The 71,399-nt window shown below is 43.4% G+C and overlaps 4 protein-coding genes across 8 annotated transcripts in view; 1 reads left to right on the plus strand and 3 right to left on the minus strand.

Annotated features, from left to right (window-relative positions):
* Window positions 1-6,142: 6,142 nt before the first annotated feature.
* On the minus strand, window positions 6,143-8,347 carry LOC139653702 (IQ domain-containing protein K-like; the record flags this gene model as incomplete). The annotated part of the gene is made up of 7 exons (XM_071530638.1): window positions 8,296-8,347; window positions 8,075-8,202; window positions 7,830-7,980; window positions 7,623-7,720; window positions 7,273-7,325; window positions 6,654-6,731; window positions 6,143-6,260 (listed from the first exon to the last, which is right to left on the minus strand). Coding segments are annotated over exons 1-7 (678 nt in total), but the record flags the coding sequence as incomplete, so codon positions are not given.
* Window positions 8,348-9,090: 743 nt separating this feature from the next.
* On the minus strand, window positions 9,091-38,462 carry sun1b (Sad1 and UNC84 domain containing 1b). Of its 5 annotated transcripts, none has more exons than XM_071530641.1 (24): window positions 34,919-35,134; window positions 32,319-32,416; window positions 20,925-21,122; window positions 20,436-20,689; window positions 20,065-20,091; window positions 19,475-19,750; window positions 19,036-19,170; window positions 18,426-18,593; window positions 17,688-17,768; window positions 16,744-16,854; window positions 16,439-16,558; window positions 16,235-16,328; window positions 15,561-15,619; window positions 15,045-15,244; window positions 14,286-14,561; window positions 14,037-14,129; window positions 13,475-13,584; window positions 13,191-13,335; window positions 12,684-13,022; window positions 12,446-12,530; window positions 11,836-11,951; window positions 11,390-11,557; window positions 11,161-11,253; window positions 9,091-11,043 (listed from the first exon to the last, which is right to left on the minus strand). In XM_071530641.1, the coding sequence occupies exons 2-24, from the start codon at window positions 32,399-32,401 to the stop codon at window positions 10,927-10,929; spliced, it is 3,348 nt and encodes a 1,115-aa protein (XP_071386742.1). In that variant the 5' UTR covers window positions 32,402-32,416; window positions 34,919-35,134; the 3' UTR covers window positions 9,091-10,926. The 5 variants fall into 5 exon arrangements, with proteins under 5 accessions (XP_071386742.1, XP_071386743.1, XP_071386741.1 ...); XM_071530642.1 differs by lacking the exon at window positions 34,919-35,134 and adding an exon at window positions 32,890-33,095 and having other exon boundaries at window positions 18,426-18,554; XM_071530640.1 differs by lacking the exon at window positions 34,919-35,134 and adding an exon at window positions 32,890-33,095.
* Window positions 38,463-43,039: 4,577 nt separating this feature from the next.
* Window positions 43,040-51,759, plus strand: LOC139653707 (centriolar coiled-coil protein of 110 kDa-like). The gene is made up of 14 exons (XM_071530646.1): window positions 43,040-43,104; window positions 43,362-43,533; window positions 44,827-44,955; window positions 46,044-47,277; window positions 47,560-47,681; window positions 47,982-48,159; window positions 49,337-49,446; window positions 49,610-49,726; window positions 49,897-49,998; window positions 50,133-50,249; window positions 50,398-50,471; window positions 50,644-50,697; window positions 50,829-50,888; window positions 50,994-51,759. The coding sequence occupies exons 1-14, from the start codon at window positions 43,040-43,042 to the stop codon at window positions 51,067-51,069; spliced, it is 2,610 nt and encodes an 869-aa protein (XP_071386747.1). The 3' UTR covers window positions 51,070-51,759.
* A 10,333-nt stretch (window positions 51,760-62,092) lies between these two features.
* The window catches only part of LOC139653705 (uncharacterized), a 19,854-nt gene continuing 10,547 nt past the window's right edge, over window positions 62,093-71,399 (minus strand). Inside the window, exons 17-27 of the mRNA XM_071530639.1 lie at window positions 67,978-68,059; window positions 67,750-67,831; window positions 67,601-67,658; window positions 67,362-67,435; window positions 67,005-67,204; window positions 66,665-66,915; window positions 66,446-66,562; window positions 65,917-66,064; window positions 65,458-65,499; window positions 63,998-64,252; window positions 62,093-63,904 (exon numbers count right to left, since the gene is read on the minus strand). Coding sequence (XP_071386740.1) covers window positions 63,885-63,904; window positions 63,998-64,252; window positions 65,458-65,499; window positions 65,917-66,064; window positions 66,446-66,562; window positions 66,665-66,915; window positions 67,005-67,204; window positions 67,362-67,435; window positions 67,601-67,658; window positions 67,750-67,831; window positions 67,978-68,059 — 1,329 coding nt within the window. The 3' untranslated portion in view covers window positions 62,093-63,884. The remainder of the gene's footprint in view (window positions 63,905-63,997; window positions 64,253-65,457; window positions 65,500-65,916; window positions 66,065-66,445; window positions 66,563-66,664; window positions 66,916-67,004; window positions 67,205-67,361; window positions 67,436-67,600; window positions 67,659-67,749; window positions 67,832-67,977; window positions 68,060-71,399) is intronic.

Below are 71,399 nucleotides of genomic sequence, written 5' to 3' on the forward strand. Positions count from 1 at the left end.
TTCCCTTGCAGATTCATGTAGCCTAATTGTCGATAAGCTCTCTTTGATTCTTTTATCTCTGTCCAGTCAGTGGATAGCATGGGTTATGCTTTTATTCCTTGAGGAAAGCACCCTGTGTGTGCGTGTGTGCGTGTGTGTGTGTGTGTGTGTGTGTGTGTGTGTGTGTGTGTGTGTATGGGTTGTGGGCTCTCAGAAAGATTACTAAATAGGCTAGCTGTTTTGGGTGAATAGAACACTTCCCTGAACAGCTCTCTCTCTTCCTTTCCCTCCTTTATCTCCCCCTCCTCTCCCACTATCTAGGCCCCCTTTCTCCTTCCTTTTCTCTCACACTCCCTCCTCCTCGCTGCTTCTCTCTCCTGCTGTCCATTCTCCCCTTCTGCCCCTCCTCTCTCTCCCTGGTCGGCCATCCCATCTAGCCTCTCTCTGCTCCTTGTTTTCCAGTACCCCGCTGTGGTGTCTCCCTCTGCCCTGCACCAACCTCAGTGACCGTCTTTCCTACCGAACCCATTGTCCTCTCCTCTTTCTCCGACTCACCTATTTTACTCCCTCTCCATCTACCTCTCTCCTCTACAGCCTCTGTCTTCTCTCTCTCTAACCCTAACCCAACTTCCTCCCCCCTGACGCCCTGGTTGTGTGGCGACGGTAGGTAGCGGATCTGAAAGTGGGCCTGTTATATAAGGCGCAGCCTGGCGGTGTGCTGGGGTAGGGGGAGACCAGCGGGCTGTAATGGTTAATTCAGCGGGCGTCAGAGCGCCGCGACAGCCCCTCTGCTGATGGGCGATACCATAGAAATGGAAATGAGGGGTGAGGGTCAGGAGGGGGGAGAGGGGTGGGAGGTGGCAGTCTGCCGTGTTTTCTCACCACTGTTTGTATGTGTGTGTGTGTGTCAGTACGTGTCTGTGTGGCTGCTTCTATTCTGTGTGTCTTTCTGTCTCATTGTGCATTTTGTTGGTGCACTGCAGAAACCTTGTATCTCCAGTTTTGGCTTCTGTTGCTGTCACTAACTCCTACGTGTAGAAAATGTTTCATGACCCCGGGACCGAACCATCGACAAGTTGTAAAATGTCAAATATACTAGGGGTGTCGTAGGAAAAATCAAACAGTTTTTCTCAGTTCCTGAAAAGCTGATTCGTTGGATATACGAGGTTTCTGCAGGATGCTGGCACTTTGAATCTGTGTGTGTGTGATACTTGGAGAGAAAGAGCTGAGTTGAGTGTGTGTGCGTGAGCGTTTTGAAGCCTGTCTGTGTACATCAGCACAGCTAGTTAGCGGGGGCGAGGTATTGTTTTGACTGAGCGCACGAATCGAGGTCTAGCACTGGGTGTGTGTGTATGTGCGAATGCGTGTTGTGTGTGTGTGTGTGAGCGTATACACGTGAGCCTGACAGCCCGGCAACATATGAGGGTTTTTGTGTCTACTCCTCCCAGTTCTAATCATTAGTGAGCCTTTGATAATATCTTTTGGGTATAATGTGCATGTCAATGTGCACGTGCTAAAGTGTGTGTGTGTGTTTTAATGCGCACGTGAGTCAGCCCTCCCATGCTGTGAGTATGTATGAAGGGTGGGCTTTTCAAACATGATTATATAAATTAGGAAGACATCGCAAGACCGCAAGACACACGCTCATGTGCACACACACACACACATTAGTCCACATGTACAAGCACAAGCGAGCACAAAGACACACACACACACACACACACACACACACAAACAGCAGCACAAAACACTCAAAAGGACCCAGTCCTGTTTAATCCCTACTGGCATCCTCTCTCAAAGCAGACATCAGCAGCAGCCCAAGCAGGAGCTGGCACAAGCACACACACACACGCAAATACACAGGACCAGAAAGTGACACAGTGTGTGCACTAGTACCCCCACCCCCCCACCCCAACCCACCCCATCCACCCCAACCCACCCCATCCACACCCACACCTCAATCCCAATGCACAGTGCCTTTCAAGGCTCCTTTCCCCCTCTCTTTGTACCAAGCTGCCTGTGAGACTGAGCTCCTTTCCCAGTCTCACACTCAGCAGCAGCAGCAGCAGCACAATGGCTTCTGTTTGGAGGAACAGGACTGGCTGCAGTCTGGGGCCATCGCACATCACCAGCCACAGAGACGGGCTGCATAAGAAATAGCCACTACATTCATTTTACCAGCTTACTCTGTCTTCTGATTTATCCTTCCATCCATCCATCCATCCATCATCTGTCTTTCTCTTGAGCCATGCTTCCATCAGGGTTCAACCAACCAATCAACATGTGAATTGATAAAGATGCCAACCAACCACACATCCATCATTCATGCATCCATAGACACATCCACCCATCCATCAAACCACTAATCCAGTTGAAGAGGAATACTGTGTATACTGGCACACACCTTACATTCTTTGTAAGGCTGAGAGGTAAGTACGATCTAAAATGCTCTATGTGAATAACTCCATATAATACAGAGAAAGGTGGATTATTCAGGAATACCTGTGTAGGCTGTCAACTCTACAGCGTTCCATCCATCCATCCATCCATGCTAAAACCACTCAGTCTCCGTCCTGGGACAGAGTGCCCCTATACAACCCCTCTGCAGGAGGCGGGAGGCGAGGACTAAGCAGCGCCCCTGGCCACTGGCTGTCTGAGTGCCTGTGCTGTATCATCAGCATCAGTGTCACTGCACATGGCCTGTCACTGACTTTAAACTGGCTCTCTATTGAAATTCATTCATCTATCGCACTATTGGTGCACTGGCTGGTCTAATGTGAACCAACTCGTGCCGCCCTCAGATCATTCAGCTGGAATCACAGACCTAGTTCTGCTGTTGAGTGTGTGTGTGTCTGTGTGTGTGTGTGTGATTCTTTCATCCTGCTATATCAGTTTATGTCAAGTGGAGTACTCAGTCCTCACAATGCCCCACTTTCCGACAATAAGTGTGCCTACACCAGGACCTTCCTCAGACAAGTAGGACTAGTGTGACTGCAGCGGGGCTGACATTTTTATTCAAAATTACTTGCCTTGTGAATGTGAAACCTATCACTTATTCAATAGATAATAAATGGTTTCTCTAAGAGACAAAGCGCCCATTTCATCGAGATCTGAGACTTTTTAAGACCTTTTTAATGCCCATTACAATGATTTGTAATGGGCCAGTTTCACCACTGGAATGAACGTGAAAATGAAAACAATTGGTGCTTTAAAAATGTATTATAGGACTGACGATAGACCCTTGACAGTAGGGGATAGCCATTCACACACACCTTATCTAACTTTAGTTGGACTTAGCTGGAGTGGAAAAGGATTTGGTATGCTGGACTAGGATAGACCTGACTATATGTGACAAGGCTATATGGGCTATGCGGCTGTGCTATAGCCAGGACAAGGCCAAGCATGATTCCACTCAAGTGTGTGTATCCTTAATAAATCTTCTTATCCAATGGAAACCGTGGGATTGATTGTGATAAAAGCCTCCCTCTATCCCTGGCCACAAGCCCCTAATATTGACGTCCTAATTGGAATTCCTATTTATTACACAGCAACTACACTGCTCTACCTCCGCCCAGCTAGACCTTAGAGAGCCTGAGACGTCTTAATGATCAGTGGTGTGTGTGTGTGTGTGTGTGTGTGTGTGTGTATGTTACAGACGCAGGCATGGATGAGTGGATTAGAGCTGGGCTAAGACACAGTGTGTAAAGAAGATTATGTAATATGTTTAGACCTAGCAGCTCTTCATAGTGCTATGTGAGTGAAGCAAGAGACAATCGCATTGTCTGGGTCAGAGATGTGGGCTTCTGTTTATGTGTGTGTGTGTGTGTGTGTGTGTGTGTGTGTGTTTGTGTATGCGTGTGGGTGGATTGTTTCCAGCACTGCTCATCTTAAGTCCTCAACATATTTTCAATGAAACAGATTAATAAGGCAGGGATAGAATTCCAATCTACAAAAATACCCCCCCCCCCTCCCTCCTCTCCTCTCTTGCTCTCAGTCTGTCTTTCTTACACACACACGCACACCCTCTGCAGTCAGCGCTGCGTCAGGCAGGTTACATAACAGCAGAGAGTAAAAGAGAGAGATGGAGGGAGGGGAAAAGAGAGGGGGAAAAGAGAGGGTAGGGGGGACGGGGACACTGACAGAGAGCGGAGTCTAGGATGGATGGATCAACGGCGGTGAGAGACGAAAGTGGGAGAAAAGAGGACAAAATGGTGTCTTCTGCGTAGTTTCACACACAGCTGCTGAAAGACACATACACGCACACACACATTCTCACCCCGGACAGAGACACACACACACAGACACACAAACACTCTTGCACGCTCACACACACGCACACTCAGAAGCTTCCTTTGCAGAGCATCAGTGCTCCCACGCCTCTCCATGCTTCACAGCTGACTGTGTCCTCGTCTCTGCTCCGCCGGCTGCGGCTCCTCTACAGCCAAGGTAGCAGCAGCCGTGACACAGTCCAATGCCTGTCAAGGATTTGCGTCAGCGCCTATCCAAAATACCCCTGTATCCCTGCATACGTCATGAACTTCTGTCTCCTTAAGAGACGCACTCTCGACCTCGGACCCTGATCCTATTCCTGAGCCCCTGCTGCGTTCACAGCTTCCTCAAGCCCCTGGGAAAAACAAGCCCCCAGTCTCTCTCTCCCTGTCCTTACCCTCTAGAGTCACTATTTAGGCTGCGTTTCACTCCATCTCGCCTGAGCCACGGCCTTTCTGCAGCATCGGCCCTTTCCCCCTCTCCCACCTCGTCCCTCCCTCCCTTCATCCACCCATCCATCCGAAAACTCTCCAAACATAGCCTCAGCTTCATCAACCAAATTCGCCCCTCCATCCTCTCTCTCTCTGCCTCCAGATCCCTTGAGGTGTGAGGCTGCAGTGCTATCAGTGGCCCTGCTGAACCTCTCAGTTCAGGATAAACACAGTGGGGAATAACAAACAACTGGCTGACCACTGCCACCTGATGTTAAAAGGGGGGATTATATTCCGTGTAGTGATAGAGGGTGGAGAGTAAGTGTTGCCCCCTGCTGGTGCACTAGCCACACACACACACACAAACACGGTCTTTCATGTACGCCCCCACATATTCAGCTACATACTCACACGCATGCATACAAACACGAGTTTTCAGATCAGTCAGACAGAATGTAATTCTACATGACACCACAGCTGGCATCCTTTCCTCTCCGCGGTTTACACGGCAGAGGAAGACTGAAGCCGAGTCCTCCCACACACTCGACGGATGAGAGACGATGCACAACTAAGAGCTTGTGTGGTGCAACAAACAAAAAACATGACCCCTCCTTGCGTCTTCACTCCGCGCGAACACAGAAGCGGCTGAGTTTGTCGGTGAGAGAGAGAGAGAGAGAGAGTGCGAGTGTGTCTGGGGAAATGGCTGCTGTTTGCCTCTGGTAGTGTCTGTGTGCGTCTATTTATATCGCAGTACAGAGCACTTCAGACCAGAACAGCCACACAGGGAGGAATTAAGCCTAGCATCACTGATGACATAATCAAGCCGCCCGCGTGCCAGTGCAAGGCTTTTCAAGCGGGATGGGATTATACAACGAGCCTGGTGCAGAGATCGCACTGTTGGCCGCTGCACATGCGGGAGGGAGCCTATTGTATGCTGACGGAGCCACACACACACACACACACACACAGACAAACACAGGCAGACAGGCAGGCCTGCACGTACGCACAGGCACGCTCACTGTGGTGTGTGGGGTAATGACAGGGTTCCTTCACATCTGCCACAAAATCCCACAATTTTTCCCACACTGTCATTTCTTGAATCGATTTGAAAATTTTGGTAGGTGTTTCCTAGGATGTATTGCATCTGGCCAACATGACTGCAGCCCCAGGCCATATCGCTCTATCCTTCACAACACAAACAACACAATATGTGAAATGACAGTGGGTGTACAGCTTCAGGATATGTGTAGTGTGATGTGCATCCGGGGCATTTTTCCATTCTCTTCCAAACTTCTTATTTGGCAATTCAGGGATTTTTCAATGTCTAGAAATGATCAAATTAATTTTCCCTACTCTAGACTTTCCAGACCAGAGTTGAGACTCTGTCAGGAACTTTTTCCTAACTCTTTATCTCCGTCTGCATCCTAGTCCTTGTATCTAGGGTTGAGAAAGAAAGCTTGTACGCTCCAGCTTGTTTCTAGTCTTGTCCTGCCTACCTTGTATCCCCTCCAGAAAGCCTGGATGAGCAGAGCAGCCTGATCCTCTGTCAGTAACAGAAATAGAGGGATGGGAGGCCGGGGACTGAGGAGAGAGAGAGAGAGAGAGAGAGAGAAGGATGAGTCATCTCTACTTCATACAAAGAGACACTCAGCAGCAGCCTGGGGAGCTAATGTGAGAGTCAATGAATATGTGTGTATTGCTGCTGTCCTCTTAAAACCTCTTTAACTCCAGTATTTTGTGTTTGTAATTTTTTTTATTTTTTGTAGTTTATATCATACTTCATGTGCTGGGTAGGTTTCATGACCCTGGTGCCCACTGAAACTCATACAAAAACCCAATATAGAATATAGAATATAGAATTTTTACTCCTTGAAAGATAATGGATTTGGAGGTAGCAGCAGCAGCAGTTGTGTGTGTGTGTGTGTGTGTGTGTGTGTGTGTGTGTGTGGGGTGAGAGGTTGTGGAGCCACTCACTGTATGCTGAGCCAGTCCTTGACAAAGGGGATGTCATGGAAGTTCATGGGGCCCTGTCCTCTCCTGCAAGGGTTATGGCTGGGAGGGGGGTGGGGGGTGCAACAGATAACGCAACAAATAAAAATAAATAAATAAAAATAGGCCTGGAGAAGAGAATAGATTTCCACTCCATTTCTTTCACAACATACACTACCAGTCAAAAATTTGGACACACACATTTTTCTTTATTTTTACTATTTTTCACATTTTAGAATAATAGTTAAGACGTCAAAACTATGAAATAACACAAATAGAATTATGCAGTGCCCACAAAAGTGTCAAACAAATCAAAACTTCTACTTCTTCAAATCTTATATTTTAGATTCTTTAAAGTAGCCGCCCTTTGCCTTGATGGAAAGGCAAAGGCTTTGATCCCAACATCACATCAACTTCACCATTTATATTTGTCAAAAAAACTAATTTCAAGCATTTAAGCATAAACCTTTAGATCAAAATGGCTTTGAGATAATGAAAAACATACTACATTCAATCAGGTGTGTCCAAACTTTTGACTGTAGTGTACCCTCGGACCAGAAAGCATTCATGGGTTGAGGTGAGATTAAATGAGGGGGCGGCTTACTTGTACAGCCACTCAGTTAGGAAGTCACATGGGTCAAATGCTGTTCTTTTCCTCTGAAACACAAAAGAAAGTAATCGATGCTTGGTAACATACTGTCAATCAATGGACACTGCTGTCAGTTGAGACTGTTTTATCAAGCCAGGCAGGAACAGCCAGAGCAATATTTCATATGCAATGACGGTGCAACAAGACACATGAATTGCTAAGATGTAAGAGTAACAAATCCTAAGACAAATCACTGTTCAGATTTGTGTGTGGTTTATTGGTTTATTATAGCAGTACAGCAGGCCTGCAGTGTGGTGTTGCCAGCTTGTTGATTGGTCATGTGTGTTTTTATGATAAATTCAGACCTGGAAACAGTGGCGCTTCTGGGCCTCTTTGAGCATGGCCTCCAGTCCAGGAAGCAACACAGGAAAGACACTCTCCTCCAAGAACCTTGTGACGGGACCTGAGACAAATGCACACACACACACACACACACACACACACCAGGATAACAGAGACATTTGCACACAGTTGCATGATGCATCCAGCAGGGAAAGTTCACACAGACTTACGTTCATGGAGTTGAGGAGGTGATGTAGTTTCGGCCGTTGATGGGCGCTTTTGAATTGAGGGAGGAGGTTTTTCCAAGACTGAGTACCCAGCAAGAGCAGGGTGGCAGAGAAGAGGGTCGAAATTCTCCAGAGGGTCGTCATCCACAAACACCTAATGAAACCAATGATTGGCATGACTACTTCATGAGCTCCTGAAATGATATTTAACCAGATGAAATACTTGGACAGTGGCAGGATAGCCTGACCTTGGCCGTAGTGAGTCCATAGAAGACTGGGGAATGTTTACTGGCGCTGTACTGGGAGAGCAGCGTGCTCACCGAGCCGCTGTCCGTCCACACGGCGGCGGGAGGACCGGGCCGCTCAGCTTCATACTCTTCAAACAGGAAGATCACAAAGCAACATCTTTTACATTTAGCCGTGTTCTTATCTCCAAGACAGTTTAAGCGATAAAAACATAATATCTTACCTTCACACACTTGTTGCCACAATGATTTTCTGGCACCGATTAGCTTTGCCATTTTCTACGGCAGTTGCCAAGGAAGCGCTGGTTGCCAAGGAAGAACTGAGCTTCGAAAACATGCTTTCCGGTGTAAATACGTCGATTAGATACATAAAAAAAAATCTGATAATATTTTGGCGAATATAACGGTGCATCGGACCAAACAGTAATTTAATTAATTCACAACATTGCTGCAGATTGTGTTTACAAATTAGGTCTATGTCGCACTCAAAAGTACTTCGTTGGCCTCATTGTGCGCGTCACGTGGGAGGTAGTGCACTACTCTTCTCCATAATTATTATTATTATTATTATTTTTAACTCTTTTTCGATCATGCTGTTTGCAAGCATTATCTTGACAAGCACAACCTACCGTTTGTGTACATGAGTGAAATTCCGCAATCCTCAGATTTGGCGCTAGAGGGCAGCAGATAGCTGAATGTGATTCTGTCAGCGGCTCCTCTGCAGAAGTCCTTAGCGTCATGAGCCAAAACTCAGCCTGATTGCAGCCACAGAAATCCTGCATTGTAACTGGTATGCAGTGCTATAGATATGTGCGCTAACCTATACTTTAAAGTATAAAGTATAGGTTCGCGGACATATCTATGAATAAACATTTAGCTTTGAGTAAAGACTTTGGAGAACAGTCTTCTTTTGCACCTCTGGCTGCCTTTTTACAAATACACCAAATGTAAAGCAAGTGATAAAGCTTTCAAATGATAAGACAGACCAATCTTTAGTAATTAAGCTATCATTCACTGGAAGCTCTTCAAAATTAAATTCTTTATTGGAATATATTCCAAAGCAGTTAAGCCATCTCATGACAGAACAAAAATAACCATTTATCTAAAAAAAAAAAAAAAAAAAAAAAATCTTACTGTCCCAAGATGGTTCCAAAATGCACTGAATAGCATTTGACAAAATATACATTGCACTAAGTCATATCTTGCAGTCACTAATTGACGTGTTAATAAATAGGATCATGAACAAAATATCTTTTTATACATAACATTTTAGACTTCCTCATCTGCGCAACCAGAATTGATTACTACACACCCTCATTTTTTAAACAAATTGTGAAGACTTGTGCCACAAACATTTCTTAAACAAGTTGTAACAGTGCATCCTCTGACATTATCAACCCCCAAAAACAGAAACAGAAAAAACGGAAAAAAAAGTAAAACAACACAATACAATGAGTAATAGTAGAAATAATAACCGTGATAGTAATAGAACAATAATAATAATGACAGGGTGTACCCTTTTTTTAATAAAGCAACACTGATAAAAGCAGATATTGTAAAGGACCAACTATCAACAATGAAATATACAGATTACATTCCTTCGGGGTATCAGAACAGTGGGAGCCCTAGTGAAGAGGACGTTTACAACTGCGCTAGGGGGAGCCGGACCATCCCATTGGCAACTGTGGGCAACCACACTCTTGTCTACAGAGGTGGCTATATTTTTTTCACCTTTCAAGGTTGAACAGTAATTTAAGATCCAGGCATGGGACTCAAACTTTCACAGACGTCACACTCTCCCTCTTCATGTGAATCCCACGATGCGTGTGAAAGCTGGAGTAAGGTACGGGAGTCATATGCTAGAATTCCTCCTGCAGTCCATCTGTAACCATACACATACTTGGTCTATGTTGCTTAATGTACATAATACAGGACTTCCTAATACTCTAGCCATGTGGAGCTCAGGTCAGTGGTTATTAGTGTAGCAGTGTGGGTAAATTGAGGACGACTTGCATCAAGCCTCCCCTGGAGAAAACATTCAAAGACTGTCCAAATGCAGTGTGTTGAGTTTCAGAACAGAGAGCTTACTGGTGGCTGTGCAGATGCATGGTGCCAAGCGTGCCATGGGGAATAATAGCCTTCAATCTAGGGAACAATAGGGAACAGTAGCAAGCCTTGCTTGTCCAGAATGTGCCTGGTCTGGTCCTGCAGACTGCCCCAAGCAACAGCAGAATTAAAGTCACTTTGGAGATTTGACAGACAAAGGGAGCGACATGCCTGGACAGTGTCACAGGCAAAGGTGCAGTGGCTTTGATCCTGAAAATCCAGTAGACCCGTACAGGGAGTCAAAGTTAAATACACATGATTAAGAACACAAACCAAATGAGACTAAGGGCAGAGAGATGTGAGGAAATGAGAGAGAGGGGTCGGCAGTCCCCCGCTCCAAGCTTCCACCCTCCTACAGAGGCGGTAGGTGCCGAGAGGGGGGGGTTGGATTTGTCAGCTGCAACCACTGGGGCCTGCTGCCCTCGTGGGCTGATTCAGTGCAAGAGGCAGTTTTAAGGAAAGGGACTGGGACTTTTTAGCTTCTTCCGTCACCATAATCCTCTTCTGTGATCCCATACGTTCCCATACAGTCTTTTTTCTATGATTCTTTCAGTGCTGTGTACAAAACAAATGTTCATGATTCTGTCCGGGCACATTCCATTAACAATCCACAGCTTCATTTCCTAAAAGTCTTTCATACAGAAATGTCCACGAGTTTTGCCGAGTCCCCTCCATTTGTAAGAAGTTGGCCCGAGCTATGTACAGGTAGGGTGATATGTACTGTATGAGAGTGTATGGTAGTGGCTGAATCATTGAGGGCGTGGTTCTCCATGTACTCTGAAGCGGTAGAGGCAGGTGTACTCCGGGTGGCCCCAGTTACTCAGCACCCGCACCTCAATGATCTGGAAGGCCTTGTCATTCTTCTCCTGAAAAGGAGAGGGGGAAATATTCAGCGCACGTTGGCAGGAGTTCAACTAATTTTCATTTATAAAAGGTGAGTCGGTAAGTGTATTGCAGGCTTGTGTGAAAATGGTTTTAGTTACCTTGACAGTGAACCTCTGCAGTGACTCCCCATCTTCCTGGTATATGTAGTGGCCCAACAGCGTGCCCTGCTCTTGGTACTCATCATCTAGACCCTGTGCACACACAAACAAAACAAGTACGTCATCACTGGATATGTCACTACTGGAAATAGACAGACACTACTGACTGATGCTTGCATGGGCTTACAAAGTGTTTGACTGTATGGTTTTATGTTAGTGTGTTCCTTACAAAGACGGTGAAGTTGCGTGGGGCACTGGTGATGTTTCCAGTCGGGGACAGGGCTTTGGGGATGTGCTCCAGGTAGAAGGCCGTGGGCAGGATCCTCAGGGACAGCCGGATCACCAGATAGCCCTGGGAGCCTTTGAACGCCCAGCAGTTACCTGGGTACACATCAGGCTGGCGGGAGAGAGTGTGGGAAGGAACGTGTATGTGAGTTTCATAAGAGCAGCCAAGACTTTGACAGTGATAGCGTTTCTACCAATAGATTATACCTACCAACCACCTATTCAATCAAAACAATAGTTAAATGAGTACTCAAGTTCATAAATATGAAGTGCTAAATATGAAACCCCCAAGATCTTAATCCTATCATAGTAACATCTTTCTCTCATGAGTAAAATGGAGATTTTCTCTTGGATGTCCCCCCAGTCTGCAGTTCCAGCACTGAAGCTCACCTGGATGACAACGCGTGGAGACTGGGAGAAGTACCAGAGAGGCAGGCCAAACAGACTCATGAGGGCCGTCTTGGTTTCATAGGTCTCAGAGCAGCGAGTACTCAGGATGCTGCCACCTGAAAACACACACACACACACACACACACACACACACACACACACACACCACTGTTAGACACACCATTACACTATGGTGTTTGAAGAACCATCGAAGGTAGGGAAGAAGAACATGACCATTCTGTTAAATGTTAAGTGCAGATTGCCTGGGCCACGAATCAGTGTTTAAATGACAGACCATAACAAGATTTAACTACATTGCTACTTAATCTGTGCAGTCTCTGAAGTGGATCTGCCATGTAGGTCAACAGACTGGTAAGTAACAGACTTGACTATGGAACCTGAGCTTTGCCCTCTAATGCCCTGATGTCCCCTGACCTCGCTAATGCCTGCATGCTCCATTGCATAACAAAAAGCATGCATTAGTGCGCAGTGCTGACTTGTGGAACAGCTAGTTTGCTAATCTCTTCTACCCATTACAGGGTTAACCATTGACTTGCATCAAGGGTCAGGATGGACAGGCATCAATGAGTCGATGAGGACTTCTTCTTACCTCCAGACTCCAGGGCATAGTCCACTTGGCCTGTCCGATCCTGGGAGTAGAGCTTCAAAGCGTTTTTGACGATGAGCTGCACTTGCTGGGGGAGAGGTCACAAGAAAAGTAAAGATGCGGTAATACTCTCAAAGACATGGCAAATTCACATCTTTTCAGTGCACTTGGGTTACATTATGTATGATTTGGATAGAACCCCACAATGATGATTTGACACTAGAGAGTGAAGGCCCATTACCTCTTCAGACAGTCCCTCAGCAGTGGCAGTATGCTGGAGGCTCCCGGTTACTGTCTGAGTGATGGTCTTGGCCTGGGCCTCGGCATCAACCAGGGTCTGGGCTCGGCTCTGCTCCAGCTGCAGGGTCACGGTCTTCAGGATGCTCAGCTCCAGTGAAGTCAGCGCAGCCTGCAGATCAGGCGTGCTCACGTAGCGCTGGGACAGCCAGTAGATCAGGGCCTCAGGCACCTCGCCCTGTTCCCCTCCTGCCTGGCCACTGCCGAAAAACAGAGCCTGCAACTCCTTACGCACCTGGGAGGATACCTGGGATGATACCTGGGATGATACTTGGGATGATATCTGGGAGAGAGACACACAGAAAGGACGACCAAAAAGGATGATATTGTAATCATACTGATCGTGATGAAAATCTATTGTATTCTTTAAAACAGCATCAAAATAAGGGTAAAAAATGAAATCCTTTATAGCCATCAATCTCAATGTATGCCCAATATTTGTGCTACTTACGGTCTCCTGGAGTGTGTCCAGCTGCTCACACTTGCCCTTGCATCCCATAACCCCCTGCAAGTCCTGTCTGATCTTGCCCAGCTCCACCTCAAGTCTCTGCACCTCTGTTAGCAGAACATCATGGTCCTCCTGCTTCACACCCACACTGAGGGAAAGAGAATTATATATATATGAATTGCCACCATATAGAGAACAAATCATCAGTTAAGATTTTAAGGTTTAGTTGTAATATTTTGCGTGGTTTTCCTGAAATGGAAAAATAAACAGTGCATCGAATCTTGTACCTGACAGGAGCTGGAGCTGCTGTTGGAGTGACAGCCTCTTTCTCTCTTTCCTCTTTCTCTCTTTCCTCTTTCTCTTGCTCATACTGCTGCTGCTGCTTCTGTTGCACCTCCTGCAACACAATGCCATAAAGCATTAACAACTACATGACACAGAAGTCAGATCATGTGTTGATATGATCTTTTTCAGGCATGTCAACACTAAACCATGCTGCCCTCTGGGAACATGATAAGTTTTCAAGAGGGATATGTGAAAACTGAATGGATATAATATGCCTTTATTTTTTCCTAAAGGATCCTTTACTTCAGTACTTCCATGGTATTGGTATAATGTGTATAGTTGATATATGCTCTGGTAGTAATAAGTTGTGTACTACCAGAACACACCTGGCCTGGTATGAACTTGATAATAATCTAATTATGTGATCCTTTATTGATCCACGTTAAGGAAATTTTCTTTTTGATTGTCTGCCTCGACTAGGCCACCGGGCTGCCCTTCCCGATGCATTTTGTGGGCATATCTTAAAAGTGTTTTCTCAGTAGTGAAGCAGTCACACTTATGTACCTCAGTCTTTGCAGCCAGAAGCTTGAGCAGCACTTCCACCTCAGCCAGCCGTGCCGTCTGACTCTGCTGCTGCTGCTTCTGCTGTTCTTCAGTCTGCAGCGAACAGGTAAGAGAACAAGAGAAATTAAGAGACAGGGGGCGAGACAGATGGAGAGTTAAAATCTTCAAAAGCTAAAACAACACTCTCTTGTAACTCAACACGGACACCATCAGAAACAGGATGTGCTGATCCCTAAACCATCTCCATACCTGTGCTCTGAGTGTATTCTCCTGCTCCAGCTCTCCTCGCAGCAGACTGAGCCTCTGCTCCAGCAGGGAGGAGACCCACAGTCCCAGGCTCTCCCTGTCAGTCTGAGTGTGGAGCTGCTCCCTGAGGCTGTTATAGAGACCCAGAGTGTCGCCATGGCGCTGCTCCTGCTTCTGGTCACCCTTCTGGACCTGCTCCCACAGCAGGGCCAGCTGGCGCTCCACCCGCTCCAGACGCTCCATGTCCAAGCTAGAGACCACTACTGGGGGAAGGGCCGGCTGGGGAGGGAGGAGAATGAAGGAGTGGATAGAGAGAGGAAGAAAAGGATGGTGAGCCGTCCATTATGTTAAGTCAAAGTTTTTGTGACTGTAACACCAAATATGTTTATGTAGAGTACTGTTTTCTTAAATTTCAGTTTCTTAAGTTTCAGTTTGTGTGTCTATGTGTGGTTATGTGTGTGTCTATGTATGTGTGTGTGCGTGTCAGAGAGTCACAGCACTGCATCCCAGCATTTACTCCCAGGGGCAGTGATGCATCCCACCAGATACAAAGTGTCATTATGCATCTCATTGCACTCACTGCATTTGTGTTGTTTACGTGTGTGTTTGTGTACAGGGGGGAGGCGCTGTGATAATACAAAACAATGTCTCTAGTGAGTCAAAGAGGCTTGAAATACAAAGTACGTCATGTAATGAGGTCAAATACCCACACACACACGCTCAGTACTCTGATGATACTGTGGCACTTCCCATCCCTCTTACCGGTGCCTGTGAGACCGGGGTTGCTGGGGTCTGCTCCTGCAGAGGCTCTGGTGGGACGGGGACAGAGGCAGGTACTGGGGCAGAGGCTGGGACCAAGTTGGACAGGAGGGTCAGGGGAGATGCTGGATGCCACTCAGTCAGGTTTATGGCTGGGAGGTATGCAAGCAGGGCTGCAGTGGACGGACCCCACCACCATAAAGCTGCGGATAGAAGATAGATACTGGGGGTTAGTGATGTAATTTACCAAGTAAACAAGGAAAAATGTGTGTGTTTGTGTTGTGCTGTGTGCTCAAGTGTGTGAGAGTAGAGCTGATCCACAGAGAGGGGCAGCTCTGTCACTAGGAGCACAGAGAGGGTGACCTGAATCTGGTACTGGATTTGTAGCATACTCTGGGGATGTGTGCTGGTTAGTACATCCATTGCCTTATTACTGACTGATCTGTCTGTGTATGTGGCCGCTAAGTGGGTTACACCTGCGAGAAAGTGAGGGAGTGCTATTGGCTCTTACAAACTCACCTAGGAGTAGCAAGAGGGGAAGGAGGAACAGCAGGAGTTTCCATAGTTTGGGCAGGCATCTGGAACACAGAGCCACACACTGGTCAGACAAACACACGATTGACAGGAGCGTGTAATGGTAATATGAAAATCACAGGGACCTTCATCAATCAATCAAGACTCTCAAAACTCCTCAAAGGGAAACCGACAGGACACAGTAACCTTTCCCTCCCCACATGAGATAATGCTGAATTATTCAACAAAGATGCAATATTAAAAAGGATTCAAGTAAATAATTAAATCATTATTTCTGTCACATGCAATGCATTTTGCATAACTTATATTGTAACTTTGTCAGAAATATAAAAGCACAAAAATAATCAGTGAAATAATTTAGTAAATTATATAATTATTTTGGAATTTTTTTGTAAGTTTTAATGAATTACTAATGAGCTGAGCCTGCACATGAAGAACCAAACCAATGACTGATGGCCTATTTTGTCAAAGCAATTATGATATCTAATTGATTATGAAAAACAAAACATAGGCTCACACACACTGGCAGTTTAACATTTTGAAAACAGTTTCAGCTTGCCAAAAAAAAAAAAAAAGCCAAATCCACACTTTCCACAACTTCCAGTTGCAACAACATTTTACTTTCAAGGTCAGAGGGAATATGGGGGCTGGGTTCATACCGTGTCAGAAAGAAGACGTTGAGGAGAGACATGAGAGACACCAGCTGGTACCATCCTGTTGCAAGAAACCACAGAAGTCCCCTGCCTGCCTTCACTGGACAGACAAGAGGGAAAAAACACATGCAGGTTGAGAATGATAACAGATTCAAACTGTGCTACCCAAAGAATAAGCGGTGAAGAAAGAAGACGGTAAGTGCCACCAACCTGGAGCTACTAGGAGCAACCAGAGCAGCGAGAGCAGCCTTTGAACAGCTGTGCCAACCCCTGATCCCAGCGCTTTGCCTGCTCTCACCACACAGTAGCCTGGCTGGAGGAGGCAGTAACCTGGAAGACAACACAGGAGGAAAACAATCAATCAGGCCAAAATGATTTAAGACAAAAAAATATTCATTACAGGATGAATGATCTAAATTAACAACTAGGTTCAGTTATAAGCTTATCAAAGTTGAACACAGTCTTGTAGCTTATTTACTGGGTCTGGTCTCAAAATAAGAGAAATGCTAGTTAACCTGTGTAAGCCAGGAGGCTCCACAGCGCCCCCACCAGGCGCCGAGGCCTGGAGGACTGTGTGAGGAGGACGGTGTGTGTCTCAGAATACTGCTTCCCTTTACAGTCATCACCTGTTACAGCCCAAATGATGGATAGCAGGCATGAAGAAAAGAAAACACACAAAATACAATGGATGTGTAATGAACTCATTAACCAACATGGATAACATGAACTAAAAAGCAAAGTAACATAATTCAGAAAACAACCAAAACAAAGAAAAACACAAAATAAAACAATGCAAAATGAGTCAAATAGCTACACAAAAAAAAAGAAAAAAGAAAATAGCAATGGGTCACTTGCATGCATATTGCACAATGTCAAGTGTAATATGTACAATGACACACCATGCACAGCTTTATGTGTAGTAACACGCCTTGTCAAACTCCCATCTCCTTCAACTTCCCCATCGTCATTCCACAGCCGTGACTGCAGATCGACAAACACTTTCATTGTTCTCTGTCTTCACTTTAACTCTTTCATTGCCAGCCTCATTATTCATATGTGACACTGGCCTCACTGGGTGAGCGGACATCTGGCCCACTTCAGTAGAGCAAATTTCAGGTTTACTTTCCAAAAAGCAGCTTGTTAAACTCAAGTGATTCTATGTTTAGAATGAATGTCACTAATAGTAAGCTTTGTTATTCAGCTGGTCCCCAAAAATGTTTTGGATGGACTTGAGTGGACAACAAGCATCTGGCTACTAGCAGGTCACAATGGTCAACAGGCTGCTGGCTGGTGAAAGAGGTTCACACAACCTCTGCTCACTGATCCTAATACAGGTCACGCATAGCATTAACTCTGTCAATCAGGGCTACCATGAGGCTAACCGTCAAGTGTAGAGAGAGATGGAGATTGACACAGTGTGTGTGTGAGTGTGTAGCTGTGTGTAGCTGTGTGTACTTACACAGGGAACCATTGAGATTGAGATGTGCATCTTCAGTCACCAGATCCTTCACATTCATGCTCCCACAGAAACTAGAGTGAGCTGCAAGACACAATAATACATTTATTTGCATAACAAAAACTAAATGTTGCGTGAGAAAGTGATGATGAAATAAGTGATGGATGAGGAAACCATATTCCGAAGGAAAGAAGGAGAAGAAATTTGCATGCCACCAAGGCGACAACAGATGCTAAATTTCTTTATGAAGAAAATGAGAATAGAGGTGCATGAAACCTAAAATGGTTGTGAGAATAGACACAGTGACAACTGACGGACAGAAACAACAATAAAGTGATGTGGTGAAACCCGCTTTGGAGTAAGATAAACCATCGAAAAAGTGGTTGAAATGCTCCTGGAGCTGTGGAAAAGAATCAACTTAGTAATGGAGATCAACAGCGGGACAGGGACAGACAGAGAGAGAGGGAGAGGCAAGTTGTAAGCTCTGCAAAGAGCTTACAACTTACCCTCACAGAAAATTAAAACACATTACTCTCCTGCGAAGTCAGTATCAGACAATTTTACATATTTATCCTGATCTGAAGCTTCTTTCAACATAAAAACAAGAGCTTAAGAAGAGGAGAAATTGTGAGTTGGAGGACAGTGGATGAACAAGTTTATTAATAGAAGAGCGGCATGAGAGGTTGGTGAGGTCAGGAGCTGCAACCCCCGACCTTTGCCCTCTGTAGTAATGGTGGGTACCTTCTCCTTCATAGCCATTGGCCCTGTAGCCCATCATCCTGTGGAGAGTGGTCTGCTTAAATAACCACAGACGGGACAAACTGGAGGACACTGCTTGTCTCACCGAGTCAGAGAAGGACGCCAGGACACCTGGTGAGTCAAAAACTCCATTACACACTTGGGTCGTGGCTAGAGAGAGGGAGAAGTACAAAAGACTCCAATAAAATGGGTGCATAGCATGAAGAGGTGAAGCAGATGATATTTACAAAGAAGTCCTCTGAAGATACCTTTAGATGACAGAAAGACAGGTGGGTATGCACAGCCCGATAAGAGGAAAGGTAATAAGGTCACATGGAATATAAATAGACCATGACTCAGCCACAGAGAGATCAAGACTGATGAAGAGAAGGCTGCTCAGATGGAAATCAACAGGGAGAGGAGAACCTGACTGCACTGCAAAGAAGAGATCAATCTAAAATCCATTATGGATCTACTGTAGTCATTTTTAATGGAGAATCTCACTCCGAGTTGAGTGACTCTGGAAAAAAATAACACTACAAAAGAAAGAAGAGAAAAAGAGAGAATGATGGGGAATGGATGCAGAGCGAAGAGCCTCTCTGACGTTGTGTACCTTTTCCTGCAGGGCTCTTGGCCCTTGAACCCAGCCAGAGCACATTGTTGACGAGCAGGGTGACTAAGGACACTATGGGGGCCAGGGCTCGTCTGCTGTAGCGCATACACGTGCTAGAGATAGAAACCAGGACACCTGGGGAGAGACACCACTAAAGATTACATCCTCATAATCACAACTTGACAGGTGCAGAGATATGGGCCTTTCGCCTTCCAACTCCAATAACTCTAAGGACACACATTGGATGCTTTGTTTTGCCTTGTTAATCGGAGGCAGGGGGCTTCTGTTTGGTTTGCCAACTTAAGAAATGACTCCAGTAGGGGAGAAAACACATAATAACAAAGCAGCAGAAGAACAAAGACATTACATGTCTGCATTTCAGATATGATGTTTCAGTCCTAGTCGGGCTAGCGCAGGATGACTTGAGAAAATATCTCACCTGTCTTGTTCCTCCGACTCTTGTCTCGGGAGTATATGCTGGTGGCTGATAATGAGGAAGAGGAGGAGGAGGAGAGGGCATTGGTAGAGGCTGCGGCAGCCTGAGATGATGAAGATGAGGATGAACAGTGTGTGGTGAGGGCGTCCGTCCTCGGAGAGTGTACAGAGCAGTCTTTACAGATGTAACCATTGACGACCGTGGCGTGGGACTTCGAGACACTAGCGCTGACGTCTCCGTTGACACCTGATGAACTGTGGTGAATGCTGGCACTCCTCCCTGTGGGAGCACACACATACAAAAGTCATTTGTTGGAAAGCAGACTGAAAAAAGTACGTTAGAACTTTTTAGGTTTTTGAGGGGTATGCATTATTGGAGTGGCACAGAGCATCAGTAAATATACACATGCTCGCACATCTAATCTCAGTGCCATCTAGCGTCTCATTTGGGATATTCCTGTGCGTACGTCCTTACAGATGCACCCACAGACTCTGCCCTAACTGACAAATACACAAAGCATAGGTGTTATTGAGGGGCTCTGTCATTAGCATCTCATAGGAGAGGTTAATTCTGGAAAGATTATCATTACTAACCTGCAAGTTCAGCATTGTGACCCGACCCTGGAAAAAAATAAAGCATCTGTCAGTGTGATCCAGTACACGCTCACTGACTATTATCATAAATCAATTAGTGGGTGTCTCAGGAGACTGATTACACAATATCAACCGCCTCACCATCCCCCTTGTTAACAGATATACAATTAATCAATCCCTGCCTTGCACATATCAGATTTAAATGTCATAGTTAACAGTTACACACGTCCTAAAGAGTGTACAGAAATTAAATTAGAAGGTGTCCATTTTAACTTATAAACTGTCGATGCAAGTAATGCATTGTTGGTTTTTGGCCTCAGTCTTTGCAAAAAAGTAATTTGTGGTACAATTTTCATTTTTCAGGTACTGACCCCAGTGTCCATCAACAGTGGTGGTGGTGGTGTTGGTGGTTGCGGTGACGGTGCGTTGCCTCAGGCTGGACTGGTCCAGGATGGAGGTAAGCAGGGAGGCATCGGTGTCGCAGTTGCTTTGCTGAATGCTGCTGCTGCTGCAAATAGGGGTATTAGCGGCTGAGAAGGACAAGGTTTTCCTCGGCGTGGCCGCCTGGCTCAGGGACAAAGACTGGGAGCTGGAACTGGACTGCTGCTTTCTGCTACGCACCGTCCTAGGAGAGCAGAGAGAGGGAACACATGGAGGTGTGATACGTTTTCTTGTGTGTATGCATGTAGGAGAGACATGTAGATAGGCAGGCTGACAGAAGATATAGATGTGGTCAAGCAGATAGACATATAAGTAGATGATCAGCCATTCAGACACATACATAAAAAAATTACTCTCTGGAATTTGAGTGCATTGTGTCCACTGTGTGCGAGTTTGTGTGTGTCCATTGCCAGTCTTACCGTGCCTCTCTCCTGCTGCTGGTGTAGCTGCTGCTGCTGCTGTTGTGGCTCTGGGAGTAGTCGGCCAGGCTCTCGTTGCCATAGAGACCGGCACCGGTCTGCAGACGCAGGCTCCGCCGTGACATCCTGGGTGAGTCAAACACAGGAGCAATCTGGTGCTCCTTCTCAAACTCTAAGGCTGCTGTCGAGTAGCTGGAGCTGAGAGAGAAAGGAGGGAAGAAGACAGAGACAGCAGTGAGTAAGGAGGGAATAGTTATGAGTAAAGAGAGAGAAAAGTTAGGGAGTGGGAGAGACAGTGATATGAGACAGATGGCAAGAGAAATGAGAAGAAAGTGAGTGATTGAGGGAGGAGGGGAGAGAGAGAAAAGGGGAATGGTGAAAAGAGGTATGACAGTATCACAGGGCAGGAGGTTTCATGTCTCTGCTGTAGGGAAATCAATCTGGAGATAAACAAACTCAAATACAACAGGCTTTGAGCAGACCGGAACAACTTCCAACCTCAAAAATCAATACTGACCGAGGATATCCTGTACTTTCCCCGACTTGTGGGTCGTCTCAACAAATCAACTTCAGAGAAACTTTCTTTTATGAACAAAAACAACCAAAACACAGGGACATGCAGTCCTTTTAGAAAGCACACATAGGCCCTAGATGTAATGCTGTTGTTCCCCGCAACTGCCAGCGGGTCTGACGGGAAGTGACTCATTCCATAAAACGCTGGGGAGGGAGAAAAAAAACAAGAAGAATGGGGACTGTGTGTATGGGAGACGAGCCAATTTTGGAAACTGGAAACCAGATAAGCATACCCAAGTATACAGAATGCCAAGATATTCTACTATAATTCTGAGCCAGCAGAAAGTGGAAACACACCATGAATGCTGTAAATATTGACTCTGACATGCGTTTTGTAACTGTGACTCACTGGGCCACACCCCCCGGCAGAGTAAGCACTCTGTGCCAAGGCCGACATTCCAACCCAAACTAACAGCGAACAGGCCAGCAATTGCTAAATTTGCTGAAACCACTCTAAATACCCTCTCTAAGTTGTGCCCTCTTGCCAGTGTATAAACAAACAGACAAACTATGCTAAAAGTAATAAGTGGCATAATTAGATGTGATATTGCCTATTTTTCTTTTTTTTTCCTTTTCTATCTTATCTAATTTTTGGAGACATAAAAAAATCAATCACTTCATTTAAGAGTCGTGTTTACCAGTACAAACAGTGGTCTCGTATGATCAAATATGATGTGACAAGCTGAACTGAAATGACCTCACTACATTGTATTTTCCTTGCAGGTTGTGTGCATTTGGCTCAACTAGGTCATGCAGGCTAACTCCACAGACAAGCAGGGCAGGGAGGATGAGGAGGAGGGGCAGAGCACCTTATCACTCACTGGAGGACGGAGAATCAACTTCCTGCTGTGGACACTTGAGAGGGAGGGACGTTCTTGTATAAACAAAAGCTGTTTGTTTTAAAGGAACAGCATATGGTCAGTTTCCCTTGCACAATATTGAGCGTCTCAAGGCAAAGTCTTGCAGACAGCACAATGGTGCATGTGTTATAACAGAAATTATAAACACATATAACACATATAAGGACACCCAATATACTATCAGTAATATGAATATGACTGTGCCCTGCCTTCTGTGTTTGCATGTGTGCTGTGAATGTTGCTCTCTGGCCCTGAACCCTGAGGATTACACCCTCCCACCAAGAGCCAATTATGTGCTTTACTCCTCGCTCTGCCTCCTGCCTGCCTCTTCACCTGCCGCCTCTCTAAACACACGACCAGGGCAGCACCTTTCCCTTTGTACCTCGTCAGACTGAATTTGACTAGAGCTAGCCTCTATTTGTCAGGATTTGAGCTGGCCAAGGAGTGCGTATGTAAATGTGTTTATGTATGGGTCTACATGTCCTGGTCCTTCCAGACCTGAGCCTTGTTCACATGCAATATGTGCATTCACGTGGGATATATTTTACTTATTCTCCAACACTAGTATGTCATGTTTGCTGTACCCGATCAACACGACCCTCTCATGATGTCTTTCTGTCTGCCTAGTGTCTATTCCCTAGGGCTGGGCGATATGGACCAAAAATCATATCTCTGTATTTTTAGGCTGAGTGGCGATACACAATATATATCACTTGGTATTTTCTACCAAGTGGGCTAAACGTTCAGTTGTAAGTAGAGCTGGGCGATATGGACAAAATCAAATATCACAATATTTTTTACCAAATACCTCAATATCGATTTTGCGACAATATTGTAGGGATGACTATTGGTGCTTTCACAAAATATTTACACAATGAGATTTTTGATAAAGACTAAGTGGGTAAAGGCAAATAATAGAACAGCTAGAACAGTCTGGTAAGTTCAGAAAATTACATCACTTTACTGTAATGTAGCCTTTAAAACCAGGAAAAGACAACACTTATGCCATATCACGATATTACGATATCCAAAATATAAGACAATATCTAGTCTCATATCACGATATCGATATAATATCGATATATTGCCCAGCCCTACTATTCCCTAAAATAAACCCTGAATAATCCCTGTAATACCAGGACCAGGACAAGGGACTGTTCAACAACAACTAGGCAGAGAAATGAGGGAAGGGAGCAGATTTACCACCACACAGCGCCACTGACTGCCGTGGCAAGCTCTCTCTCCGACTCCCTGTAGTAGAGAGCATGGAGACCCTGGAGGGCAAGGTCTGAGCAAGCACAGGAGTGAGATAAGAGTGTGTATCTTAGCACAGGTGTGCAGGATGTCAGCAGAACTTTCACCTTTCCGTTATATGCACTTTGCTACATGTGGCTGGACTGAGTCAAATTTGAAATTCAAATAGTCGAGGGGTGGTGCAGAGTTTGTCTTGAATGCCAAGTTTAAACTTTGGAGACAAATAACTTTTTCCACTGGGCCTTACAGCCAATGAGCTAAAAAGCAGTCAATCCAGTGTATCCAGGCTACAGTCAATGTGTGCACTATATAGACTAATTTCATAGACAAAACTAACAGCTGCTGTGGTGCACATACACACTCTAACAAGCACTGCACACACACATGCTGTGGCTGCAGGGAACACTGCAGAGTTAATAAGGCAGCTAGCCTCTAGTCTACGCCCTGAGCCAAGGCACTCCTCTTCCACAGCAGTATGTGTACGCATGCTCACACACATCTTAGTTTATCACACCAGTACACAATGATGCAGCATGCATTTGTAATGCCATTGACTCGTTGCCTGAGGCTTTGGAGGCCCAGGTAGGGCAGGGCAGGGTGTGTCTGAGAAAGGGAAGAGGCTTGTCTGTCTGTATAGCCTACAGCAAGGCAGGAACGTTAATGTAACCCTCTGCTCTACCTGGCAAGTAATGGACACTCTGTCACACAGCTCTTTATTTTAACAATGCAGCAGCCAAAACCCTGTCTGGATTATACAAAATTAAACAGTTAATATTGTGTTGGCAAACATGCCCTCCATATTATATCACCATTAAGCACACGTGCTCAACAAACTAAAACAATGTCAAAGAATTAGAGGCTGTTCAGATCCCAGCCTGTCACATTAGAAGAAGCTGTAAACAATGTCTCACTTGTTTGCAAACCCATTTCAGTTGTTCCGGGTCTGCGAATCGATCTGTGTGCCTCTCTCTCCCAGGCTGCCCCCACGGCCCACGTCAATGATATAAATAGAGGTGGACACTGTGCGTGAGGAAGCGAGTGCAGAAGAGACAGACAGAAAGGCAGAGATTTATGGAGAAAAAAAGAGACACATCCATCCTGACACTGCCTGGAATCTCTCCTTACATAACACCAGCTTTGATACCCAGTCTTCCCACACTCAGTGGGCACTGCCAGCTCTATTATAACTCATAACTGCACAGAGAGAGAATCAGATCACATAAGATTTACAAATTTTACAAATAAATTTACATTTAGATTTTAGTCATTTAGTGGACACTCTTACACAGACTGACATACAACAAACAAGCAGGTAGGGGATCAGTGTCTGCCAGTACAGGCCATTCTCTCCAACCATAACTACCACCGTTATGTGAGTTTACTGGAACAGATTAATTCAACAAGTAGGCTTACACATTTAGTACTAAGTTGACTCCATTCACACCTGGTATTAAAATGGGATCTGTGTGTGGATAAGGAAAAGTGCACGTTAATGCACAGTGCAAATGCACACAGCAAGCATTGCACTCGGAATGTGATCGGATCTGCCAGCGGATCTCAGCCAGTCAGCCAGGTGTAAATGCAACATGAAGAGTGTGTTTGCATTAGTAAGAAAGTATCTGCCCATGGGGTAGAAACGGCATCACCGCGGCCTGCCAGGATAACGTACCCTGGAGCCAACAAGAAACTTGATTTTTTGATAGCAGTGTGTGTGTCACAGCAGGCACCAACACAATTGCGGCAAAAATGATTTGTCGTTTCTGTTGCCTCCTACTAGAGTCGTAGACAGAAGAAAATAACCCTTTCCATGACCAAGGAAGAGTAAGTAAGGCTATACAGTAATATCAACTCTGGTGACCTTATACCTACCATGTTTGGTTTATTGACATGTGCCACCTCCCCACCTGCTTTGCATAATGTACGCAAAAAATTAAATCCTATCACAGTGTAGAAAATGCAAACAACGAGAAATAACATAAATACCAGGTGTAAATGAAGTTGTGTTGATTTAAACAAATATTTTTGTATGGGTGCTGCCAGAGCTAAATGCATTAGGGAAGAGCTCCCAAAAGAGGTTTGGAGCATAACTGCATAAAAACCCACTTGACTTGAAAACTGAATAAATGTTTACTGAATCTAATCAGAAAAAGTCCATGGAACAACTGATTTCTTCTGCTATCTGCCCGGCTTCCCCAGAGAGCAAAACAGTTAAGATGAACAAGATCACCTTTCTGCTAATGTTAAAAAGGCATGGAAACTGATCTGATAGGGGCTGAGAAGCAGCAAGTCTGAGGTCTCTGAGAAGTTCAGAGATGCAAGTCTAGTACCTACTGCAGCGAGATCAATTAGTAAAACACTCGACCCCCCTAGCCCCGACCCCAGGAAGGAAAACATTGGCTTCTGTCTGCGGTGGACACACACACACACACACACACACACATACACAGCGCTTAGACAGATTATAGAAACCACGTGGGCTGTAAATCTCAGCTCCAAAACCACAAGTGTGGTTAGAAAAGCGTACCAGAAAACGCAAGCGCGCACACACAGACACACATAAAGAGGAAAAATCTTTTTTTACAAGAAGGGGCGTGTTGTTCTCAACGAAACTCCTAGGTGGAGCAAAAACTGCCAGTCAAAACAATTTTTAAAAAATAACATGTTAGGCAGTACCTACTGCATGTGTTAAGTAGGACAGAAGTGACCCATGTTACCAATGAGATTTGATGCTAGTGTCTAACCATTAACCATTTGCCACATATATATATATATATACACACACAACAAAATTGGCTGGTTCACCTCACCTTGCTAAATGTAAACAAAACCTGTAGATATTTGACACAACTTCTATGACACAACTTCTATGACATTTTCTATTGGCAACTTTGTAAGTCACCTATTGAAAAGGAATAAGATTGGTACACTCAATCCAATCACAACAACATAAATGATGTTTTCTCCCTCATCTCTAATACACAGCATAGAATATGAGACGTGGGACAATGCAAACGCAAACACATTTGAGGCAAACATACTGTATCTACATCTCCATTGGTTAGATAAGTGATAAAAACAAACGTACCTACAGAGACTCTGGATGATCTAGCCTGGCCTAGCGAGGCACAGCGTAGTATCAGAGTTTCCCATTGCCAAAAGCTGTTCTGAGCTCCTCCCTAGAACACTGTTGCACCACTCTCAGCGTTTACTGAAATTAGACTTCAATAAACTTATTTTTCCTGAAAATCAGATCTGGAGAGCCTCTGGTGGTCTACGGGGAAAACCCCAAATCAGAACACAGTATCCGGATACATAGCATGCCCTGCCTTCCTGTTTCCTAAAACCATTACAGAGTAGAGAAAGTCTTCTTTCCCCTGAGGTGCTGGGGCCTATATTTACCAGAGGCCAGGGACTGGGAGGCTGGGACAGAGCAGAGAGCCCTCATGTTTCCATCTGGCTATCTCTGGGTGGGTAGAAATTGGCACTGTGATTAGGATCGCTCCAGCCCACCCTCATTTTCCCTCCCACAGACAGCACTTCTTTTCCCTCCTCTCTCTCTGTGGTGTCCTACACTCTCCAAACGTTGAGTGCGCCGTTTCATGTTGCCGTGGTTGCCATGGAGACTACTCCAAACAGCTCTCTAGCCTGAGAGTGAGAGAGAATGTGATCAGCAGCAGAGGCTGGGCTTTTACTACTTCCAACGGACAAATGCCGTCACACGAAACCAGAGCACAAGGCTAGCTGGCACAGAGACAAAAATGCCTCTGAAATGTCCCTTACAGTCAAATACCTCAGTGCATGTCCGATTTGACTGTGACATCTAAGGAGATGTGTTCCGTTTTAAAATTCATATTCACCAAGGCACTGTTTATCGTCGGAACTTGGAAAGCAGGAAACAGCCATAGAAATGTCTTCATTGCTGTGAGTTTAGCCCTCATGGCACAGGCTGGCTCACAATCATCCAGCTGCTGTCATTTAACTGTTTGGAGCTTGACCAGTGGTGCATGTACTGAGGCACACTCACACCAGATGTCACAACAACTGTGACTGCAGCATGGACAACAATTGCCCAACTGGCACTCGGTACACAGACCTCTAGCCTGCTTTGGGTACGCCCTTGAACCTCGTCTTGCAAAGCGTGACATTTATGCCCAAACATGACAGGACCAACTGAGTTCACGCTGGGAAGAAATTTTCAATTATTCATTTGGATTCATGTTAGATTCAGATTCAAATACAGTACTGCAAAATATTGGGTTTAGTGAAATTTCTGGCTTAGCTGGTTTTAGGGTTGTAAAAAGCTATTTGACCCCTGGGCTCAGTTTGTATTTGAACTGTACTTGACCAGGCCTAGGTGTTACTTGTAAGGCCTAGCCCTTTTAAGTTATCACATTTCTTATCTGTTCTCCAATTTCTTACCTTTTTATCTACTGCTGCTGTCCAGACAGCTATTATACCATTGTCTCTAATCACTAGTACTGCTTACTACTGTCACAGTTCAGGTATCACTTATGAGGGAAAACACTGCCTACAACCAGAGGCCCTGTTGACCCACTTCCACTGACTGATCATGAAATATGGAGGGGCGTCATTACACACCATGCACACAGAGACACACACCACTGCTTTGTGTAAGGCCAGGGTCATAGTTGGTCTGTCTTTGAATTAGTGGTGCAGCTCAAAGAGGGGGCGAACTAGATAGTGTGAAGCACGACTGTACCACTTTCCTAGTAGGATGCAAAGTATTAAACTTTATTCGCCACAAATGCACAAATGCCTTTCCCCCTCCAGTTTAAGATTAATAAAATTCCCCGTCCAGTTTTTTCAGGCCGGTCCAGGGTTTCAAACGGAGGACCTTCCGGTCACAAACCAGCTTCTGTAAATTCTAGACCACTGCTGGCCCTTTAAGTGTGTATTTGACTGTGTGTTTGTTTACTAAATCCCAGTCTATATGGCAGTTAGACCTACAGGATGCTAGAGAAAGAAATGAAGGAGAAATTATGAGGTTACACATTTATTCAAATGAAGGCATTTCCATGTACTGTACAAGCAGCTCTCACCACCTTTTTCCCTGTGGGCGTATGTGTAGTACATTACTGACTTTCAGTCAACAGAACTTAGCTTTGTGCAAACAGCTTAACTGTGCATATGAAGGTTTAACTTTTTCCTTCTACAAAGCTATTAATCCTTTTTAGGAAGAAAAAAGATTAGGCTACCTGATGCACTGCTATGCATTTCAAAAATACAGATGACTGCCTCAGAAATATCACTTGTGATGGAAGTCACTTACCATTTGTGACAAGCAAAGGTCTAAGTGAGTTTTACTTTCATGCCAGCAATCATTTTGCCAGACAACATGTTACATTTTTCAAAATGGAGGATATCATTTTGTGGAGAAAAAGCTTTCTTCAAGTTTCATGATGTAAAATTGAGACTTTGTAACTTTGTAATGCCAGTTACAATGAAATATAAGACCAATTTTGTAACTGAATTAGATATGAAAATAAACTTATCAGAATTGGCCTGAATGACTGGGCGCACCCAGTAACCGCAACATTTTTAAGTCCTCTAAAATTAAAGACTTAAAATGCTAGATTTAACCATATTCAAGACCTTTTTAAGGCTTTGCAGTTAGATAATATGATTCAAGACATTCCTTTTTCAGGATCTGCACACACCCCAAGGATTTTTTTCTTCATTGTGATACAGATATGGACCTATCCAATAACAAGCGTATCAATACGAATGTTGGGCCACTCTGTTTAAGAAGCTCCTCCTTAACGGGCCTTCTGTGTGTCAGACAATATCTAGCTGTATATCTGGCCAGTGTGTATGGGGTGAAGCCTTGTGGACTCCCTTACTGAAAACACTGGCTCAACCCCCTTCAAAAGCAGCAAAAAGGAGAATAAGAGCACCTGGGAGGAAGTGAGAGAGCACAGAAACCTCCCATTACACAAGTAAAGACCGTGTTAGGTTATAAATATACCAATGAAAGCTTTTTCCTCACTGCTTAATGAATATTCACTTAGTTACAATGGTCTTACATTGGCAATTAACGCACAGTTGGTGGTCTAAGTTGTGATGGTCTCTCCCTTCAACTGGGCACGTTCTCCCTGGTATGTGGGGGGCTCTAAAAAGCTTCCAGTGTGGATGGAAACGGAACGTGATTGGTTGGCCTCTCTCTCTCTCTCTCTCTTTGACCACTCAATGCTACAAACTTGTCTCTGGTCTTTTGAGTTTTGACAACAGATGGGCCAACGGTCTCTGTCACCTGACTCCATCCGTCTCTGCACTGTTCTCTCTCATTCATTGAAGGACACCCCCCACACCAACCCCATCCCTCTGATAGGTTGATATTTCTGAACTTCTTGAACAAGCAGCAATACAGTGGCGATTACTGTCAAGCTGTCCCACCATTTCCTTAAAAAATACACCAAGACAAAGACATGTAATGGTCTTCTGTTAGTTGAGATATTTCTCTCTCAAGGGAGCCAAGAATCATCGGTCTTTCAGCTGTAGTAAACAGGCTTATAAAAGCCACAGATCTCTCAACCAGATAGTCGAGAAGCATAAACTATTAGTCTAATCCTGGGATCAGTGCCATGCTAGTGACCGAGGTTCATTAATAGTTTCTCAGCTGACTGCATACAGAGGAACACGATTAGCTTGTTCCAGCCTTTCAGTCGACCTGTCACATTCCAGTAATGTGTCAAACAGGCTTTTTTACTTTCATCTTGCTTTGCCTCACTCCACAGGGTGACTCAAGACCGGTTACCAAGGCTGGATTTCACATTGCTGGATTGCGCTATGTGTGTTAGAAAGTTGACCCAGAATCAAGATTATGGAAAGATATGTCTGTTGTCCTGTTTTATTTTATTTTTTGAATGTGGCATAGATACATAAGACCCAGCAGATAATTCGGCCCTCAATGCTTTTGCAGTACTGCAAAAATCAATGAACCATCCCCAATATTACTCTGCTATTCTCCATCACCAACGTGACAACACCAAATAGGCAAATTCACATTGTGACTCAATGCCACTCCAACAACCAATAAAACTATATGAGCTGCTGCATCAAATATAGAATGCAACTAATATAAGTGTCACACAACCTAAGAGAATTGAGCCTGAACTTGTGGGGACACAGTTACTCTGCTGACTGAGGTTTTCTTTTCAGTATAGGTGCATTTCTCAAAGACATAGTTGTAAATCTAATGAGAGGGCAGGCTGTTTGTTGAAACACGCTTGCGCACCTTTACGAGACTTTCATACTCTCACTTAAATGATTACAGGCTTCTGCTTGCAAAAGTCATGCAACATATTTCTCTTACCCTAATGTGAGAATCTGAGCAAAGTGATATTTCACCGCTTGGCCTACACACCCAGATTCCTTTCTCCACTTTTTGAGCCGGAGGCATCGGTAGTGACAGCAATGAAGACAACCACATTCCATCACATGCAGACTCTCCTGTTGGAGTGCCAACCACACCTTAATGTCCTGGGATGAGCATCCGAGGAGAAAGAAGACAGATACGAGATGGGAGAGGTTGATGTGACAGCAATGGTATCTATATTCAACACGGACTGTCCTGCCTTGAACTAACCAAACAAAGACAATAGTGTGCAAAGCAGACTAGGTGCACCTTGGTTCTACAATCTCAGAATTGTATGGACAGGGGCAGCTTGGCATATGCTTTGTTTTTACCCTGTATAAAACTCCCTTATTTCCCATTAACTATGCAAGCGCGTGCACACGCACCATTAGGCCGAATCATGGGGCAGATTCATCGAAACCACAACCACAGGATTTTTTCTTTAGTGCAGGCATGAACTTATTAAAGAGACCTCAGGAAGATAAAAAAAACCCAACAACAACAATGTATCAACAAAAGTAACGGAGAGATTTTATCATATTTTAAACCATGATCTTTTATTGATCCTTTGTATGTAATTCATTGTATGTTATGTCCTGTTTTTTATATCTGGACCTTGAGTCTGAAATAAAGTTTGAATGAATGAATGAATTAGCATTTCATGCTGCAATTATGCTTGTAGCCAATTTCCCGCTACTTTAAAGTGGGAAGCTAATAGTCTGCATGATCAAAGCACTCAGGTCAGGTGAGAGACACAGGACTTGGTTACTGATGCAAGGAAAATCCTAAAGGTAATATAAGCTCAAGCTTTTGTCACTGGAGAGACCTGGAAAGAAACCATGGAAGAGAAACAGCATGCAAGTAGCGAATGTAAAACAGCCTCTGGTCTAATACAGCAGACTAGACATTCTACTACATTAAAACTATGTCGTAATAAGCCGAGTGAACGGACAACAGCGTTGCATATAATTACATGAGATGGCTGACAGGATTCAATAGCACACTCTTTTAAGGCAGAATAAGACAATAACTGACTGTGTGGGCAAGGAGGGAAGACTGATGATAACCATAACCAACATCTGGAAACTATCTGAAACATGGAATGAGTTGCTGGTCGAGGACATTTCCAACATGCAGAGAGCTACGATGCACTTGCAAAGGCCTAAAATTGATTCAAACGCAGCAGCAGGGACTCAAGGACAATTTTCATTTCAATCTAAGTCAATTCCCCGGACAGCCTGGAGTCACAGCAGATAGGCAGAGTGTGACTGAAGTGCCACAGGCCTGAATGTTTGATGCTGCAGCCAGCGCAGCACAGCGGGGAGGTCTCACCTGAGAGAGTAGGTATAGCCGGTGTTCTCTGGAGCACACTGTGGTGGCGTGTATGTGTGCAGCTGGGAAAAATCCATGGTCATTCTTCTCTGTTTAGACTGCAAGAGTTGGGGCGCAAGGGATAGGACTCTTTAGGCCATAGCCGAGATAGGGGGATAACCAGCACAAACAGCACAAACAGACTCACACATACACAGCAACACAAAGCCATTCAGTTGCAAAATCCCATGCACTGCCATATTCAGCCTGTCTCCTGATTTTAGACATTTCATAATCCGGTCAAAATAGGTCTGCTAATGAGCTCAAGCTCTGCCTCAGGGTAATTATCATTTAAACAAGACTTTAAATACAATGCTACACTGGTAAACTCCCTGCCTCTCCCAAAATCAACTGTAGCCGTATTCACTGGGCTGCTCTCCAAGAAAACACAACCACCAGTTACTGCTACGCTGTACAATAATTTCAAAAAGCCCAGCCCAGGCAGTCACTAATGAGAACTGCTGGACATTCCCGTTCCCCAGGAGCACAACAATACTACTGTGGCTCTGCCTGTGGACGAGACTTGGCCGACCTCTTCCTGCATCCTGGCTCCGGCTGGTTGTTGACGAGGGCTACGGACGCCAGTGGGGCTGTAATGAATGACTTGTCTCTTCTTCTCCGATCAGCAAACAGACAGCAACTGACAGGACTGGCTGGCAGAGATGGGACTGAGATAATGACGATCCTCTCTCTCTTTGTATTGAGCAGATTTCTCACCAGGACATCTATTCCAATACTGACTGAGTGAGTAAGCTCCACACACAGAAAAAGCAGTAGCCTAACAAAACCAAAAACAGCCAAGGGTGGGGCTAAGTTTAGGTAATGGGCGGGAAACAGCTGGCCCAGAGGGTTGAGCTTCTCAACAGTTAAACTTATACTGCATGAACATGCTGTCCAAATCTCTTTGTTATGAAACAAAGCAAGTGTCCATAATCTATTAGGGTGTCATTCCAAATTGCATACAAGTGTGTAATAGCACCAGGTAAGTGCCATTTGTCTTAGAAGCCTGGTTCTAGTAGATCACAAAAGTAACATAATTAAATCCAGATAAAGAATAAAGATGTTTGGCTTGAACTGAGGTGATTCTAGCCAATATAGGCTAATCCCCATCCAAAGTGCTACTGCTCTCAAAAACATAAAAAAAAATAGGTGCCATCTGACCTATGACTGTTTGAATGACTCAGACCCTCTGGTCATAGGAAGTTGCTTATCATGTTGCCAATCATGTATCTATGCTAACAAGTTGCTCACTTTCTTCACACTTCCTAAGCAATGCTGACATAACAGCCATCAAGGGAACTCCTCCAGGCAACTTGTAGACAAGACAGCCATTCGATCAAACAGGCAGAGATGATGAAAGGAGGGAGCGCCAGATTTCCCAAAATCCAGCACAAAAATCTGAGGACCCGTAATCTTAATCAGAGTTAAAATCCGCTTTGAACTCTTAAGGCCAAAAAGAGGGATAAATAGAAACAAATAGGCAAAAGCCAAACGGACTACTTTAATTCAGCCAGGATTAGTGTTTTTTTTGGCTTGCCAACTGGTACAACCAGTGCAATGAATCATGATGCAGACACTGAATGTGGGCATTTTAATGTGAAATACCAACCTCCTACCTGAACTGCACTATGGGCTAGAATTAGGGTTAGAGTTGTGTAAAATGCACTCAGTACCTATATGAGGCCAGCACATAGGCATCAAACTTTGCTTTAGCAAAACTGGGGTGAAAACTCTCAACCACCAGCCTGACTGAATTATAGTCTGGACATTAAGTACTACTAATAAAGAGTGTGTTATGTTCCACAGATTTTGTTTTTGCATGTGAATGAACCTTACATCGTTAAACTCTCCTTGGGACACTGCCCATGGGAACTGGATTTAAATAATAATTCAGGAGACAGGCTGAACAATATCACAACACGCAGACCCCCCCAAACACACAGTCTAAACAGTGACATGTTATACAGTGACAGCTTTCTCATGACTTTGCATCTCCTCGCACGTCTGTTTTGTTTTGCGGGCTCCTTTACGCAAACCTGCTATGAGGAACATGAACAATTGCGCCTGTGGTTGGTCCACCTCAGTCTAAACAGCGTTTCAGAGCGGTCCCGTTTAAAACATTGATTTCAAGGCTCATAGTGACTACAGATATTCTCTGCCCAAATGACATATAAGCCCAGTTATACTCTCAAATTGCCTAATGCTAAATTTAGACGCCATGTATTTGGACAACGCAGTCACTCATGAAAGCACTGACTTACGGCGCACTATTCCCATCTCTTATCATACGGGTGTAATTAACATTACGCTGTCAATATACGCACTTACTGGCCACTACAAATGTTGGATATAACATTTTAAGTGTCTGATAATGTCGCAGGTCTATAAAAATCGCTTTCAAAATGAGGCCTGACATTGCGTTCGCTGTCAAAACAGTTGTGGGTAAAGGAGCCCAGCAAGGGCAAAATATAAAATTAAATGGCTACAAACATCTAATTTCACCACTAAATGCATAAATAAAGCAATGTATAGGTGTTATCTAGAGTATCGCATCCACTTGCCCGTGTGGTGAGAGTCCATGTATGTTGTTATTCTTTATGAGCGTAATCCAAAGGAACAAGATCCACACATTACTATCATGGAAGATGCGCAAACTTCTGCCCGCATCCCGACGCTTCTATCCAAGATATAAAAGCCCAGAGGGTATTCAATACTCCGGATTCACGGATCCCCGCAGCAGTATTTTTCCCGTGGACAGACAGACACAAAAGTTTGCAAGTAGCTAGTGAGTGTTATGCTCATGCACAACAAGCAGATTTCCAAAATGGCTTCCCAGGCGTAACAAAGCCAGAAGGATCGCTGCCGAGCTGATCCTCCCACTCCCAGGCCCTCTATTGTCGGCCAGGGCGCACACTTTAAATCTATTGGAGGAAAAAGCAACATTACTGCAACGCCATGCGCTGGGCTGCTGCTTGCGCTCCGTGCTTTGAGAGGAATATTATTTTAAGTAATATTGAACCGTGATGGGGACTCAGTTCACTGATGCCTAGGCTCCCTGCATCAAAAATCAGTCGCCACCAAATCTTCTAAACCAGCTTATATCGCATTAATGTCTGAAGACAATAGGAGCACTGACCGATGACTGACAACATGTTATTATTTGGTCAATTTAATACATTATAAGACGTATGTATCCAAACTATCTTCCACAAATGCAGAGGGGAGGGTACATTGGTCCTGAGTGCTCCCTATATATAATTATTATTATATTATTATAATTATAACATATGGCTTCTGGCATTTTTGTTGATTTTTGCTCTCCACTATACTGTTAAAAAGCACAAGATTTGGACTCACAGATAGGCGAAGGTATGGCCAGTGCTATATCTTGCTGTATACCCAGTTGATGCCCATGGAACCATGTAGGAAAATTGCTCACAACTCATTGCTAGACGACAACATACTGTAATGCACATTCTGAGAGTAAGAAGAAGAAAAGTTGGAATCAGGAAGTAATGTTGCAATATTATGACATATTACTCAGCTATGGTGAACCAACACAGCAAGAGAAGTAAGCTCCCACAGCTCAAGAAAAAGCTCATTTTACTCAAAACAGCACACAACATTCCAGATAAATATAGTGCAACAAGCTGCTGTGTAACCCAAACTGGGATCAAATCAGGGATGGACGTGGAAACAAAACAAAGTGCACAAAAGAATACAATATTTTTTAACCTTTATTTATCCAAGTGGACTGAGCATGCTTGCTCTTTTGCAGCAGTACCCTGCTTCACATTCACACATTTCCACAATTTGACAACTGGGAGCTGCCCAGTACAACCACAGTCTTCTACTGTTGGACGCCGAGTAGTTCTACTGGAGCAGATGAGGGTTACTTGCCTTGCTCAAGGGAACATCAGCAGTAATTGTTAGTGGAGGGACGAGCATTACTCACTCACTTTCCCCACCCACATTTTAAAAGCTGGTGTGGGTGTTTGAGCCGGCGACCTTCCCATCACAAGCTTGTTTCTCTAACCTCTAGGCTACTGCCACCCAAAATAGATAATCACACAAAGAAGACGCAGGAGTAGCAAAAACAATGCAAGTGAAGCACAGCTAATGTAGAACAAACAAATAACACATGACATAGCGATCAACAGTGCTAACTCGGTATCATCATATAAATGTAATGCATCTGTATGTGGAATGTGAAAAACCCATTGGAATATAAATCTTCCTTGTTCTATTGCTCTTGGAGCTTGGGATCATGATAATATAGTGCTTCATTTTGGCCAAAAGATAAAACACTGAAAACTATTAGCAGGCAGCTGCAGACATAAAAACATGTGTTCAGAATACAGACAGATAAGGCATACACAAATATCACTGGTACACTGCAGTCAGACTCGCACTTGTATTGCCACCAGTAATAGGTCAATAATTTTACCAAATCAAACAAACAATCTCCTTTACAGTCAAATCCAGATCAACAATAATCACACTGCTTAGTGTAGGAGAACCGTATTACTTATATATCTTATCTTATCCACAGGGAGGAAAGGGAGCAAGGAGTCAGCCAAAACTGAAAAAAAAAAAAAACTGTATCCTATTGTGTTGCAGAGGCAGGGTGGCCTAGTGATTAAAAGGGACCGCCCTTCAACCGTCAGAGGTTCAAGTCCCAACAACAAGTAAGTCACTGGATCCTTACCAGCTCTAGAGGTGCTGCTCTATAGCTGACCCTGACCTTTGACCTCACTGCAGCAGGGCAAGTGAAAAGGGAATTTCTCTGCAGGGACCAATAAAGTATCACATTAGTACTATTATACCTATTGATATAGACATATTTGAATCATAACTGCACTGCTGGAGAGCAAAGAGGCTTGGCCGAGGCGCCATCTACCGGCCAGCACTTTGTTCACAGACTGGACTCAATCACACTGTGACCTTTGGACGTCAACGGCAGAAGGCGGGCTGTGCCTCTGCCAAAGAGTACACAACCAAGATAGTTCACATCCTACTCCTGACCACGGAAAGCCTTGTCCGCTAGACGGGAACAGCGTAGGGGCGGGAAATCACCTCGCGCATGCTTATAACTTTCTGAATTTAAGATATATTTTGTTTTGGGCAGTCAGCTAAGCTAGCAGAATAGCTAGCCAATGCATACTGCCGCAAATAATTGCAAAGAGAACCCATAAACATTCATTGCTAACATCACCATACTAGCTACGCATTCACAAAACACAAATACCCGCTGAAGAATTTCTTTTACTGATTTAAAGACATGTGAGACTCTCACGGCTGGGCCAATAGCTTGCTAAGATCTTAAACATTATGCTGTTTGCTGAACCAAATAAGCCTCTTGCAGAAAAAATGCCAGCCAACAAAAAGCGGTGTAGTCAGACCGACGGGATTTAAGCGAAGACGGAGGTCAGCACAAGTGAAACCTCTCGCTTCGCCTGGATGCTGCTTTCTGCCTTTGCTGATGTGAAGTTCAAGGAAATAGTCATCTGACAAGCAGGAGATGTCAACTTTCAAGTTATATTTGATTATTTTAAATTTGACGGCTTGCTTTAATTCAATTTAATTACCAATCATTGTAATTAAATCAGAGAGGGGTACAGTTAATACATAAACAAACTGTCAGCATTCATTCACCAAGGTGCACCACAAGAAATTGTCTCACTCTGCTCTGGTCAGAGAGGACAGAAAACAAGCTGAAGTGAGTCTACCTGCCCTCTTATCAGTAAAACCTCTGCAGATAAGCACACAGGAGAAGTCATGCTGTACAAAAAGTCCACGAAGACACAACACGTTTCCCCATAAAACAGCTTATATGACTGCCGAACAAAACGTTTACTATCAGCAAACTTAAACTACGAGATGACTTGTAACCAAGTTAGCTTCTAGACCCAGACAAAACAGTTCAGGCACATGCGGAATTAACTTACATGTCAATACAAACGTTAGACTACTCACATTCTACTGCGGAGTGTTGAGGGTAAATCCTGGTGACTGTTTACCAAATTGGCTTTATCTCGTGGTTAAACTTAAACTTATTAAACCTTTGCAAACTGTTGCACGTTTCTTCCTCCTGAAAAAAGGACCTTGCTGTCTCTAACGTTCGCCTTTCCCGCACACAGTAATATTTTCCGCTGTGCGAGACCAACGTCACGTGCGTCAATCCTTTTATGGTAAAAATGACCAAATATGGGTTCTGTCAAACCTGGTGGTCGCCGTTCCAGTGGGCTAAACAGCGCCCCTTAGTGGCTGGTCACAAACTATTAACATAAAATAAAATAAAATAAAACACCACTACTGCTACTTCTACTACTGCTACTACTAAGATCCCTTTTTCCTGGCCGTGCCCCCTCCAGGTCAGGTAGCACAGGTCAGGTACAGAAGAGTGTACCTGGTAGGGATTCAGTGACTTGCTCAAAGACACTTCAGAAGGGCAGATGTTGCCCGACAAAAACTTAGAATCCAGTTTGTGCAGTTGAAAAGTGGTCTCGTTTAACCAATAGGCCACCCTGCTGCCCCTACACTATATCATACTAAAATACTGTTTGTTTAAATCATTGCAGATTCACTGTGATAATGTGTTGTAGTAACAAATATTCAGTTTGTGCTATTCCAGTCCAGCACTTCCTGACTTTTCTGTCAGTCCAGACAGAGCTTTAATGCTGTCTAACCACTAATTCACCTTCCTGGCTAAGTAAAAGCATGTGATGTGCATGAATTATCTGTTAACATGTCTCTCATGACATGTGAAGCGAGGGAGAGCAGATATCAACAGTACTGGTTCTCATAGGGTCCAGGGACCTCTGTGTCCTCGAATGACTCCTTGAAAAATGGAGAATTGCTTGACTAAACTGTACCATGTAGTAGTAAGCTCAAAGAAAGAAAGTACTGAAGGAATGGATATTCTGAGTGGGTTTATTTTTCTTCACTCATATCTGCAGTTCTGCACTAATGAAATTCAGTGGGGCAAAATATTCTCATACATGAGTTCCTCAATTGGACAAATTGCTCCAGAAATGTGGTCTTGATTACTGATTACCACTAATTTGAACCAAACTGTCTACTGTTTACTTTTTAGATTATTTCTGTTCCATGTTTTTTGCATAAGAACAATGTGTTTTAAGTCTAGGCCTATCCAGATGCCATACACAGCTGTCTGAAAATTCTGTTATTCAGTATCAATATCAATATTGATTAAATATTATTATCTTTTGCACGTTTCCAATAAAACATTGATACTCATTGTTTTGCAAGAGATACTATAATTACCCAGTGAGGTATCTCATGGCACCTGATAATCACTGAATGAATGAAATGAAGCTCTCAATTTGTTTGCCCATCCTTTGGAAGTATAGTGCTCATCCTCATAGATACTAAACCTTAATATCTGTCATTGAGACATTTCTGATCATTTACTGTGAACTGTAATGGGAATTCAAATTATTTTCTCACTAGCTCTAAATCCTTGCAATCTTATTCTAGCAAGCTGATGAACACTAAACCAGTTTCAAGCAACTTACCTGTTGTTCCACTTAAACATTTCTTGGCTTGCTCCTTGCTGTCCAGTCTAGTTCGGATCTTTATATTTATCTCTAACCCTTCAACATATTCCCTTGCATTAACTCCTCCAGTGCTGTTTTTGTTGGCTCTATCTTAGTTAGGTCTATATGGGGTCCTGACCCACAAATAGAGCTAAGATGTGTATTTGGAGTCAATGGCACTTGAAAAACTTTGGCAGCCCCCTTTTTAAAAAAAAGCCAACAACAAGTCTGTTGGTGAACAATATCTTTAAATTGTGAAAACCTGAAAAACAGGACACCTGTCATTTGTGGAATGATGGTGATGTGATCCCATTGTCTCTGAGATCATGTGACCATAACGTCTGAAAGGGAAGAGGACTGAGCCGGTGCTCTTGAGTGACGGTCTCAGTTGACTCCTCTGCCTATATGCGCTTCCCCTTGTGCTAAAACAAGCTGTTAATTCACTGTGTGCAGGAGCTCTCTATAGCCACTGACCATGAAAATCTTAATTTTTGTGATGTGTACATTTCAGCTGTTTGCCGCACAGCCTCAAGGCGTGGACCGCTGTAAGTAAACAAAGATTACTACTGTAGTACAACAAAATACCACGATTACTGCTCACTTGTTTTCCTTAGTCAAGCTGTTTTTTGTTTTGGTTTCTGTTGGTCTGTGCCTCTAGCCTGCTTACATGTTTGTTTTTTTAACAGACACCTATTGTGAGAGCTGTCTGACAACAGCACGAGGTAGGATGGATAACTACTCAACTTGCCTGTGAATTGTCATTTGTGTTAGACAATGAAGCAACAGTTATATGTTCAAATTCTGCACAGTGAATTTTCACCTAAGTAACTGACTGACTGCATGAGACATATCTTAAGTTTATAGTGTTTTTGAGCATTTAAACCAAGTGATACTGACTTCTTCTTTTTTAGTTTCTTAGAAATTGCACTTTAATTGCACTTTACATTTGTACCTCACTTGAGTTGGCATTTTCTTTACCTTAAGAGAAAGCAAAAAAAAAAGCATTGGTATGTTGCTTCCCAGAAATTGAGAGAGTCATGAAGGAAGCCCCAGCTGAGGGCAGACAGAGAGCGGTTGAGAGCCTCATCAGTGGAGACGTGTGTGAAAGACGGCTGTTTTACAAGCATGGTGATTTGTCTAAAGACAAAATGACATCCTCCTGCAAACACCTGCTAGGTAAAAAGTTCAGGGAATAATCAAAGCAGTTTTGCAGGGTGTTTTTTTTTTATATCATGACTAATTCTTCCTCCCTGAATCCCCATCCAGATGATCACTACGACCAATTCCATGCAGCTTTGGTGAATAAAGAGCCAGAGCATCTGGATATTGTCCTGTGTTATGAGCAGTCAACAGCATGTGTAGGTGTGAAACGACACTCTTTTGAGGTAGGCTTTAGGTAGTGCCAATTATAATTGTGTAGAAATATTAATACCCATCACTAATTAGATTAAGCTCTTCCTATTTTTTTTTAACAAACAGCATTTTACTTTTGTGACAGAATTCCAAAACCACCTTTAAGGACAGTGACATTGACACTCTACTCCGGAACAACGAGGGAAATGTGCGCACTGCTCAACCTATACGCACAAGCTCACCTGTGCCCCCAAAAGATGAGTTGTAACAACAGACAACATCATGCTGCTTGCTACTGAATGTATGCTGACTTTTTGTCATAATGCCATGTGTCATTATTTGATGTTCAATAGAATAAAGACATCATTGAAATCTGATGACATATTTATCTGTTGGTATAAATGAATCAGTGTGGCCTGTATTGTGTCCTTGCACAACCCCTCATAAAGGTCACGTTAAAAGTATGATTTACATTTGGAACTTTTGCTCATTTTAAATTTTTAACAACCAACAACGCACTTAATTTCTAATCTCTCTCTGGGCTTCAGTCTACGAGAATGTGAATGGTGAAGCTAACTATATGCCCTCACTAACTGATTACAATTATTTGCAATAGTAACAACGAGGTAATTATTTGACAAAGGGGCGAGGCCTCGTTCCATTTTTCTCACCTTTTCATATAGCCTACTTTCTTCCAGTTCCCTCAGGCTACTTTCTTCCCACCGAGAGTCATAGCTCCAGTAAAACCACTGAAAACATTTTAGCATAATTGTATCCCTTCTACGTGAATGGAAACGACGACTGAAGGATTTAGGACGCCAATGATAAAGCGGAGAGGACGTAAAGACTATAATGGAACGAGGCCCAGGCAGGCGCTGTTGCTAGGAGGCGCTGTTGCTAGGAGGCGCTGTTGCGGCCCGGAAGAGTGAATGGTGATGGGGAACCTGAGATTGAAGGGGAGAGTGAGAGGAGAAATACTCCGTTCAGGTCGTAGCAACCACTCTGTTTCCCAGGATATTTTCTCCGTCTCATAATACTCGCCATCAAGAGAAAAGAGGAGTGCTATTACTTGTTTTTTCCGTCATTGTGATTGCCACGTTGAGCCCGAGGTAAGACAAAATGGTAACGGGCATTGATGTAGTGTCAACTGTCATTCTGCCTGGGCACAGCTGTGCTGGTAAAGCATGGTGCTTCGGGCTTCCAGAGATGCTACAAAATTGTGTCGGACATACATGTAGCCTACCTTGAAAACTGTCGCTGTCAAGCTTGCTCTTTGTGCTACAGTAGAGTGATAGCTGGAGGAAAAGCAGTCCCATATCTACTGTGCTGTCACCTATAGGCTGTAATTGCATTCACTGTGCGGTAATTAGGCGACTAAAAACCACTACGAATTGAGAGCATCGAAAGTGCATTATCTTTTATTCAAACCCATTAATTAAGACAAATAGGAGTAATCGTAATTCTTATATGTGAAATCTATGGAGCAAATGACAGTGACACTAATCTATAGCCACCAGTTCTTATTATAAATGTATGGCATTGTGTAGTGGCATACGATTGAGTAATTTGCCGGGATATATGTTTGATTCATTGAGATTATGTTCTAATTTGTGTAGCTATATCAACAGCATAGGACTCAGGCTTACACCCTGCATTGCCTTGTCTTGCCTAAAGGGTCTGTACTATCCATTTGCTGACGAACGTTTCAGAAATAGCAACTCTTTATTGATTAGACACACGATTCCCCATCCACTTCCATCAGACCCGGAAATGGAAGTCAGTCACCAGCCTGGCTCCATAGAACAGAATGGCTGGAATGTGATGAGTGTGATACAGTAGCTGAGGGCAGACAGACCCTCTTTTGTTGCATTTGTCCTGCTCTTCCAGTTGCTCATAGTTTTACAATCGCAGATAGGTTCGACTAGTAACCCACACCCTCATGGTTCACATCACAGGGCTTTGTTGTCTTCCCACTCCCAGCTGCAGTCCAAGTGTGTTGACACTACAGTCCAAGCACCCGGTCTAATTCCACACTCTCCATTTAACTTAACAGCTGGCTGACAAGGCTACATGGTGTGTGTTTCCTAATCAGAGTGTGGAGGTGCGGGTGTCCAGAGATGGAAAGCTATGAGGAGTTCTGTCTACGAAGTCTGACCATACTGCAGGAGGAGGGGAACTTCAAGAAGACGGCATGTGAGCCACACGGTCCTCTGAAGGCTCTCTCTATCATCCGCTTCCATGGACAGGCTGTGCTGTCACCACTGGTAAGGCAGAAATAAAGAGACCTGAGACACTAGATAAGTGCCAGTGTCTCTACAGACTGTAGAGACACTGGCAATTAATCACCAAAGTTTCCATTTAGCTTTGTAAGGTCAGTGTGTGTTCTGAGGAACAACTACGACTTTGATTTTGACCCCAATCTTTTACATTTGTGTTGGATAGATGGTGAAATTTTGACCATATCTACCCCCCAATTACGCCATCTCACAGTTTTAGAAGACTATGGTGAAAATGCTGCATTGAGGTCTTTCTTAGCCGCTCTCTCTGTTGTGAAAAGCTGTCTAAGCCTGGAACTTGGATGCTTATTTGGTTCAAGAAATTACTCCAGTCACTCCAGCCTTATTCATCAAAGGTCGGCAGAAGGCATAGCTTATGAATGTCTTTGAGAGGTTTCAAGGTGGCGTTTTTACGCATTTAGACCAGTTTGTTGCCATGAAGGTGACTCTGCTTTTTAATGACAATGTGTTTGGTTGGTTTCCCTGGAGAGGCTGTGTATGTGTGACTCCTCTCCTGCGGCTGGGTTTCTGTAGCTCCATAGTAACAATAATGCATTGCTTACTCATTTTGGTTACAGTGTAGCAATGAGAAGAATGTTATGATACATAATGAATACATACAATGCTGTCAGCATTGTATGTATTCATTATGTATCATGTGCACACAAATTATGTATCATGTGCACACAAATGCATAGACAATTTCAATTTACCTAAGGGATATTTACCTAAGCGTATTCGAAAAACACCCGTTCTTTGAGAAAGTTACACAGCGTATCTGAAACATGGAGGCTCACTGGTCAGAATTAGATCAGCAGCTGAGAGAGGAGATAATTGATGACGAGGAACAACAACAAGGTTGTTTTATGTTAGTCAGGAGGATCCATCTGCTGCTGACTGCTGACCAAGTGAGTTTACAGGAATCGCCAGATGAAGGAGATGATGGTGGATTTCAGAGAGGCCAACGTGAGGCTGAAGGGTGTGTGTGTGTGTGTGTGTGTGTGTGTGTGTGTGTGTGTGTGAAAGGCATCAAGATTTCTCAACATCCCAGAGATTAAGGAGGGAGAAGATTATGTTATCAGTAATAACAGAATAAATCACAAACCAACCTCAGATAAATACATTTTGTGAGTGCTTGTTCGATCTTTTCTCACGTGTGATGCTATCACTTGACATTGCTCCATAAGTGGCAAATTCCATCAAGCGTACCTCAAGACGTTCAAGTATTTTTAAAATATAAAATATAATAATATTTAAAATGTGTGTACGTTCTATTTCCAGTTGAGTGCAGAGCAGCGCAGTGAGATGTGTGACTACAGACAGAGGGCGGTCCAGCTGGAGGCGGACAGGCAGAGCCAACGGAGGAGCAGTCTTTTGGCCCGGGTTCAGGACATCCTGGACCAGGCTCAGGTCAGCAGCACAGTCTGGCCCTGGCTACAGGCCTGGGTGTGGTCCAATAGGGAGTTTATATTTGTAGGGGATCCTGATCCTAATAGCCAACAATAAATTAATATAGGATGTTATGTAAAATTAATGTGATACTGTATAGGTTTACAGTGTACAAAATATTAGGACCACAATCATTCGACTGACCAGGTGAAAACTATGATCCCCATTTGATTACATTTTGATTAAATAGGGATTTTAGCTTTCACCTGGGCAGTCTGTTTCATAGAAAGAGCAGGTACTCCTTGCACTGTAGTATACACATATACTACATTCATAGAGTTATAGAAATCATATAGCCTAGATTTTACTGCATTATGCTCAGTTTAACACTTTGTTTATATCTTTTTATAAACATGCTCCATCCAAAATTCTCAAATATACCCGTATTTGAAATAGGTCTGTGTGTCAATCCCACAGTATAGCAGAAAAATTGAATTACAGTCTGACCCAGAATCTCTAGTGACATTTGCAGTCTTGAGTACAGGTTGTCTGACTCAACAATTTCTCCAGTAGGCTGTGCTATTTTTACCTGTTTATGGCCCTGCCTTGTCAACTCAACATCTAGAGCAAATTTGTCAGCATGCTAATCTGCTCTAGTTTTGAAATTTCTGGGCTTTGAATACGGTGGTTGTGGTCTGTGATATGTTTGCACTACAACCAAAAGACAAGGAAATGTCTGTACTGCAGAAAGCCAGAATGAGTTATTTATTAAGAGAGTAAAGTAAAAAAAAAAGTATAATTCACATTTTACTTGGATTGTCCAATGCTGATACTTAACGTCAAGTACTATCAAGTTACTATAATGTGTCACTAAAAAGTCTACTGAGTTTCAGGTGATACAGTAGTATGAATTAGTCTATTGACGTGACTGGGTTAGGGTTAATCTTAGGGTTGGGTTAAGAAATAATAAAATAATTTTTGGTGAAATAGGGCAAATAAGGTCATTAGCTGGTCTTCCTTCATTGTCATTTTAGATTATTAGCAATTATTTGATGATGATTGGTGATTGATGTACTTGCAATTCATTGGTTAATTATTATCTCTAACAGGTACATAGAGTACCAAGTGAAGAGGTGGACAGACAGCCAACTCCGCCATATTGTCCTTCCCCTAAACCTGAGACAGTCAACGGCTACACCCTGGTCACTGACTCACCTGGGCTGCCCAGAGACCCTGGATTTGGGCTTCAAACAAGTGATCGGCCCGCTACGCCATGCTCTGAGCCCCCCTCTATCCTCAATGGCTACAGGGGAGAGGAGCAAGTGAAGGAGGAGAGGGAAGAGAAGAGTGAGGAGGAGGAAGAGGACATTAGTCTGGATAGCCTTCTGAAGAGATCAAGGGAGTATGTGAAGAGAGAGCAGAGTCAGCAAGGGTCAAAGGTAATCAACAGGGTCACCCGGACTCCCCCGCCGGAGACCCTCTCTGACAAGGAGAATGAGAGTCATAGTCCGCTGGGGGACACTGGCATTGAGTTTGGATTCAGTCTGCACCATAGCCCCATAGGCCTACTTCAGACCCAGACCCAGCATCAAGCTCTGTATGACCCCCATTCCCACCAGTCTGGCTGCCTTTCACCTAGTCTACCTGACCCGTATGCCCGCCTCCCCAGTCCAGAACCCAGCATTAGTCCTCGTGCACAGAGACGCAGACCACGCCCTGTTTCTGCTGGTAACATCCACATCTCCTTCCCCATTGGCCCAGCAGACCTCATCCCCAGGAGCCCGGGAAGGTCGGGGGAGGGTGCCAGCGTGGCGGCCTGGGGTGAGGCGCTCTCAGGGTCCGTGAGGTCCTCTGACCACTGGGGCTTGGTGGGCAGCGGAGGTGGCAGTGGGAGTAGCAGTCGTCGATCCAGCCACTGTGGCAACAGTCCAGTGCGGGAACTCTGCAGCCCTGTCAGTGCCTCAGGACCCAGCCCGATGGGACACCATGACCATCTTCAAACCGCAGGGTTTCGCCGGCGCTGTCACACCCTCGACAGTCAGCTGCATCCCTCCCACTCCCACTCTGGAGTCGAGCACATAGACCGCAGCCAGGAGAGGGTTCCTCGCTTCATGGCAGGAATTACACGCATGGCCCCCAGTCGATGGACCCCTGCAGCCCCTTTGAACCAGTCATATGAGATAGAGAATCCTTCGCCATCTCTGCTGAGGCCTCATGTGACTCCTGACTCCTTGTCTCAGGTCAAACTCAGGATGGAGGCTGATGGCCCTCACAGGCCAAACAATGGCAGGATTACACCGACCGTGCTCAGAAATGCAGCTGAGCAGCACGCCAGCAAGACGGGTGAGTCTGTGAAAGTGTGAACTCTTTATTGGAGACTCAGTTCCTTGAATACACATGAACTACAATCTACTGAGTTATTTATGTATAATTATTTATTTATGAAGTGAGTTATGTCATTTCATGTCCCTGAGATGTCCCACAGTTGTTCCTAAATAAAAATTGTACAAAACAGAAGGAAAGGGATAAAAACCTTTTGGTAATGGATAAATGTTTGTGTGTGTGTGTGTGTGTGTGTGTGTGTGTGTGTGTGTGTGTGTGTGTGCGCACGTCACACGTCATCAGAGGAGACCCAGCGGCGAGTGCAGGCTCTGGAGGACATGCAGAGGCGTTTGGAGGAGGAGCATGCCTTGCAGATGTCTCTGCTCCTGGCTGAGCAGGAGAAAGAGCAACAGCGCCTCTGTCTGGTCAGCACTAGGAATTACACCATATCTCCTCTAAAAGTAGTACAGGCCCAGGAACACAGAAAAACATTTCCCATTTATTTTGTGCTTTTGTGTGTACATTTGCATATGTGCAGGTTAGGTGAAGTGGCCAAAAGGAATACTGTTTTATGCTTGAGATTTATTATATAGTTTGGTTGCCATGCCACTGTGAATGAATGTTATCTTCACTCTCACTTGTTCAAGGCTTCCCACTTTTTGTAGTTGCTCCCGAGCAAGAGAGATAATGGTGCTGTGTGTGTGTGTGTGTGTGTGTGTGTTTAGGAGCTCGAGGAGAAAGACAGAAGATTGAGGGAGCAGGGGTGTGACCGACCTCTGAGTGGGGATGCTGTTGGGCGGGATCGCAGGTCTGTGAGTGACAGCTATCCTGTTGTGAGCCCCTCCTGCCCTGGACTGAGCCCTGCCCACACACCGTCTGAGCGATCACCTGGACACAGTATAGGTACGGTTTCACCATGGAGACTTATCAATTGGTTGGTGTTCATGAAACAGCAGTGACAAAATAATGTCGTGCTCAGAGATAGTCGAGTGGTTAAGTCTACCGCCTCTGGAACATCATGGGGGCCCAGCTGGCCAACGACTGAATCCCGCCAGAGGTTTTTCTCCCGTCACTCCCCTGCTCTGTCTCCCTGTCTACTTTCCCACTGCCACCATAAAAAAATAAAAATACTAAAAGGCGCATGGACTTTAGACTATACTCACTGCTAAAAGAAACGCAACACAATTTCAAGGGCTATATAGCTGGGTGAATGTAGCATAAGATAATTATATTGGACTTTTTTTTACTTCATTAGTGAACAATAATCATGCACACTGTAGTTTCAGTGCTAAAACTGATCCCTATCTAGCCAGTGTTGGGGTTATGTGCAAATCTTTTATCCTCATGGTAAGGAGTCATTTGTGTCTAAAACAGCCAAAACAGTGTCTAAAGTGTTCCCCATAAAAGGCCATGAAATGTGGCTGGGTTACTTCATTATGCCAAGATGAACATCAGAGAGCTTTAGGCCTCTTGGAGGCTGGAGTTTCAGATGCACTGTTCACCGGCTGAATGAACGGCGTACAGGGAGTGAAAATGACCGACCAAGATCAGGACGTCCCAGGGTCACCACCAGGATGTTCAGTACATCAGGAACCTGCTTGGGTCCATGAGGAGACACTGTGTTTCCTGTGTGAATGCTAGAGGGGGCTGTGCATGCTACTGAGCTCAGAGAGTCATTCAATTTAACTGGTGGGGTGATTTCAAACATCATGATTTTTTCATCATGATGTTTCTCATGTTGTGATTTTCAGTTGGACCCCTACATGCTTCTGAATCTAGTGTCACAAACTTTTATTGGTTATTATTCACAAATTGTTTACACAAATACTGAACACTATTAAATATCACATTAATAAAATAATATCTGAAATTAGCTCAGTGTTGGGTATCTTTTGGCAGTGGGTATATATTGCAAATGCGGCATGCCCTCTTAAATCCACAAACAAGGCAAAGAGGCTTTCTTGTTCCTAGAAATTTATCAGCGAAACATCACTACCTGCACAAAAGCCTATGTAGTTCATACAGTACCCATCGAAGTGGTGTGTTTACGCTGACAGTCTCTCTTTGTTACTCTCTCCAGGTTTCCCCTCCCCTCTCAGTTCCAGTGTGTCCTCTCCCTCTGTCCCGCCCCCTGTCTATCTGTGGGGGCCCACCTGTGGGGCTAGCAAGCCCCGAGCAAGGCTGAGTCTGGTGGGTATAATAAAGTAGTTGTGTGTGTGTGTGTGTATTTATAGATTCACCTTTACCTATTTCTTAAAAGTTATCAGCCCACATTCTTATCTTCTTTGTCAGTACTCTTAGTGGGTGTGGGTTTACGCAGAGTCTCACATAACTTCCTTATTGCATTCCCCAGGTCCTGACAGCAGACCAGCAGAGGGCGCTCTGTCGACTTGGCGCCATTACTCGCGGCTTCCTCACACGCCGACTGCTCAAAATAGAGAAGGTCAAACACCTGCGCCAGACCGTGCTGGTGAGAGTACACACACATATACACACAAAAACCACACCCGCAATGTGCACAGCCACCTGAGAGCAGCAATGTCAGTGTAAAAAGCTTTATCAGGTGTATTTGTTGTGTTACTGATTCGGGAGGAAAAAAAACCCTTGTATGTTTGTGAATGTGTGTATTTGTGTGGTCAGGACACACAGGAGTTCATCCGCTCATTCCAGACTGAAGCTCCACAGAAAAGAGGCACCTTCTCAGCACAAGACCTCTCTCTGCAGGAGAGAGTCAGAGCCCAGGTACAAATGACACACACACACACACACACACACACACAGACAAATAGAAACACACATCTACTGATACTCAGGACTGACAGTAGAGGAGAACATCATCTTTATTTGTATTTTTTTGTGTGTGTCTTGTCCCTCAGTTACGTGCAGCCCTGTATGACGTCCATGACATCTTCTTTGAAATGCCTCTGGAGGATCGATTAGCACTGCTGCAGCAGGACAGGGAGCTGCGTGCGGAGAGGAAGCTACGAGAGATGGTTACCTGATACCTGATGGCACTTAATTACATAGACTCACTGCCTACTGTTAACTACTGTCATGCTCACTCTTACGCTCTCAACACCATTAATTCTATTGTGAACTTTAAAACTATGTCCTTGTTTTCTGATGGCATCAAACCCACAGGAGAAAGCCAAGTGCCCCAAGGAGAGAGTGGTGCTGTCTGCTGCCACACAGAGGTCACTGGACAGGAAAAAGAGGTGAGATGGAGAGGGTGAAGCAGAAGAAGAAGAAGAAGAAGAAGAAGAGGTTTCATAGCCTGCATGTTAATGGTTTGAGTCAGTGTGGATCTACTGTATGAGATCTAATTTTTAGATCTTATATTTTCATTATCACCAGTGTTTTTATTGCGTGCGCTTGCTGCTCCTTCAGGGTTGGAGAATCCCCGGCCCAGGCTAGGAAGCCAAAGAGCCCCACTACCAACAGGTACCAAACAGAGCTCTGGAATTTATTAGTCACTCTGCTGTTTACCAAATGCAGCTGCGTGCTGTCATTATTGCCCCGTTATATTTAGCTGTGTTTCCTGTCCTCTGCATGCTTCCTCTCTCCTCTCCCAGGATCCTGAAGCCAAGCCAAGGCCAAAATGCTCCTGTCCCAGGCCAGCTAAACCGCCAGGGGTCAGTATAGTCTTGTTTTTTGTTTTTTTTACAATGGTTAAGAACATTATCTGAACCACTGTCTGTGAATGCATCTCAGCATGAAACTGGGTGTTTTCCTTTCAGGAGCTGGTACAGAAAGACCCCCGAGGAGAGAGTGAGGCGCTCAGACAGCCTGAAGAAGCAGCACTCTCTGGGTTAACAGGTGACCCACCTGAACTGGCAACTTGAATCTTTAGTCTTTAATACAAATCTTCAACCACCACAACTCCAGTCAACGCTGCTAACAACATGATCTTCTCTGTTCTACCTTTTGGAGTTCAAATGATTGTATTCAGTACCACACTTTACCTTATGGATAAATCACAATGCCATTGTTTTTGACCATTTTGTTGTGGCTTGCCAAAATAGTTTTAGTATTCCTCGACTGATTCTTATCCAGAAGACTCACATGTAGCAGATGCCTTGTGTGGGATATTTAATCACTATGTAGATGAATTTAAAGGTTTTATTGAGAAACTAATGAAAAAAAACCCTGATGTATTTAATGTAAGCTAGAGAGAGTTGGTGATAAAGGGATATTTGGTGAAAACTTTTCATCTGTGCCTAAGAAAAATGATAATGCCTTCCTTCCTATCTCTAATAATTTAGCATGCTTACGCTTACCCATTGTGTTTTTAAACATCTAGTACTTGCCTTGCTGTTATTCTCTTTACAAACACGGAAGTCATGCTGGCAGTCACATACTGTAGTTGACATGAAAATACTGAATATTCAAGTGTATGTAGTTTTATGTTGAAGGGCTCTGAGTACTTTTTTTGTGCTCTGTCTCTTTATTTGATGGTGCTGAGAGTTTTTATCACCTTCTGTAACATTTCAGTGTGTTTTATTGTTTGGCTTAGATCAATGCCAAATAAAAAAAATCCTAATGTATTCGTGCACACAGTTGAACGCTGTTACATTTGCTGAGATTAACGTCGCTGCACATTAAAATGATGACATGATGCACAGCAGACACAGTAAGTGAAATATTTCCCTTCAGCAGTATAATTGTAAATTATCACAACCATTTAGAATGCATGCCAAATTCCCCGAATTATCAATTATTATCATTATAGGTTACGTTTCCAACTGCCCTGTTCGAGAATAAAGGCCAGACTCAGAATACAGGAGTATCGATGCAAACTGAATTATCTACATATTTATTCACCTACTTGATCACTGCCACCACCACACTTTTGGCCTTCTGCTGTAGTAGTGCTGTTCAGTAATTCTTCTCACCTGCTGACATTACTGTGCTCTATCTGTTGTTGGAAAAAAGCTTCTTTTTTTTCTTTTTTAAATGCCAAGTTGTCAACGGTGTTTTCTATAAACACAATCAATTCTGAAAAAGCTGAACTTTCTGGGTACACAGAGACTGTGATTAATTATAAAACGGAAAGAACAATTAGATGGGACAAATAAAAAATAAAAACAAGTTTGTGAGGACAAGCAGGATCGTGAATGTTGTATGTGTGGGTGTAGATTACGATCAAAAGAAATTACACTACACACCCTTGTCATAATCATGTTGTATGTTTAAGGAATACAGCTGAGAATGAGAGTAGCATCATAAAATGTATATTGTATAAGTAGTGTTGTTCTTAATATATAAATCAAATCAAACATACAAATTGTTATACTTATAGTTGTTATACAATTAGAGAGGACATTTTATTTTACAAATTAAGGACATTTCAGGGATATATAGTGATATGCTTCAGTTAAGGGGAATCAGTTCATCATGATTCATTCATTTTCCCTTGAAAATGTCTTTCCATGTTTTTATGCATATTTTATATTTGTGATATTCATTTATGTTTTTATATGCTTTATCTATGTATGGATTATTATGTAAACAGTGGAGTGAAACTAACATTTATTTTGAGATTATTTTCCATCAGCAAGTAGGCTTAACCTTCAAGAATCTGTATACATAAAAACAAAAAACAAACAGGAGTTGGGTTTGAAAACAACTGCCATTCTGCTATAATACATACCAGCCTGCCACAAAAGTCACAGAACATGTTGAGAACTGTCTTTGGCCTGAAGGTTTGGTGTTGGCACTGAAGCACAGAAAATACCCTCTGTGAACAACAAGGTGTGGCACTTAAACAGTCTTTTGGTGGTTGCCTAATATCATCCTGCTGTGTAGTGATCTGTGTGTTCTCCTTGTCCAAAACGATGTTGGAGAAAGAATAATTATCAAAAAGACAAGTTAAATTCCTTATTATAAAGAAGTGTTCTGTTAGACTGTGTGGTTGGTATATGTGCCCCATGTGGCCAACCTCGGCATTGAATTGTTGATAAATTAACACCCGTTGATGGCGTCATGGGTCATTAGTACCAGCTGTGAACAGTGCATGCAGCTTCAGGACGCCAAGAGCCGAAACAGTTTTTCAACGGGTTTTAAGATAGATTATTTGTTCATTCAACAAGTGAAAGTTTAAGTTTGTTTGTTTCTTTTGTACTTTGGGTTGCCGCGGCATATGCTGGGGTTGTTTACTAGCGTAGCCACACACACACGCGCGTTGGCTTCTATCTTCATCGCCTGAGCTACCGCTGGACACCAAAATGTGGCTGCGTTCGGAATGGTTCACTCATTCCCTCACTCACTATTCCCCATGTAGTGTTTATCATATAGTGAACTATATGGGCAACGACCAAACAAATTTTCGGACACTACAGTAAATATAATTGCGTCAAAAAAATGCGCTGGATATTCGTGTGACGCACCGGGATGCGCCCAGCATCATGTAAATAAACCAAGCATCATGACAGCAGGTTGAAATGGACTCAGGTCGTATTGATTTTGACAAGTTTTCAACATTAAATTACAAATAAATTGTTGAAATTCTAATCATGTGCAAGTGTGGTTTTGTCAACTTTGGTGCCGTCTGCTAATGGCAGCAAGCTGTTTTGGTTTGGTAAACAAGCTTGTGAGCTAATGACTAGCAGAAGCTTTCATATCACCTCCTGTCCTGTATTGGTGGATAAAGTAGTCAGCTGACCTGTAACGATGATTCCTGCAGTTTTGCTGCTCTTGGTTCAAAACGGAGGCAACTCGAATGAGGTGTCTAATACGTCTTTTGTTGATTTGCTAATGCTGTCAACCGGTAAATAGACCAGTTTCTATTAGCTAACATGTTAGCTAGCTGTTTCTTCTTCTTCGGTAAGACACGATCACATTGCATTGTGGTATACAGGAGAAATTGTAGGGTACACTGTCTGTTCACTACAATTTGTAGTGCATTGTGGGTATCTTATAGTGGACTATTTAGTGAATCAAATTAACCGTTGAGAATTCGGACACTAGTAGAAAATGGCGAATACACTATATAGTGCACTATTTCTGTAATAGGGAACGGTTTCGAACAGAGCCTGTGAGTGCCGAATACCTGCTGAATGAACGTAACTTAACCTTGTTGTTTACGTTTCTTGGCGATAGAAATATGGCTTAGTAGTTTATAGAAGGAAGCCATAATTTCAGTTGAAAAACTTTCAAACGTGCAACTAGTACTGGAAGTGGATCGTAACGGAGATCGTATGTTGATTAATCAACATGATTGCGGGTGCGATGTAGTCATTAAAGAAGCTGAAGCAGTGTTTATGATTATCTGTATTGTATAGCCTGTTAGTATGGCTGAAGAAGAGGTAAACGGATCTGCAAGTGTTCAAACGGAGCGCACAAAGCGCGAGAGAAAACTCACCTTAAGAGCCGCAGAAGCTGCTTTAACTAAACAGAAAAACGCAAGAAAAGCAACGCTTGCAAAGCTGACAGCAAAGAAAATGTAATAAAGCAACTTCTTGATACGTATGACAATCTGAGTGATGTTAAACGTTATGAGTGTATTCTATAAGTTGATGACTGCCTTTGCTGCACTGCATCAGTCAGTACAAGAATTATTGCCTGATGATGAAAAGGAGTGATTATAAATATTGGTATTTACCAAGACACAATCATCACAAAGATTTCAAAGGAAAGGTGGGAAAATGGATTGAACATGCTCCTTCAGAGGAAAATGCTTCAGTTACGTCCAAAGGCAGCAAATCATCTACTAGCTCCTCAATTCGCAGAGAAGCAGAGGCCAGGAAAGCGGAGTTGCTTGCACGTGCAGCCGCATTAGGAAAAAAATTTGAATTAGAAAAGGAGGAACTTGACTTGAAAACAAGGAAGGAACGCCTCGCTATTGACACCGATATTGCTGCCTCAGAAGCAAGAATTCAAGCTATGGACATAATAGATAATGAACTGCAACAGTTTCCCATTGCAACAGCTGAAGATAAAATGAATGAGTATTTTGATTCTGCTCAGCTGGCTTCATTTCCACCTATTGAAAATCCAGATATTGAATCTGTGGACAATGATGATGATGCTGATGATGGTGATGATGATGATGATGATGATGGTGATGATGTTGATGATGACGGTGATGGTGGTGACGATGATGCTGATGACAATTCTGATGCTGATGATAATAATGATGATGATGATGATGTTGATGATGAAGAGGAGGATGAGGATAACTGAGTCTTTAAAGAGCCAAGGACCTATAAATCCAGCAAAATTTCAAAGAACTACAAGTGCCAAGAAGCATCCCTCAGTTCAGTTTTCCTCACAAAGGAAAGACACTCGTCCAAAACAAGACATAAAGGGATACCGCACTGTATCTAACAAACACTCATCCTTTAAAGATGCTGGAAGTAGTTTGGTTGGTGTCATGCAGAAACAAAACATGATAACGGACATGCTAATAAAGGAACAGAGACTTGCAGCCTTACCATCTAGAGAAATTCCTGTCTTTAGAGGAGACCCACTTGAATATCTGAGCTTTATGAGGACATTTGAGCAATGCATAGAGGAGAGAACAAGCAGTAACCAAGACAGACTGCTCTTTTTGGAACAGTTCACTGAAGGGAAACCAAAGGCACTTGTTAAAAGTTGTCAACACATGGAAACAAAAAGAGGCTACAAAGAAGCTAAAAGGCTATTACAAAAACATTATGGCAACGAAATCCTCATTGCTCATGCATATCAGGAGAAAGCTCTCAATTGGAGTCCCATAAAGGCAGAGGACAGCAAAGCTTTACATTCATACTCACTGTTCTTACGTGGCTGCTGTAATGCTATGGTAAACATCAAGGCATTAAAAGAAATGAATCATGCCACCAACATGAAGTGTGTGGTATCAAAGCTTCCATATAAGCTACGGGAGAGATGGAGGACAGCAGCTTATGATCACTGTAAACGCAACAAGAGAAGAGCCCGGTTCCGTCATTTGGTTGAGTTCATTGAAAGACATGCAAATATTGCTATGGATCCATTGTTTGGTGATTTGCAAGATGATGTACCCAAAAAAGACAGTAAAACAACTAAAGTTCAGAGCTGCTCCAGCCTGTAAAAGAAGTAGCTTCGTCACCATAGCAACTTCAAATGGCATAGTTCCAGCTCCTAAATCAACCACTCCTCTGAGTTCTCCCAGCTTAACATCAGTTATCCAGCCTTGTGCATATTGCAATGCAAAACATGGATTAGAAACATGCATCAATTTTGGAAAAATAAGTCATGTTGACAAGATTTCATTCCTTAAAGGAAAGGGCATATGTTTCGGTTGTCTCACCAGAGGACATCTTAGTAGGAATTGTCAGAAGAGAATGACCTGCAAAGAGTGTACTCAGACATCCAACGGTCCTGCATATGCATAGACAGACATCAGAAGATCCAGTAAAGACAGAGAAAGCCTCTGTAAATGCGCTGGTCTCTTTGGAATCCAATGCCTGCACAGGGGCCGGTAACACACAATCCGTCCCACTTTCTGTCATTCCTGTTAGAATAAAGGCATTAAACTCAAATCTGGTAATTCAGACATATGCATTCTTGGATCAAGGAAGTTCTGCAACCTTCTGCACTGAAGCCCTCAGACAGCAGCTACAAGTCCAAGGAAAGAAAACAAGAATCCTTTTGCGCACTATGGGTCAACAAAAAATAGTTGGAAGCAATATACTCACAGGCCTTGAGTTGAGCAGTATTGATGAAGAGGAATTTTTCAACTCCCGGAGACATACACCCAGGATGAAATTCCAGTCTCGAAGGAGCATATAATCACAGAAGAAGTGATCAAAAAATGGCCCTACCTAAAGGAAGTCCATATACCGCACATTGATGCAGACATTGGGCTGCTCATAGGAATGAATGCTCCCAAGCTTCCAGAACCATGGCAGGTTATCAACAGCCAGGGCGATGGGCCCTATGCCGTCAGAACCGTCTTAGGATGGGTGGTAAATGGCCTTTTAGACAACCCATCCACTGAAAGGAATCCAGCCATCTATGCTAATCGCATTTCAGTGTCCAACCTAAGTGACTTGCTAGTGCAGCAATATAATCATGACTTCCCCGAAAGAGCCTATGAAGAAAAGATGGAGATGTCGCTGGAGGATAAAAGATTTATGAAGATAATGGAAAAGGCTGAAATAAAGGATGGACGCTATCAACTGCCATTACCTTTTAAGGAAGACAAAGTCAAAATGCCTGACAATCGTCAAGTGGTCCAACAGCGTGCATCATGCCTGAAAAGAAAGTTTCAGAAAGATACAAAGTTCAAAGAAGAATACACTGCCTTCCTGCAAGGTGTCATAGAGAAAGGACATGCCGAAGTTGTACCAAGGTCTGAGCTTAAAACACACAATGGGAAAGTCTGGTATATACCACACCATGGTGTCTACCATCCTAGGAAAGCAAGCATCCTTGTTGTGTTCAATTGCTCCGCCTCTTTCAATGGATTCTCATTGAACAGTGAACTCATTCAAGGTCCCAACTTAACCAGCACACTTATTGGTGTCTTGTTACGTTTCAGGAAGGAGCCTGTTGCTTTGATGTCGGACATAGAGGGTATGTTCCATCAAGTTAGGGTCACACCAACAGACAAGGACTTCCTGTGCTTTCTATGGTGGCCAGGAGGTGATTTCCATCAAAACCTTGCGGAATACAGGATGACAGTGCACTTGTTTGGAGCTACGTCGTCTTCAAGTTGTGCTAGTTATGCGCTCAAAAAAACTGCAGAGGACAACAAGGATAAATTCTCTGCTGAGGCCGTCTGCACTGTAATGAACAATTTCTATGTCGATGACTGTCTTAAGTCCATGCCCACAGAAAGTCAGGCAATAGCGCTCTGCAAAGAACTCTGCATGCTCTGTGCACAAGGCGGATTTCGTGTTACAAAATGGATAAGTAACAGCAGAGATGTTTTGGCTTCTATTCCCAAAGAAGACCGAGCAAAGGAAATAAAAAGCCTGGACTTAGACTCGGAAGACCTTCCCATTGAAAGAGCTCTTGGAATCCAGTGGTCAGTGGAGGATGACAAGTTCACATTCAAAGTTTCACTGAAGAAACAAGCCTGTACTAGAAGAGGCATGCTGTCTGTCTTAAGCTCAGTGTACGACCCTCTTGGATTTATAGCACCATTCATTTTCACTGCAAAACTCATCTTGCAAGAGCTCTGTAAGTTAAAATGTGGATGGGATGAAAGGGTCCCAGATGGTTACATTCAACCATGGCAAAGGTGGCTGGCAGATCTTCAAACAGTTGAGAACTTCAGTACACTTCAGTATTACTCGATGTATTAAACCACCAAGCTTCGGCATGATAAAATGGGCACAATTGCACCATTTTTGTGATGCAAGTGAGACTGGCTATGGAACTGTGTCCTATTTGCGACTCACCAATACACAAGATCAGGTGCATGTAGCATTTGTGATGGGAAAAGCCAGAGCAGCGCCCCTCAAACAGATGACCATACCACGGATGGAGTTGACTGCAGCCATGTTAGCAGTACGTATGGAGAAGATGTTAACCTCAGAGCTACATCTACAACTAGAAAGATCAGTGTTCTGGACTGACAGCACTTCAGTCTTGAAATATATAAAGAATGAAACCAGAAGATTCCAGACATTTGTGGCCAATCGAGTTAATGCCATCAGAGAAGTGTCAGATGTCAAGCAGTGGAGACGCATCAGCACTAAAGACAACCCAGCAGACTTTGCCTCTCGAGGTCTAACTGCCGAAGCCCTTTTAAGATCAAATCTTTGGAAAAATGGACCGGTCTTTCTCCAAAGAGCAGAGCAGGAGTGGCCCAACTTGACCACTGAACCAAATTCGATTTGCCCAGATGATCCTGAGATAAAGAAGGAAAGAGTAATAGTTAATACGATAATGAAAGAACAAGACAACAGCACTAGTTCTCTGATCCATTACTTCACCGACTCACAAAGGCAGTCGCCTGGCTCCTAAAACTCAAGAAATTGCTTCAAGAACTGCGTCTGAAAAGAGAGGAGGTTACTAGAACAGTCCAGTCACAGGAACCAAGTAAAGTAAAATGGGATAGACTGATAAAGGAAAATATGGACAAGTTTAAAACCTCCCTAGCAACCATCAGTCTCTCATTGGATGACATAAATAGTGCTGAAAAGGCTATTGTATGCTTCTGTCAGCAACAAGGCTTTCAAGACGAGATTGCAAATCTAAAAAAGGATCTCACAGTAAAAAAAACAGCCCCATCTATAGGTTGGATCCTAGATGGGAAGACGGCTTGCTCAGACTGGGCGGAAGACTAAGCAGGTCGGCTATGCCAGAGGAAACAAAGCATCCAGTAATCCTGCCAAAGGACCATCATGTTTCCAAGCTGTTACTCAAACACATCCATAACCAAGTAGGCCACAGTGGAAGAAACTTCATGCTATCCCAGTTAAGGCAGAAATATTGGATCCCTTGTGCAAACTCCCTCGCAAGAAAGGTTATATCAGAATGCATAACATGCAGACGCCTCCACTCAGCTCTTGGTAAGCAAAAAATGGCAGATTTACCCAGAGACCATCTAACACCTGAGTTACCGCCCTTCACACTTGTTGGAGTAGACTACTTTGGTCCAATAGAAGTCAAGAGAGGCCGAAGTTTAGTTAAGAGGTATGGAGTAATCTTCACATGTCTGTCATGTCGAGCTGTCCATCTAGAAGTGGCTCACTCCCTTGACACCGATTCATGTATAAATGCATTCCGACGCTTCATTTGCAGGAGAGGGCAGGTTAAGGAAATCAGATCAGACAACGGCACCAATCTTGTTGCTACTGAGAGAGAATTAAGAGAAGCACTCCGAGCTTGGAATCTAAGTAAGATCAAGGATGCCCCCTTACGAAGAGGAGTAAAATGGACTTTCAACCCACCTGCTGGTTCACACCATGGTGGGGTGTGGGAAAGATTGATTCGTTCAATCAAGAGGATCCTTCTGTCTGTCTTAAAGCAGCAAACTCTTGATGACGAAAGCTTAGAAACAGTCATGTGTGAAGTTGAGGCCATACTCAACAGTCGTCCTCTAACAACAACTACGAGTGACCCAAAGGACTTAGAACCCCTTACACCAAACCATCTATTGCAGCTCAAGGTGCAACCCATTCTCCCACCTGGATTGTTCCTAAGGGAAGATCTATATGCCAAACGCAGATGGAGACACGTCCAATACATTTCAAGCCTCTTTTGGACTCGATGGATAAAGGAATACCTTCCTCTGATGCAAGCAAGGCAGAAGTGGAACCGCACCAAGAGAAACTTCAGGACAGGGGATATCGTATTGGTGGCAGACACTAACGCCCCTAGAGGCTCATGGATCTTGGGTAGAGTCATTGAAGCAAAAGCTGACTCAAAAGGACACGTCAGGAGTGTACTTCTGAAGACAAAGACCAGCACTCTAGAACGGCCGATCACCAAGATCTGCCTCTTAGTTGAAGCCTCAGATTGAATCAAGATTTCAAGTGCACTCAAAGACATAACACAGTTATTATAGAGAAACTTAGAAACTAGAAATTTAAGAGAAAGAAACAAGATAAAAGATAGTTTCCTTTGTTTGGCTCCATTTTGATTTGATTGAATTGTTACGTTTTACACTTAGAACAATATGGGCCGGTATGTAGGAGCCAAATATCAAAAAGACAAGTTAAATTCCTTATTATAAAGAAGTGTTCTGTTAGACTGTGTGGTTGGTATATGTGCCCCATGTGGCCAACCTCGGCATTGAATTGTTGATAAATTAACACCCGTTGATGGCGTCATGGGTCATTAGTACCAGCTGTGAACAGTGCATGCAGCTTCAGGACGCCAAGAGCTGAAACAGTTTTTCAACGGGTTTTAAGATAGATTATTTGTTCATTCAACAAGTGAAAGTTTAAGTTTGTTTGTTTCTTTTGTACTTTGGGTTGCCGCGGCATATCCTGGGGTTGTTTACTAGCGTAGCCACACACACGCGCGCGCGTTGCCTTCTATCTTCATCGCCTGAGCTACCGCTGGACACCAAACTGTGAGTGCCGAATACCTGCTGAATGAACGTAACTTAACCTTGTTGTTTACGTTTCTTGGCGATAGAAATATGGCTTAGTAGTTTATAGAAGGAAGCCATAATAATAATATTAACTTTCAGTGATGTTTCATGTTGTGATCTTTAAGTCAACTTCAACACGGTCACATCATGAAGCAATGACTGAATACAAAACCCCAGACATTAGACTATCAAATTAGGACAAGGAAAAATCCCCCTGAAAGCCTCATTAGGAAAAATATGGACGAAACCAATTGAGTGGGGCGACTCTGAGAGGGATCCCCCTTCCACATGTTCGGGCTGCAATGAACGCACAGAAAGTACATAGAATAAACACAGTAAGAACACTTGGGTAAAATGCCCAGAGCCTTGTTTCCCAAAAGCATGTTAAGGCTAAAACGATCACAGTATCCATCTTACCAAACCTCTAGTTTTCTCCCCATCCAAAATCTAGTTATGGCATGCAGATAATAGCCAACTATGCCTTAAAACAAAAACAATTCAACCCTCATATACTACAAGGGTACATTTCCATGCCATTTATTATAGGAAATATTTAGTTAAATATTTAGTAAAAAAAATAGTAGTACAACTTAGTAAGGGAAGCTTAGTAACAGTTAAATCAAACCTTGTGAAGTAGGGAGTAGTAAAACTTCTTCACATTTTTCGCATATCGTTAGCATCATTTTGTGGATTGTTTTCCTATGGCTGGTTTTTCAAATGGTAAAACATTTTAAGAACATTTCACAGGACTACAAAGAATCAAAGTAAACACACACCGCAGGAGTCAATTTATTATAAGGAAGTTGCCAGGCTGTAGCCTAGTCAACTTGTCATTTATTAAGCACATTTCTCCCACCATAATTTCCTTGTGCAGTAGCAAAGCAACACACACCAGGGACATGACACACTGCTGAGGGAAACCAATATAATACTTTAAACACATTCTCTTAGGGGACACAAATCTTGGCATGTTCAGACCAGAAGCAGATTTCTACGTGGTCCAGCAGCCTCCTAGACTAAATAAGCACACAGAGGACAAACGTCCCTTTAAACGTTTAAGTAGCAGACCCCATGTTCATTTGCCATGTGATATCAGAGACGGTATTATATAGAGGAGACAGGACACAGGTAAGCTATACACTGACCAATGGTACATTCAAATATAAAAAATAAAAAATTGGATTATGAAAAAGGTAATATATCTGTCAAATGACTGAACTGTCACTGATATATAAAAAAAAGCATGTATATGAATTCAATTTTGTATATTAATTCCAATGATTGTAAATGAAGATCGTTATTTCAATATTTCAATTATGAAAAAAAAAATATATATGTATACAGGAATCATACAGTTGAAACAACAAAACAAGTATCCAGCAGAAGCAAGCAGTGGTTTGATAAATGGTTAATAGACATTTCAAACCCCTCCCACTGGACGATTTCTGGAAACAAGACTTGAAGTTGGAATTGGCAGACTATCTGGTCTAATGTATCCTTATCATCCAGAAACCCTAATCATCGCATGATCCATTTCAAACTCATCCACAGATCCTACTCGACTCCCAGAAGACTACACCAAATGAAGTGTAGACCTGATCCGCAATGCTCTTTTTGCCCAGGTAACACCTTGGGCACTTACAGTATATACACATGTTTTTGGAATGTCCCGGTGTAAATTCACTCTGGAAAGACGTAGCCAGCATCATGTCTATTATCATGACCAGGACAATCCCACACTCACAAACCTTCTTATCGCTCAACAACACCTCCTCTACAGAACTGTCTATCCAGGACAAACACATTGTCTTTGCTGGCTTAAACGCAGCCAAGAGGATGACAGTCTGTTGCTGGAAGCCACAACATACCTTAGCAATCTGGGAATGGCTCTTAGCTTATAGGGACATAGCACAACTTGAGCTATCCACTGCTAAACTTCATCATGCCAAACCACAGAACATCAACAGCTGGAAAGACATAATGGCCAAAATAGACCCATGCATCATATTTGAAAATGATGGTTCATTTCCTATTAATGTGTTGGTGTACATAAAGAATGAACTCCATCTGTTCATAAATTTCATGATCTGAGAGAATAGCAACGGTTACTACACCCTATATGTATCACAAATTAGTGCATACTTTTTTAGTTATTAATTTATTTTATTATTATCTTTATTATTATTATTTTTTATAATTGATCATCTCTAATTAGAAGCCTTAATCAATCTTGCTTTATATATTAGGGTTTGCCCAGGGGAGGGATGGGGAGGGATATATGTACTCGTACTTATGTGTGTGTTATTTATGAGAGTTTGTGGTTGTAAGTGTATGTATGTGGCTCACCCCTACCTTCCCAACACAACTCTCTGTAAGTGTGAGCGTTAATTTATTTTCATTTTGTGTCTTATTGGATGTTGATTTGTTCGTGGAAAATTACAAAACTATGTCAACAATTCAATGAATATACACTGCTCATAACACATACCTGATCGACAATAAAAAAAAAAGTTGATCACAAAAAAAACAATAGACATTTCTACTCTGGCTAAATTGAAGGACACATTAAAAAAAAAGACTTTCACTTCACTTGTGAGACATCTTCAGAGATAAATCACATCTGGGAAGGCTTTTCTGCAATTTGAAAAGAAAAGAGAAAGCATGTCACTCAACTGTATCATTGCACAAACTGGACTGAAAGACACTTGTTGAATTGTTTGTTCTTACCCAGATCCTTGACAAGACGAGGTTGATTTTGTTTGAGAGCCTTGTAGAATTCTGACATTGCTGCTGATCCTGCTCGACACACAACAGCAAGCAACTCTCTCATTTGCGTCTGACTGGTCGGTGCATTTTTGATTTTGTCGTACGTCTCATCTGTAATAACTTCTTCCACTAGAAGGTCATCTGCTATAGGCATCACCTCTGAGACCCGCTTAATTAAAACATTTCTGTGCCTCTGCACAAACTCAGATGTTGTGCCTGTCAGAAAAGTTTATAAAAAAAAAGTCTATTAATTGACTTGCAAACCACCCATACAAATAGTAACACAATTACCACATAAGATAATGAGCACTTTGATGTTGAATAGCAATATCACAGAGATAATGCAGAAAATGGAAAAAACAAAACAAAAACAAACATGTATTTGCTATTAGCCTCTTAAATTGTTGCCCACTTGTTGATTTGATTCTAGTCCCCAATTCAATGGTTGAAATATAGGACCCTACTTTTGTGCCAGCACAGATCAAGCGGGGTGACCTTGCGGCCACAAAGGTGCAATTTTGTTGAGCGCAAGCATATTTTTTCCCCCTGTGCCTGTTAAGATATGTTGTGGGTTGCCATGACACTAAAATCGGGTGGCACACTGCAATTTTGGTATCAAAAATTATACTGTCTCCACTCTGCAAGAGCATCAGGCTCTTGCAGAATATGCACACAAACTTCTGTGTTTTTGGGCACACCAAACAGGTTGGCTATATTCTGCACAGCTTCCAAGATTACAGTGCAACTGCCACTCTCATCCTCAGGGGTACAGGAGCACAGAAGGCGACATCCTGGGGACGCATTGGACGCAGTAGCTCACCCAGCTCCATTTTAAAGTTCACTCTCCACTACATCACTCAACTCCCTCAGGACCACCCATTCCCACCAATCCTCACTCTGTATCCTCATTCAAAAACGAGTTGGGTTGCCAGAGGTGCATCAATTGCATGAGTCGTCTCCTTCTTTCCAACAGGTTTCCAAAGGTAAGCATTTTGTGATTACAATAGAGATGGGCCTATGGCTGCAATGAACAATATGATATGGTAGTGCAAAATTATGGCTGTAATAGTTTTGGTTAAATTTGATAGTGTTAGGGCAGGAAGCAAGTTATATGTTAGCAAAAAACATACAATTTTCTGTGGAAGGATTTCAATATCTCCAGAAATGTCAATTCAACTTATAAAGGGGCATAATCTGACCTTGGCGGCATATCTGGGGTGCTGTATATATCTGCACCTCCCACACAAGGACATAATTTCCTCTTGGGAAAAGCTTTTTTGGTGCTGCCAATCATTACAAAACTGTCTGGGAGGGCACTGCTTTTAAAAGGAACGAGAAGAGCTGATTTGAGTTAACATGCGCCTGCGCCTTGATTCACAAAAATAGGGCCCATAGAGGTAAGAGACAAGTACAGGGCTTACCCAGAGTAGGAGCTATCTGTGGCACTTCAAAACCTGGTGCAGCTGAAAGAAAAAAATCAGAAGACTCACTTTGTTGTGGTAATAGAAATGACTTTGGTCATGAAATGATGAAAGCATTAAGCAGTGACAGGAAAACAGCAAGCAGTGACAACTGTTTTTGAAGATTCCATATTTAATTAAGTGACGTAAATGGTGGCAGTCTGGTTGGTGTACTAGATGGGTCTGGTTCACTGCACAGTACAATCAAATAAGTAGCAGAAAGCAAACAATCATAGGAAAGAATTTGAACATCAATTTAGTGTCCTTTTCTGATATTAACAGCTATATCTGAGAGTTCCTGAATTGTCCTTCTCCTTGATATGGTAAACCCCTCCTATCTTGTAGTCTACACCAAGGATGTAAAAAAAAAAATTGAAAATTTTTTGCAAATACTGACACTAATTTGAGAGTCAAACTAACCTGCAAGTGGAACTACACACTCCCACACACTCCGGTCATTATTTCCTCTGTCCATTAGGATCAATCTTACAGTCTTTGCCCCTGAGTCCAAAAGCACCTGAAAGGTGGATTGGTAGTTTTGGCTGTAGTCACAGGCAAATGTCCCACTCTGAAAAATCAAATAGAAAGATTGTCAGAGAGATCATCTTCCCAACAGATATTTTTGATACACCAGCAACTAGTAACATCAGCTAAAGCAAGCTGTGGCTATAGCAATGTGAGTTCAAGAACTGGGATAAGAAATAGTAAAGGACTAACATCATCATCATCAAGTACAAATCATGCCCAAGATTCAAATGGTTCAATGTGGTGATCATTTTACTGAGGGTGATGGGAACTGAAATGGACCGAATGATCAATCAACAGGATTTAGTATGACACTTCAGAAACAGAAGTTCTACAGTTTCCCAGGTAGAAAAACATGCAAACAGAGCCTGCACTACTTAAGACCTCCAGTATCCACCACAAAGTTTTCCCCTCTCATGCTTACTTTTGGTTGTATCTCTGCCCTTTCAACCAAGTCACAGCCAAGGCCATATCTGCCTCTAGGGCTCAAAGTGCCGCTAGAACTCTGAAGTAAATTAAATCCCCTTTGATGACTCTTCACCTTCAAAGAGAGGATACGCAGACATTTAGTAAAAATAATATAACCTTATTTACAATAATTCCAAGAAATTATCAAAACAGATAGCTCATCTTAGTACATTACCTCACAAATCGGCACATTCCTTGGTAACAAAAGCACATTTAGTGTACATCTCTGGGGCCGGTTTGCAGCTTTTTGGTGGAACAGCAGTACTTGGCCTTGTACTGGGTGGTGAGAGAAACTTTTTCTGAAGAGGCCATGCTGAGTGAATGTTGTGACATCAACTATCACGTGTGTGGTAGTCATACGATTTGGCTGCACTTCTTCCAGTTTGCCATCAATTACACGAGCGACCAACAACATGTCAGGATCATCTGAAAAATCAGAACTGAAATTATTAATTGATCAGTCATACTTTACCAGTGTCAAACATAGAGCTGCAAAGCAACTAACGTTAACTAACCAGAGAGAGTTTCACAGTGAGGGAGATGTAGCTGACGGACACAGGGGCACTGAATGCTGAACAAGGGCCCTGCTGGTGTCAAGGTGTGCGGGAAGCTGTCCCAGTCAACAGTCCTGTAAAACACTTCTCCTTTCTTTTCCATCTCAAACACCAATCCAGTGGAAGCACACTGAAAGAGCCCCGCCTCAGGGCAATCAAGTCTGAAGAGGACAGACAGCAGCAGGACAACAGAGACAGATACATCTGGTGAGTTATTGGTGATATTTACAGTATTTAGTTGGTAATGTGATTATTGTAACCTACTGCAAGTATGAGTTTGTGAGGAGATTTTGAGCTAAAATAGTTGCAGTACGTTACCTGTAACTTGGTTTGTGGTCGTCAGTTTCATGAAGAATACGAGGATTTAATACTGTCACACTTGACACATGACTCTGTATTCAGATGAGAAGAACACAGTAACACTTTGCAATAACCAAGCATTATTATACATTTATTAACTGTCTTAAAGTTACAAATAATTTATATAATATCATGAAGGGGTTATTTTTATGTTGAGTTTGGATAATCAATCAGCAGTTCAACAAGAAAAGCTTTACCTGTGCATGTGTCACGGACTGAAAGTCAGATGCAGCTTTGGGTTTGAGTGGCTCAACACTAGAGAATAAACAACATTTCAAAATTCGAAATAGTTTTTAATCCTTGTAGTTCTAAATAATAGTTATAAAAACATTTAATTAAGTTTTACCATGTCAGTGGTGTTTCTTTGTTGGGGTTGCCCATCTGTTTATCATGGTATTTCTTCCCCCTCTGATACTGCTCAGTGACGTCTGAAACAAATATAGTTAAAATTGACTGTACTATTGACTGCCGTTATGCTAACAGGCTAATTTTGTTCTATTAATTTCATGACAGAATATGCATAGTATTTTTCATAAGGTACATGATTGGTTTAATCTTGAAAACTTCTGTTTACCTGGGACCGAGTTATCATCCATCTTGAGTGACAGCTCACTTGATTTCTTCATATCTTGTTCTGGGCTCTTCAGGATGTGTTCCTAATTCAGCATTGTAATAGTTACTGCTTGCACAAATATTGTGTCCTCAATGCAAAGTTAACTGCACCATACCAGAAATAACAGTTCAGATGTGAAGGGCAAAACAGTTCATAACTAAGAATAGTCCATGGGCCAAAGCCCAAAATTTCACTTGTCGGTACCACTCAAGGTGGCAAAATCTAGTTACAAATTTTGAAAAGGTACATGTCCATAGATGATATTTTGGTATGATAACCATTGCTGAATGGTAGCTTTGTCACAGTAATCAGCTCATGAAGTTAACCACCCCCTACAATAAATTGGATTGTAGGCGCTGATACATATCTTAATTTAGGCTCATTTTCAGGACCTTTAGTCAGGTTTTATGAGAATATGTTTGATATCATTTTAAAGGGTAGCTTCTTAGCTTTCATTCAAGCCCACTTGTGAGTCTGTCTGACAAATAAAGAGGTCACATGGGCTCTTCAAAGTGTCAATGACATTCATTTTTCCACAGTTTTCGCCTAAACTATAGTCTTTATTTGAGCACTGTGACATCTAGGAACATCACAGACACAAACATCAAAAACTGGAATACTCACAGGACTGTAAGGATTCAGAAAAGATATAATCTACCCATACTATCCCATCGTGAGGGGTGATTTTGGGTCTTAAAGTAGAAGAATGACTTCTCGAGGGAAATCTTATGTTCTTGATTGTGAGTAATATTGTGAATTGTGAATGATTGTATTGTGAACTGGCCATAGCACATAGGCCTTCTATTTAATGACACATACTACTCTTCAGACAATTCCCTAAAGAATTTCAATGTTCAATAATTTACTGCCATTTCACCAAGAGGTTGCTAGGAATTTGTCTTAATGTGCTCTGGACTAGTGATTCTCAACCTTTTGTCTCTCGGACCCAAAGCTGAGAATATTTTAATTGCTAGATATGATTTTTTGGAACCCCCTGAAGGACACCTGGTGGTCCCCGGACCCCACTCGGAGAACCACTGCTTTGGACAAGACATACATTAAACAACCCTGTTCTATTTCACACAGGCTTCGCCCTCTAACGGGGCTTTATTTGCTCAACCACTCATCTAGTCACCTCAGCGCACTGAAAATGAGTAATGTGATGGAGTTGTCATTGTATCGTGAACTGGCCATAGCACATGCCTCAGGCCTTCTACTTATAATGCCACAGACTACTCTTCAGACAATTTCCCAAACAATTTTAAGATTCAGAGCTCTATTGGCTTAGGGGACTAAGTCTGATGACTTCAATCCCTTCCCTGCACCAACACGTTAACAACATACTGTATCACCAGCCTGAATTGACTGTAAACACCTTGGTCAGCCAGGGGGGGCGGACCAACACTACACTCCTACGTGTTAGCACTTGAGTCACCTAGCGCCGGACGACTCGGGGATGGTCTCAACAGTGCCCCAGTATGTTAAGACTTCAGCACAACAGGTCTCTCACTCACAGGTCTTGGGTTCCAGTTCCTTGTCCTGAACACTGACCCTGAGAGACCCAGACACATCCAACAGATAAAATCTGATAAATGGACAGGGTGTCAACCACAGCCACACTCCTTATAGAACGTGTGGCTGTGGGAGGCTCCCTCCAACGCATACGCCTGAGAAATGCCGTCGCAGAGCCAATGGGCCAGCCCCTATTTTCACAGGGGCTTGCCAGCCACCCTGTGTGCATAGCACACAAACAACTGTTGTGTGCACCTGCACATTCCACATAACATGCCAATGCATTTACTGGACATAAGCAATGCAACCTCTCCATCCTCTCCCCTTCATGAGAAGTGGGATAAAATGCATCCAGTTGAATCATCCAAGACCTAAATTTACTCCTAATGTTCTTAGGCACAAGGATGGATTCTCTGAGTCTGTGGTGCCACTCAGGTATCCAAGTATCAGCATACAGCTGGGGTGGACCAAAAGAGCACACAAATCACACACCCTCTTAGCCGAAGTCAAAGCAAGCAGCAACGTGACCTTGACTGACAACAACTTATCAGAGGTCTGCCCAGTGGGCTTGAAAGGACCTCGAGGACCACGGGCAACTCCAACTGGGGGGCAGCGGAATGCATCACCGGGTGTTTCCTCCTAGCCCCCTCCTAACGTTTCAGGAGAGGGTGGCCAAAAACCGACCTCTCTCCAAGCCCCTCATCGCTGACGCATAAACCTTAATGGTAGAAAGCGCCAGTCTCTTCAGTAGGAGCTGGAGGAAAGAGACCAATTGAGCTAGTCAATGGATCAATGTCCCCACACCATTTCCTGCATTTTCTTGCCTTGTAGCCAGTAGTCCAGGTCGCTTCTGGCTATTCGGGGTATGGTCACCAGGTGTTGTTTGTGCCATCGTGGGTCCGAACTCAGTCTGGCAAACCACCTCTACAGGCGTCTCATGTGCAGCACCATTGGAACCAAATGGTGAGCTGCTGAGAAGAGACCAAGAAGGTGCATTACAGTAAGTACTGTCATGAACCTGTCATGCTGCACCATTGAACTGACTCCGCAATAGCTGTCTGTCTGAGTTCTGACAGACAAGCTCTCAGGATGGACGAGTCAAGCTGCAGGCCCAAAAACAGTGTCTGCTGGCACGGTTGAGGTACGCTGTTCTTCCAGTTGACCGCAAAGCCTAATGTCCTAGGGTCCTGCACCAATTGGATCATGTGAGACATGGCCCATTCTTTGGACCAGGCCATGAGGATTAGGTCATCTAGATATAAAGAGACCCGTATTCCCGACGGCACAGCGATTGAAGTGCTGTATCCACACAAGTGGAAAAGATACGGGGGACTAGGGAATAGCCAATGGTAGTCTGCTGTGCACATTCGGAATTCGGAATGTCCTCTGTGTGATGTACACGTTGAGTGAGCGGAGATCCAGAGTACAGACCACTTTCCTGTCCTGCTGAGGAACTACAGGAATAGCGTCTTTCTGTAACAGTTCCTGGACTTCCCTGAACAGGGTGTCCACGTCCTCTGGCAAGGTCATGACAGACTCTCTCATTCCTGTGAACGAGGTGGGATGCTACGAAACTGGAGTGCATAACCCAATCTAAGCATCCTGTCCATCCATTCTGTCAAAACGAAGTGGCTCCGCTATTTGTGATAAAACTCTGTCAGGGGTTGGGTGGCAAGCTGTGGAATGGAGGCTATAAAGCTTTTATATACAACCTCGGCCCTCTTTGCCATCAGTCTGGTGAGGTTGTTCATCTGTCCCAGTAAGCGGGACACCAGATACAACTCTTGTGGTCTTGCTTGTTGGTAGCTGCGACAGGAACACACCCAACAGGTTGTTTGCTGCCGTTGCCGACTGGGCCTGCCAGGTAGAAA

The sequence above is a fragment of the Centroberyx affinis genome, unplaced genomic scaffold (assembly GCF_046629955.1).
Source record: "Centroberyx affinis isolate AG114_WGS23_722 - 3 ecotype Tasmania unplaced genomic scaffold, CSIRO-AGI_Caff_v1 ptg001950l_1, whole genome shotgun sequence".
Lineage (NCBI taxonomy): Eukaryota > Metazoa > Chordata > Actinopteri > Beryciformes > Berycidae > Centroberyx > Centroberyx affinis.

What these genes read in the sequence shown, in the direction of transcription:
- LOC139653707 (XM_071530646.1), top strand. Translation starts at nt 43,040, where the DNA reads ATGGAAGTCAGTCACCAGCCTGGCTCCATAGAACAGAATGGCTGGAAT. An exon ending in ACATCCTGGACCAGGCTCAG is followed by an intron (nt 44,956 to 46,043) that starts GTCAGCAGCACA and finishes TATCTCTAACAG; the next exon opens with GTACATAGAGTACCAAGTGA. An exon ending in TCACTGGACAGGAAAAAGAG is followed by an intron (nt 50,472 to 50,643) that starts GTGAGATGGAGA and finishes CTGCTCCTTCAG; the next exon opens with GGTTGGAGAATCCCCGGCCC.
- sun1b (XM_071530640.1), bottom strand. An exon ending in GAGTCGGAGGAACAAGACAG is followed by an intron (nt 19,171 to 19,474) that starts GTGAGATATTTT and finishes GTCTCTCCCCAG; the next exon opens with GTGTCCTGGTTTCTATCTCT. An exon ending in AGAATACACTCAGAGCACAG is followed by an intron (nt 14,130 to 14,285) that starts GTATGGAGATGG and finishes TGTTCGCTGCAG; the next exon opens with ACTGAAGAACAGCAGAAGCA.